Genomic DNA, 72089 nt, shown 5'->3' with positions numbered 1-72089 from the left:
AGGGGTTTTTTTTAGTAGTGATATAGGAGTTTACAAGAGTGTTTTACAAGGAAATAGCTACAGTAATCAATTAGGAAAATATCTCATAATTATACAAGGATATGTCAACTATATAAAATAAGGAAGTAAATCACTTAATTAATCAAGGAAATAAATCTCCTTGATTAATTAGGATAGCTCACGTCAACACTCCTCCTCAAGTTGGTGCATACATGTCACCAATGCTCAACTTGGTAAGTGAGTCATAAAACACTCATCCCACAAACAGATTTTGTTAAGAAATCCGCTAATTGATCTTTTGATTTTATAAAAGGTAGACAGATGATCTTGTTCTCAACTTTTTCTTTAATGAAATGTCTATCCACCTTAACATGTTTAGTTCGATCAGGTTGAATTGGATTATGAGCAATATCGATAGCTGACTTGTTATCACAATGTAACTCCATTAGCTTCTCTTGTTTAAAACCCAATTATGTCAAGAGTCCTCTAATACACAATAATTCACACAGTCCTTGAGCCATTCCTCTATACTATGCTTTTGCACTAGATCGGGAAACCACATTTTGTTCTTTACTCTGCTAAATGACAAGGTTACCTCCAACGAATGTAAAGTAACCTGATGTAGAGCGTCTATCTGTAATGGAACCAGCCCAGTCAACATGTGTATATCCAACAACTTCAAGATTTCCATTCTTGGAGAACATTAGTCCCTTTCCAGGGGTTGACTTTAAGTATCTTAATATCCGATCAACTGCATTCCTATGAGAAACATTGGGAGAATGCATAAACTGACTAACCACACTCACAACGTATGCAATATCTGGTCTTGTGTGTGCCAAATATATCAACCTTCCAATAAGGCGCTAGTATTGTTCCTTATTGGTAAGCACCTAGTCCATATCTTCACACAACTTGTGATTCATCTCAATGGGTGTGTCAGTAGGCTTATATCGAAGCATTCCTGTTTCAGTGAGTAGATCCATCACATACTTCCTTTGAGACAAATATACCAGTTTTTGACCTTGTTACTTCAATTCCGAGGAAGTATTTTAGAGCATTAAATCCTTCATCTCAAATTCCCGAGACAAATACTTTTGTAGCTTATGTTGTTCTCCTGTGTAGTTCCCAAGTATGACCATGTCATCTACATACACAATTAATGCAGTGATTTTTCCGCCCTTGCGCTTTAAGAGTAGGGTATGGCCTGAATTACTTTGAGTATATCCAAAATTCTTCATGGACTTAGTAAATCAGCCAAATCATGCCATTAAAGACTGTTTTAACCCATATAACGATTTTTTGAGCTTACAAACTTTATTTTTCTTGTCATGAGCTACATTACATCCTGGTGGTAAATCCACATAGACCTCTTCCTCCAAGTCTCCATGTAAGAAGACATTTTTGACATCGAACTGATGTAGTGGCCAATCTAGATTTGCTGCTAGAGACAGTGGGACTTTGATAATGTTGATCTTGGCTACTGGGGCAAAAGTCTCCTGGTAGTCCACCCCATATATCTATGTGTACCCCTTTGCCACCAGTCTAGCTTTGTATCTTTCAATAGATTCATTTGTTTTGAGTTTCATAGTATAGATCCACCTGCATCATACCGTCTTCTTTCCATGAGGTAAAGGTACGAGCTCCTTTGTGGCATTCTTCTATAGCGCTCGCATTTATTCGTTCATGGCTTCTTTCCATTTTGAGTCTTCTAGTGCTTCAGTCACACTATTGAGGACAAATATATCAGCAAATTGCTTCACAAAGTGTGCATGTGATTCGGACAATCTGCTTAGATGGGGTATTTCCTGTTGGCTTTAAGATCTGCTTCGTTCTGTACTCCAGGTTTACCACGGTTCTTCCTTTCTAGAAGCTGATATGTAGGCTCTGTGCCTTCTGAAATCAAATCATCATGGTATATTTCATTAGTGTTATCATATTCATGAGAAGATCATATCTAAATGACTTCCTCAGTAGGGGATTGGTGTAATACTAGAGCTGTAGGCAGGTCCGAAGTGGGCAAAATCTCATAACACAATTCAATTTCGTCCTCCTGATTTTGGCAACGTGGAGTCCACCAGTTGTTTTCCACTGGGGACCTGTCATTTTGACATAGAGTCTCAATAAGCGGTAAAGGAGGACAACGCGTCCGATCGGTGGGACAGAGCGACCGGTCATTTTGACACAGTAGCTCTGCCTGTGAAGGAAGACTAGGGGGTGACCAGTCGCTTAGAGGAGTCGATTGGTTGTTTTGAAGCAAGGCTCTACCCGTGAAGGAATAAAAGGGGGGGGGGGGGGGGGGGAACCAGTCGCTTTGAGGGGTCAACTGGTCGTTTTGAGGCAGAAACTCTTCCTACTGAAAAAATTCTAGAATCTTCAGAGGGTTTGATTCTAAATTCTCCTCATGTGCTGCTGAAAAATATATATTGTGTTCCCATAACAATACATCGATGGAGGTACTTTGAGGGTGATAACATTGGTAGCCTTTCTAATGAGGGGCATAGCCAATGAAAACATACTTTTCTTCTTGGGGATCCAATTTTCTTCATTGGTGAACATGCAAGTGTACGAATACAATACATCCGAAAATACGTGATTCAAGGTTTGCGGTGGGAGGTGTTTGGAGATGGTGGTGAAGTGTTTAAAGAGGAGTTTGAAAATTCAAGATACTTAAGGAAATCCTATTTATAAGGTCACCTGCAGAGAGGACGGCCTCGCCTTGAAAAGATCGAGGCATGTTGGCACCAAATAAGGATGCACAAACAACTTCCAATAAATGTCAATTCTTTCGCTCAGCAACCTCATTTTGTTGGGGAGTATATGGATACAAGCCTTAATGTATGATACCATGATCCTGTTAGAACGGAGGACTTGGATTCGGGCCTGAAACTGTCTTCCCATCATTTTATAGAACTATTGAAACTTTAAACTGGTTTCCCTTTTAGTTTTAAGAGGGAAACCCAAGTCATGCATGTGCAATCATCTATAAATGTGACAAACCATCGAGCTCCTGTTGGAGTGGCAATTTTAGTAGGTCCCCAAACATCAGAATGAATAAGAGAAAACAGAACCAAACTTTTATTTGAACTTAATGGGAACGGGACACGATGGCTCTTAGCCAATTCACACGTATCATACTTGAAGCTGGAAACATCAAAACGAAAAAATAATGATGGAAACAACTTCTTCAGATAACTGAACGAGGCATGCCCAAGACATTTATGCCATAACCAAACTTTGTCTCTCTCCCCATCAAAACGAGTTCCACTTCTTGTGAAAGTTTGACCAACCTTGGTCTCATTATCCGATGCCCAGTCCAAGTAGTAGAGTGTGAACTACTTAGTACCACAACCAATAGTCTTCCCCGTGAGGATGTCTTGAAAAACACAATGATTACGCCAAAATGTTACAGTACATCCCAAAGTAGTAGTAAGTTATGCAACAGACAACAAGTTGTGATTCAAGGATAAGACAATCAATACAGAATCCAGATGTATGGAGTTAGAGAGAGATATAGTGTCCTCTCCAACCACAGTGGATGGGGTACCATTAACATTAGACATCACCAACTGAGTGGATGGTTGGTGACTAATAAGTTGGCCATGATCAATTGTCATGTGGTTCGTAGCACTCGAGTCAATAATCCATGCGGGATTTGGAGAGGACATATGAAAAGCAGAACCTTTGGTGGTTGCGATAGAAGCACGAGCTCGGGTAGCCGGTTTAGCGGGATTGGCCTCATGCTTCTGTGAGTCTGCAAGGAGGGAGAGAATCGTAGGGGGTTCTGACGTCGTAGCTGAAGTAAGATTTGATATGAGCGTGTGTTTGTGGTTAAGGAGTTGATTTGAGAATTTTAGGAATTTGATTTGAGGACTTTGATGTATGAATTTGATTTGGGAATTTGATTTCAGAGGTATGTGTTTAAGGAGTTTGATAAGAGGATTTGACTTGAGAGGTGTAAGATTTGTATTTGAGGAATCTGGATTTGAGGAATTTGATTTAGGGTTTGAGTTTGAATTTGAGGAATTTGATTTAGGGTTTGTGTTTGAATTTGAGGGGCAGATTTGAGGGTTTAGAGACAACGTAGGATCAATTGCTCAGATACCATGCTAAAATATGAATATGGTTTGAATACTTTTGGTTAATTGTATTCTTCTCCATAAGGAGGTATATATAAGAGTTTACAAGAGTGCTTTACAAGGAAATAGATACAGTAATCAATTAGGAGAATATCTCCTAATTATACAAGGATATGTCAACTATATAAAATAAAGAAGTAAATCACCTAATTAATCAAGAAAATAAATCTCCTTGATTAATTAGGATAGCTCACGTCAACAAAAGTATCACTACCTAAAAGTTTGATCTAATTAACTGTTATGTTCTAGAAAAAGAAATATTTATTTCATTTACAAAATATTTATGTATTTAATTGTCACGATGTTTTTTTTTTATGAAAGAGTTATGTGAAAAGTTTGTAAAATTGGAGGGTTTATGTGAAAATACGAATAGACTTTGCCGGGATTATATGTAATTTAATCTTTGTTGTCAAGTTTTTTTATGATAATCAACAAATTTTGAAAAAAAAAGGGGGTTAACTTCAATTTGGTACCCTGCAGTTGTACCCTTAAGACATGTTAGTCCATGCATTCTCAATTTTAATAATGACGTACCTCCACTTTGAAAATGTATTGCAATGTGGCTTTGCTGTTAGCTTGGCAGTCAAAAAATTTGTTAAGTGATGAGTTGTCATATGCAGAGTCCACTTTTTTGCTTAAATGGAAATTAATGGTGAGTCTGGTGCGATTGACTTTTCAGTTTTGATTAAGTTTCTCTTCTTTTTCTTATGCTTCCTTTTTCACTCTCTCTTTCTTCTTCTCTTTATCCTTTGATTATTTCCTCTCTTTTCTATCTCTCTTCCTCACATTCACACTTGCCAATAGCACATGCACCATTACACCTGCATCATTCACCTTATGTTTTTCTTCTTCTCTTGTGTCTCGTTGTATGGTTGTCGACATATCTATTTGGGTTTGATTTTGAAGGAAACATTTTGTATCTTATGTCTTTTTCTAGGAATGAATTTAGCCATGACATATAACACATAAACATTCATAATGGCAGATTGATTATGCTTATTCTAGTTGAACTAAGTCCTTTTCATATCAACCCAAGTATCTTATGATCTAATCTCTTTGTGCACATAATAGAAAAAGAGAGAAAAGATTAAGCTTTTACTCTTGATGACTATTTCTTGGAGAAGCCAAGAATGAACACCCTTGTGAAAAGGCCTTCTCTTCTTCCTCTTTTTACAAGCTTCTCAACCCAAGACTCCAAGAGTGAAGTCCTCTATCTCACTATACCAAAAAGGACTAGAGATGAAGATAAATAAACCTGGAGAACTTAGGTGCTAGTTTTTCTCTAGGTTGGACCGATTTTTTGCTAAGAAAGATGAGAAGGAGGATGTCTCTCCTACACATCAAAAACCCAAGCTCTCTTTATGGCTGGCCTTGGGAGGGGATGGGCCTCACTTTAGGTCCTTTGATTTGTGTTGTCATACAACACTTATCCTTGGGCCCAATTGGTTTTTGGGTATTTTGCATTTTCTTTTAAATCATATTTAAAAGCCTAATCCAATTCCTTAAGTCAAAGTTAATTCCATAGGTTCCTTTTAGCAAGGTAATGGGTTGACTCAACTTCTCTGAGTTGACTTGTGTACTAAATCTCACTATTTAATTCTTCCTATTAGTGAAGGTCAATTATGATTGGACCTTTTAGGACTTCCACAAATCATGGTTTGACGCCTAGCAACATGTCATGGTTATTCAAGCTAATAGGGTATAGGGAAGAACCTATTCAAATTGGAATGACCATGCAGTTGAATCCTTATCTTATACAATACTTCTTATTCATATTATTAGATAATTGTCATGACCCGATCCGAGAATAAAGAATATTCCGAATTAGGGTGCGTGAATTGAAAGAAATAAATAAAAAAGACTGAAAAATTGGTTAAAATACATTACCATTATATTTATAATATATATATATATATATATATATATATATAATAATCTTACAAGGGTACAAGATATAATTAAAAGTTTATCACTCTAAACAAATCCAATTTCTCTGATTTCGTCTTTGTCTTGCCCACTATTTGATCTGAAAAAAAAATAAAATAGGTGAGGGATGAGCAAACCACTGCTCAGTGAGTAGATTATATAATATGTCAGTTAAGCAATATCATTTTACACACTCTAGAAAATATAATAAAAATATACACAATCCAAATCATATCACATCATTACTTCATAACATGGTTATCCTTCCAAAATTGTACCCAGCACGTGACCCCTATTGGCCTCATTGCCCTATGTCCTCATCTGGTACATTTATCTTTCAGATACCCAGTCACTGAAGTTCTCATGTTCCATGAATAATACATACTTCACAAAAAATCCAAATAATATATATATTGTGTGAAATATTGCACAAATTAGACATGCTTGACTTGAAAATAGAGAGAGATTTGTAAATAGATTAAATCCATGGTAATCCATGATTTTCACATTTATCACAAAATAAGAACTTTTAGAACACATTACATAACCCACTCACCATAATAAGTATGAAATATTGCAAGACAAACAGACACACTCTTCATCTTCTCTCTCTCTCTCTCTCTCTCTCTCTCTCTCTCTCTCTCTCTAACACTACTTCATGGTAGAAATCTATCTTAAAGGATTGGAATGAATGATTGAGGTAAGGAAGCATGATACTTATAGGAGAGGATGTGCATGCACCCAAATAATATTTATATATACAATATTTTAAACCACCGAAAAGATAAGATAGAAATGTAAGGGAATAATGTGGCTCATCCCCCATTGGCCAATGATATCACAACACCACCACTAAAAGATAAGATAGAAAGATGAGGGAATAATGTGAGTCATCCACCTTTGCCCAATGATATCACAACACCACTTGTTACTAGCATGCAAGGTGGCATGGAAATGATGATTTGATTAAAACCAATTCTAAGTCTCTACACATGGATAACAAGAATGGTGTCATCTTTCAACTAAAGGGATAATCTCATACTAGGCTTAAGATTTAATAACAAATAAATCTTCACAAAAAATATTTAAATAAGAAAAATTCATATTAATAAATAATATATATATATATATATATATATATTTACAGGTTCTCATAATAATGGAATCTAACGTGAATTAGTCTTTTATATGATTATCCTGGTAAGATTTGAAAACCTCTTTTTTCAAATCTTATCCACTACTCTGCACATAGATTTGATCAATCATATTCTTGGAGTATCCTCTCTCCTTACTGAGAGTAGAGATCCTTTGTTGTACATTCATTTACCTTCATAAATTTATTGAGAGTCATGATAAAACACCTTTAGGTCATGTCTTCTACAACACAACTGTATAGTGCTGTTTGTACCATATCTGATCCTCCACTCATCCATTAACATGTGGATCATAGAAACTCCCCAAGTGCCCAAGGCTCCGAACAATCAGCATTGGCTACCGATGATATTGTCTCAAAGCAGCAAAAGATCGCTACAGGCCCAACACAGCCTACAATCGGTATCCCTTATCGATTCTGCATAATCAACCTCCAAGCACCCGCCCGACATATCTAAGGACTCGTGTCGACCTCAGAAGGCCCTCCCACGAGTCCCACATCGAAAATGAGTACTAAGAGCATACAAAATGCCCTCTATAAATAGGCCCCTTCACTACAATACAGGGGTAAGACTTTTCAGCTTGACTTTTATACTTTTATATGGTCAACAGCAAGAGCTCTTAGAAACAAACTTACTTTGGCATCGGAGGGTCTTAGGCTGGTTCCACACCGGTTCCATAGACCTCACGAGTCTCAACTCTCTTCTATTCAGGATCTGCATCCAAGGACAAGAAGAATCTGTATCTATCATTCAATCGATCTGCTAGATCGTCCTCACCACTTGTAAGTTGCACTCATCTCTATCTGTTCAGTTTTAGTGCCAACAGATTGGCGCCGTCTGTGGGAAGCGATACAAAATACTATGTCGTTCTCCTTCACGAGTGCTCTCGGGACCCTTTTGAGCCATGCCCTCGGCACCTCCTACAATCAGCCTTGCTTCATTCGGCGCGTGCGGTGTCTTCACATCCCCCCGATGATTTGGCATCTGCCTTCGGCCTTCGGCACCCCTGCATCATTCGGCGCGTGCGATGTCTTCACATCCCTCCAATGATTAGGCATCTGCCTTCGGCCATCGGCTATCTGCCTTCGGCCACCAGCCTTCGGCCTTTTCTCAAAGCCATGCCGAACGGCACCTTCGAGGAGACACTTCTCCCTTATGGCGCCATCATCCTTCGGCCTTCGGCTATCGGCATCGGCCATCAGCCTTCGGCCATCGGAATTGGCCATCGGCATCAGCCATCAGCCTTCGGCCGCTAGCCTTCGGCCGCTAGCCTTCGGCCTTCGGCTATCAGCCTTCGGCCACTCCACACCTCTCGGACCATTCTGTACATCATACCGCCTCCTTTCCAAGCTCACTCGCTCGGGCACTTGGGGGACTACATGCCACCATCGGCAACAATGAGCCCATCGAGTCCGGATCAGAATGCCGAAGATAGATTCAAGTCCCCAACCGAGAAGTCGCTTCTCAATCGGTAACTTGGGGGACTACTGTTTGTACCATATCTGATCCTCCACTCATCCATTAACATGTGGATCATAGAAACTCCCCAAGTGCCCAAGGCTCCGAACAATCAACATCGGCTACCGATGATATTGTCTCAAAGCAGCAAAAGATCGCTACAGGCCCAACACAGCCTACAATTGGTATCCCTTACCGATTCTGCATAATCAACCTCGAAGCACCCGCCCGACATATCTAAGGACTCGTGTCGACCTCAGAAGGCCCTCCCACGAGTCCCACATCGAAAATGAGTACTAAGAGCATACAAAATGCCCTCTATAAATAGGCCCCTCCACTACAATACAGGGGTAAGACTTTTCAGCTTGACTTTTATACTTTTATATGGTCAACAGCAAGAGCTCTTAGAAACAAACTTACTTTGGCATCGGAGGGTCTTAGGCTGGTTCCACACCGGTTCCATAGACCTCACGAGTCTCGACTCTCTTCTATTCAGGATCTGCATCCAAGGACAAGAAGAATTTGTATCTATCATTCAATCGATCTGCTAGATCGTCCTCACCACTTGTAAGTTGCACTCATCTCTATCTATTCAGTTTTAGTGCCAACAAGTGCCCTCAAAGACAAACAATATAGCCATAGGACATCTATGATGTCTCACGTTTATGGATTAGTTTGCACCATTGCAATCTATGAGTTCTAGTTTGACATGTGAGTAAAGACTTCCAGTCTAGAACTCATGTATTTGATCGCTTTCAGTGTACTTGTTCCCTGCAAATACCTATATACATAGCTTGGTGTTGTCACACTCAATGACTTGAGACCTCTTCATTCTCTACATATAGAGAAGATACTGTGTGTACTGGTCTTAGCGGAATATCAATACCCAATTGATATTCCTATGACCGGGAACATATTTAGGATTAGGGATCATGATAAGTCTCGATGTATGTAATCTCATTACATAGTTCTCATGTCCACTTATATATTTATAGGACTATAGTAGTTTTACTGTTATGATAATAGACCAATTATCATGGTTGAAAACAATTGATCTTGCTCATGAATAACTTAATAACTTATTACAAAAAATGTCCTTAACATTAAGTATCACATAATTAGTTGGCTTTAAAGACATACTACTAACATATTTTAGGTTTGGATTTCTTTTTGGTTGTTGGGAAAATAGTAAGGAGGAGGAGGAGGAGGCATTAGTTGGTGGTGGTCGTGGTGGGTGAGGTGGCTAGAGATGATGGCGGGGGAAGGGGGCTATGGAGAGAGAGAGCAAAGAAGGGTTTTAATTTTTTTAAGGGTTAATTACAATTTAGTCCTTGAACTCTCACCCTTAAGGCATTTTTGTCCATGCACTCTCAATTTTAACAATCATGTACCATAATCTTTTTAATTTTTTGCAATATGGTTTCGGCCGTCAAAATTTTTGTTAATTGTCTATGTGGTAGGCTTGGGTCCCACCAATTTTCTTTTTTCGATGTCAGTTGAAGGGTATTTTTCAGCAATTGGTGTCTTCACCAAGTAATTTTGTTAAAAAACTATGACACATTTTTTGCAAGTTTGGGCAGGAATGCACCAATTGTCCAAAAATACCCTTCAATTGACATCAAAAGAAGCGAATAGGTGGGATCTAGGCCAGCTACATAGGCAATTAACGGAAATTTTGACGGCTAAAACTAGATTGTAAAAAATTAAAAAGATTAGGGTACATGGCTGTTAAAATTGAGTGTGCATGGACAAACATGCCTTAAGGGTGAGAGTTTAGGGTACTAAAGTGAAATTAATCCTTTTTTTTAATTTTTAATATTTATTACTAATTTATTCATTTATGTATTTAAAAAATAGGGCCCATTTATGCCACATCAGCATTTAACATATTTTCTAACAGTTAAGTTAACGTTTGAACCACATTGCAACAAATTTTAAATGTTAAGGTACCTCATTGTTAAAATTGAAAACGCAAGGACAAACATGTCTTAAGAGTACAACTGCAAGGTACCAAACTGAAATTAACCAAAAAAAAAACATTTCAGATTTCATGAAAATATGAAATGCTTCTCAATATAAATAAATGGCTTTTTAAATTTATATATATATATAGATGAAAAAGATGTGTGGTGATGGTATAGAATAGAAATGCTACTAATATATCTGTTTTGAACTTATTGCTAAATGTCAACATCTTAATGTCAACAAACATTATTAATTTGGAGCTTTATTCATTAACTTATTACAGCTTGAAAGCCTTACTTCATAAATTCTTAATCCAATCTTTATGGGATAATTTGGTTGAATCTTACAGAATCTGTCAGGCCACAGGCCAGAGACCGGCAATCTCATCTAAATGAAGTTAGTTGCCAAATGCCTCAAGACAAAATCTAGCTAGGAAAGTTTTAAAATTTTTTTTTATATAATAATATATATATATATATATATATATATATATATATATATATATTTATTATTAAGAAAACTTCGATCCTAGTCAATGGTAAATTCATTCAAATGAATGGAGTTGGCAAAGGCGTCCTGGTTTGTTAAAAGACAAAATGTGTAAAACAAATCAAGAGATTTGATGATGCACCATGGAAAGTTGATTTTATCATGATCTAGTGTATTGATGCCAAAAATTGGATCCAACAATCAGAGAGTCCAAATAGATTGAATTCATGGATATTTTCCTACTTGGACCGATGGGTTTCAGCGTTATGATCAAGTGTGTATCTTTGGCGGAAAGACTAGAATGAGGAGGTTGAGCTCTTTTATTTTGCCTTTATATATATGGTGTGAGATTCTCTTTCCAAAGCACGTATAAGATGGCCTCAAAGCATGCTTTTTCATAAGATGATAACTTCTTATTATTGACTGTAATGAAGAAATAAGAAAGGTCTTAACTTACACAATAAAGGACTCAGGTTCAAACTCCATGACATATTGGTTGTATATGTGAGGGAAAAACCCCTACAGTGATCTTAGGTTCGAATCCTCATGACACCTTGGTTTGTCAGTGTGTGTGTGAGAACATCCGCCCCCTCGGCAATGCCAACCAAATGTTCATGGCCTGTTTGGGATTGTTTTTGGACTGACTAAAAGTGGTTTTTGACAACCAAAAATACTTTAATTCCTTATGAAAATTTTAACGTTTTTAAAACAGAATTGCTTTTGCTAGAAGCAATTATGAACATAAGTGCTTTTTAGAGAAATACTCCCAAACGAACTCAGTTTGAGGGGAATTAGTTTTATGCTTTTTGTATTATCCCGCTAAATAGCTAGTTAAGCCCAAGGTCAAGTTCAAGAGAAGGGTCAAATGGCCCATGGCCCAATAGTGTTTGGTAATTTCCTTTTCGATTTCTGTCCATCCAAAGCTAAAGAAGACCCAGGATGTATGTTTCCAAGGTCTAGACCAGATCCACACTTACAAGTCCAAGTTGACGCCAATAGCTACTACTTGTCATTTCAATTTTGGCAATCTTGGCCCTGTTGTTTAGTTAGGTGTGCAATCACAAATTAACATATATGAAATTTGATGTGGTAATATTCAAAAACTACATATGAGTGCATTTTTATCTCTTAAAACATGTGAAATAAACTCGAACGGTAATTATTGTATATTTTCATAACAATTTTTTACCTGTAGGACTTTTAAAAAAAAAAAAAAAATAGACGAAAGGATCTATCATTAGAAATCATCATAAAAAACGTTACAAAGGAACCTGCATGTAGGAACGCAGCCTCATTAAAACCGATATGACTTAATCTATATATATAAAGCAAAAGGAAAAGAATGGTAAAACTGAAATGATATATATGAATCAAATAAGTGGAAAACAAGTCATACTACAAACACTAAAAATGTCATTTGGCCCAACGTATACGTAAGGTATTGTGTAAATATTCATCTATCTCTCAGATTTGATTCAAACACCCCATGAAAGAAAATCAATGAAAAGGAGAGAGAACAGATTCAATTCCTTGTCATCCATCTAACTGCCACTGAGAATATTATTGTTCGCATGGATTCTATGAAAATGCATGTATCATAAATAATGACGGTGCATTATTGTTCTCACTTGATGATCAGTGAGAATATTGTTGATCTGATTGAACATCCAATGGTCAGTATTTTAATGTATTGGCGAATTTGTGTAACATTAATAATGCATGGCATCAAAAACTACAACCTCCCAATTTGAGCTATTTTTTATTTTTTATTTTTAAAATCACCCAATTTGAGCTAGTTGAGCAACCATATATAGGAATTCAGTACTTTGAGAAGATATTTATTCCTGAATAATACTTCTGAAGTGGGGTAAGTTGAAGAATTAAATGAACTGTTTCAAAATCATACAATATTTGTAATAACAAGTTCAAAATCATATGTATTAATTAGATGTAATGAGAGTGACGTCCCATGTCGAATGATGGAAGTCTAGCTCAATAGGTGGAACATATCGTACGTAAACTTCTCAACTCATTACCAATTGATTTTGGAATGAATATCACATTCTAATAGAAATAATATGTTTTCACGATAATTTATGATCTAGTACATTTCACCCCAAATTTTAGTATGAGTTGTCGATATTTTGTAGTTTCGGACCCTTTTTATTCCCACTTCTATGTACAAAATTTGGCATATTTCCGTGTAAAATACGTATCTACATACATGCATTTCTGCACAAATGATTCTCAAAAGGAATCAACTATTAATAAAATATTTCAATATGGATTCCCTTCCTGATAAAAGCAAAGACATGCATAAAAGGATGAATTTAATAAATTTGTGGAGAATATATGACGCTTGATGCATCCAAATAATGGATGCTTTCTGGCCTTATAACTGTGTGCATGCTCTGGCTTTTCCCCAATACAACAACATACTAAAAGATAGCAAGTACTTTTGCATAGATATTGAAGAGAAGGGAGAGGCATGTCAAGGTCATCAAGTCTCATCACTTTGCAGAGCTCAGAAGCAGCGCCACCACGTCTTGTTCGTGTGGAGCGCAGGCCAAGCTTTGGAAAAAGATTGGAAACCATCGAGGAAGAGGGCGATCAGGGAAGTCACGGTCGCAATTGCAGCGAGAAACAACCGGCATTTGGATCAGGAAGTAAGGCTGAATTTCCAAAACAAAGTCCGGCTTTGGTGGCTCGCTGAACAAGTAATAATACTGTGCAAATAATGCATCAGAAGTATTAAAGTAGTTCAACGTGTATGAATACGAAAAATGCTAATGTCAAAGCTAAAATTGTTGCCTTTAGAGAGTTACATGCTTACGAGAGGTGATTGTATATTGCTCTAGAAGCAATAGTTTAGCTCTGGAAATAATATGCCAAATTTTATTAAAGTCCTACATTGATTGCATACAAGGGCGGAGCCGGAAATTTTTTCACATGATCAGGCTATAATTTTTTTCTTCTGTCTAAAAGCCGTTGTTAGAAGGAGGCCATGGTGTTTTTGTTGACCTACTGCTTAAGCCAACTGACTTGGATCATCCTCTTACATCCTAATCTAACGAAAACTTCACATGTGCCAGCTTTTAAACCAATTAAAATATAAGTGTTACCTTCTCTTTCTTATTCAATTTCTGACCACAAAAATATAGCTTTGATGAATTTTGGGTATGTACATCCACGTACTTAATAGATTAGTTTCCAACCTCTCTTTCTCTCATTGTCAGAGAAAAAAGGAACATCAAATCGATTAGGAAGCTTCTGAACAAAAATCCAAGTTCAAGGTGTTGATGATGTTGGATATTTTCAGTATAGTTTATGGTTACGATATATAAGATGAAAGTTTGCTTCAAGGCACGTACACAGATAAGTGATACAATAAAATGTATGTGTTTCTCAATGTTTTTCTTAGGTAAACACACTAAGAAATACCAAAAGACACAAACCAAAGATTCAATTTACAAAAAAACACGCTTCCCCTGTGCTCTGCCTCTCTCCCAGTTTTGAGAGTCGGTGGCAATTTCCCACCCATAATGGGTGTTTCTCTGAGATCTATCTCAGTAGTCCAAGGCTTTATGCCCTTTCTTTTATGTTGTTTTCGTTTTCTCCTTCCTCTCCAACCCTGTTTAGCCCTGAATTTCACAAAAATCTCCAACCTTTATATTGGTTTTTCATCCTCTTTCATCCCCATGGCCCTCATCCCCCAGATCCCCACTGCTCTCGCCCATATCACTTGCTCTACTCCTCCCCTTCCTCACTCGTTCCAACCTTAATTCAAGCCTGCAGCTATTCATCCTCAACACGCATGTTCGCGTCTTAATTGGAAGATTGGTAGAGTTTGAACTCGGGTGCTCGCACCACCACCTTCCACGAATTGGTTCTTGTTGGTTCTGCTAGCTATGGGCTGTCTTCGGCCTTCGGTTTTGTCTGATGTGTAGCTGTTGTTCCCTTGGATGCGAGTTTGGGTTCGATGGGTGTGAAGTGCATCGTAGTGGAGTTTGTTATTGGGGATTTCCTGGTTTTATGTTTTTCCAATTTTAAGGCTTTGTTCCAGTGGGTTTGGGGTTCTTGTTTGTTGTGTTGGTTTGGAAGTTTGTTGTTTTGTTTTGGCCCTAGTTTGTAGTTGTCTTCTTGATGCTTCTCTTGTTGCAGGGATGATCATGGCGGTAGCATTTTCTTGTTTTGTTTTAGTTGCCAGGGTTTCGTTTGTTTTGGGCCTTTTGGATCTTTGCTACGTTAGGCTTTATTTGTAACCCTTTCTTATGAATGAAAGTAAAAAAAAAAAAAAAAAAGGATTCAATTACAAATATAATTTGTAATTATTTCAAAAGTCTTTCGAGATCCTCTAAAATTCTAATTGACTACACCAGCTTAGAAGCACGTCAAAGACGTTGTCCTAAAGCCTTTGTAGCCTCCCTAGGTGCAAGCACTGGCGGTCTACAAGACAACAAGATACGACCCCTAATACACAAGCTCAAGATCTATTATGAGCACGTTCATAGACGGATATAGGTCTCCAAGTCACAGAACCGTTGCCCAAAAATAATAATATAAGTAGAGAAAATATAAATAGTAGAAGAGGAGAAAATCAAATTTTGGTGGTGATTCTGGTATGTGATATTCTAATGGTTTATGAAATGTGAAGGAGGAGTGGCCTTTTATAGGCATCCAAGAACATGTAACGTTCACCACATTAAACCAGAAAATTATGGCATTCAATATAGAAATAATACCTAAAAATTAAATATGTATAACACCCACAATAAATAAAATAAAACAACCAAAATAATTAAATAAATCAAAACGGTTAAATTTTTAATACCTTTTTAAAATTCCAACAAGTTCGGTTGCTTGAGGGGTTTCGTCGTTCGGTCTCTTGTTTTGTTTGTCATTTTGTTTCTCCTTTTGTTATGTTGACCATTTACAAATTTTCTCATCTCTGGGCTGTCCGAAGAACTATGATTGGCTATAGGAGGTTTTCTTTGTCAGGCTCTGAGTTGAGTTGGTGTGCTTTTTTGGGGTTCTTCTCTGCTGTCGTCTCCGTGCTCTTCCTTTGTGTACTCTCTTGTGTCTTTGACCCTTGGTGTGCTATGAAGTTCTTGTGCTATTCAAAGGACTATGAGTTCTCATAGAAGGTTTCTTTTGACAGTTGGAATGCATTGCAATTCTCTCCTATAGGTCTACTGTTTTAGTGTTTTAGTAGGTTTTTTCTTTTTTCTGGTTTTTGTTGTGGTCCTATGGGACCTGGGTCGGACTCTCCTGTTAGTTAATGGCATGTGTGGTACTCTTTCCTATCATAGGGTTTGTCCCATGTGATTTTCCTAAGATGGTTTTAATGAGGCCCCTATAATTGTGCCGGTCTTTGTATGCCTTTTATGGTTTCTGAATGAAATCTTCTTCTCAAAAAGTATAGTTTGTGGAAATGTCCCACATTACTTATGTTGTACATAAAAATCTCACCTTTGATTGCTTCTTTTTTCTTTTTAAAGTTTCTTGAATAAGTTGCTCCACTGAGCCCTTGGTACTTGTTTGACGACATATCCATCAATATGTTAGGTTTTAGGTTTCATGAGGTGCATTAATGTGTTAGGTTCCTGCCCCAAATCGATCTCCCAGGTTCTTTTCCTCTCTCAGCTCAATCATTTTTCTCTTTGTCGTCACTCTGCTGCTATATACTGCCGTTTCAGGTAATGTAGGATTTTGAATTTTTTTTTAAAAATTTGTTTAATTTAGATTTTAACTGAACCCTCAATGGGATTTAAGTGTTATATTCTGGGATTAGTTATTAGTTGGTTATATAATATGAAATAATTTGGACATTTGTCCTTTAGGTTGCGTTTGGATGTGGGAAATAAACTTGGGATTTTGACAAAACTCAGAATTTCTAAATTGACATGAACCAATTCCAGTGTTTGGATAAAAAAAACCTAGAAATTTAGAAATTCGGCGTGGGAAAAAACATGGAATTTGGAGATCATAAATCCCAACTTTAAATTCTATCTAAAAGTCATCATTTCTAAAATCCCAAGAGAGATTGAGTTTTTAAAAAGATAACTTTACAAATAAAGGTTAAATTCCGTGTTTTAAATCCGTCACCCAAACAAAAAACTTTACAAATTCTAGAACATTAATTTCCGTCATTTATGAAATTCTTTGTACTTTTAAATTTACTCATCCAAACGCACTGTTAAATTGTGAATCCCAATAATTGTTTAGTTGTCTATATAAAGCTCAGGTCATACTTTTTTGCATTCAGCTTTGACCGTGATTGGAAGTAGATTGAAGCATTCATTGGGTGAAAGACCGTCATGCAGGTTAGCTTTCAAAGGACAGTCTAGCTACTATCTGCAACAAAGAGAAAGAAATGCTTTAGTGACTATCACCAACTTATGCGATTGTTTTTATCTTTTATCTGCAAGTTCATATATCAGACAACAATGAATACCATTATCCATAACAGAGATTGTTTTTGCAGGTACGTAGTCATGCACAGAAGTATTTTCTGAAGGTTCAAAAGAACAGGACATGCGAACATTTACATATATATAGTCATGATAATAAGGTTCCTCTCATTGTTTCACTTTTGTCTCACTAAGTACCATACATATTTTTGGCCGACAAAACCAATTGACTTGTGTGATCAAAAGAGCTCTGTATGTGTAGATGTAGTCCGTCTCGTATCCGATCTATATTTATAAATACATAAATAATAAAATAATTGTTTCAAGATTGTGGCATTGAAATAAGGTGTTCTAATCACGTCTAGTTTGTTAGAGTTAGATTGGGTTAGCTAAGTTTGTTAAGCTTGTTAAGTAACATGGCTTAAGATAGTTTGTGATTGAGATGGAATTTCAAGTGTTAATTAGTTTCCTTTTAGTTTTGTGATTATTGATTTAATATCCTTTCTCTCTTGATTATTGATTTATTAGATTGATAAGTTGAAGAAGAAGCTTAGGCATGAAGAGAATGTGCAGATATGCTTAGTTTTACTAGACCCTTGGGAGCTCTACCTCGTCTACCTCTTTATACGCCTCCTTATGTTAGTACTTCAATATTAATTCTTTTAAATCTCCCGTTGTTTTGGTTTTGCCTAAACTCTCTTTGGTTTTTCATACAATATAGAAATTCATGGAAATTATGAACATGTGCTGCACTTTAGGAAACCATGTGAGTTGGTTCAAGTTCGTTCCCTTTTGGGACAACTTTGCATTTAGTTTCAGGAAGTGTAATGTTGTCACATCCCGGGATCGGCTCCGCCGTAGCACGATATTGTCCGCTTTGGGCCCCCCTCTTTGCCCTCACAGTTTTGTTTCTGGGAGCTCACGAGCAACTTCCCAGTGGGTCACCCATCCTGAGATTGCTCTGGCCCAAACTCGTTTAACTTCGGAGTTCCCATGACTTCGAAACCAGTGAGCTCCCAAAAGGCCTCATGCTAGATGAAGGCGGGCATGTACATATAAGGCCTCGTGCTAGACTCCTTCCGACGTCACTTTGGTGGTTTGATTATGATCAGGATCCAAAGATCTCACTGGTAAAATTTCATTTTCATTTTAATTTTCATGTGACGACGGTTTTCTATATAAACCGTCGTGATTTTTCTTGGAAGCAATAAAAATAAGAGATAAGTGGTAGTGTTCTCAGTCTTGTATGTTTTGACAAGACCCGCCCCGAATTTCTTGGAACTCGAGACAAATCCTGTGAAAATTCCGACATCACACCGATGACGGGCCCACTTACTAAAAATTTAGCCTCTTCTCCAAATTAAGGGAAAAGAGCACGAGACTTCCTACCGAAATTTCGGCAGTCTCCCTTGTAAATTGGACTTTCCCCAAAATTTCCAACCTGCATAAAACACATTTAAAACACCAACTGGCAGCATGCACAAGTTAACAACATGCAATCACATAATAGGCCTCCGGCCTTCTAATGGTTCGAAACAAAACCAACAAAGTTCTTAAGTCGGATACTTCATAAACAATACAATTAAAGATCTCAAACAACTTTACGAATACCACTGAAATCATTAAACCAGATTCAAATCCAATAACCACAACGAAATCAAATCACAAACTCAGAATCGCTCAAACCCTTTTAAACATAATATAATTCGCGGCTGCACCTAGATGAGACCCCAGGCTGCCTACGTACCCTTGGACAAGGGATCAAGCCACACGTAGTTCTCGTCTCAATGGCCCCAACTCCGATAATATACCATTATTTAAAGCAGAACCAACTATACATTTCAGATCTATCACAAATTCCAAATCCGGCAAAAACACAATGAACACATTCTCAAACTCTCCCTTTATATCAGTTCAATCCCGCAACCATACCCTATCCAAGGCGTATGTACGTTAAACACATCATCAATTTCTTCCCTTTATATCAATTCAATTTCTTCCCAAGGCATCGTATTAAGAAGACATCCGAAGGGCCTGGACAAACTCCGACGGGCTTGGGCAAAATAAATAATCCGAAGGGCTTGGACAAACTCCGACGGGCCTGGGCAAAATAAATCAATCTCCAAGGGGCCTGGGCAAACTCCGATGGGCCTGAGCAAAATAAATCGATCTCCGAGGGGCCTGGACAAACTCCGACGAGCCTGGGCAAAATAAATCAATCTCCGAGGGGCCTGGGCAAACTCCGAGGGGCCTGGGCAAAATAAATCCTCAAACCTAAAACCCATAACCGGGGAGGTACCGAAAGTAGTACTAATAGAACTCAACTAACATTCCAAGTACCCCACACAAAATCAACAAAGATAGTATTTCCTCAAATATTATATATATGACTCAAGAAACTCGAAATATTAACAATAATATGATTACTCACAAAATAACAATCTACTTATAACTATAAATATAAATCTCACGGCAAACCATTAAAACAATATGCATAAACTTTCCATCACAAAACCATAAAAATAATTTCATAGACCCACAAACTCAACATCAAACAAATGATGGTCAAGACCCGTCCAAAAAGGGTCATCCTAGTATTTTTCGAATAGTAAACTACTTCGGAAGACTTACGGTCAACCGAGGGTCAAACCTTCCAAATTTGGTCAACCGGGCCCGCAGGCCTCACAACTTCCGTTTTATGATCCAAAAGTTCCTATGGGTTCCACCAGGTCTAGGAAATGCGTCCTACAAGTCTGGTTTAGATCGGACGGTCGGATCACTCGCGATCAGACGGTTATCACAAAACACAAACTTTAACTTATTAAATCGGAACATCCGGGGCTCCGATTCACGTTCCGTGAAATCCTACACGATGCTAGGAATACCTAGATCAACGTATATTAAATATGAAACGATCCAACGGTTCTAACATATCGAACCCGAAAATCACACAATATGTCAAATCCGTTCGGGGTTCAAACGTTATCCGAATTGGAATCCGAAAGTACCCACGCGCTCGTGAGAGCCAGGAGATCATTTTAGGACACAAAGACAGGCCAACACGTGGCTCACGCGCCACCCCACGTGCCGGCAGCGCGTGGTTGTCCAAAGAAATTTCCGGCGATTGGAAAAACTCCAAGTCGCCGGCCAAGCTTCCTACCCTAGGTAAAACACCTAATTTGGAGCCACTTTTGTTCTTGGACATACCCCAAAAAGTGGCCGGAAGGGCCCGGATCGAAGGCTGAAAACTGGCAGATTTTATATCGCTTATTTAACTATCACAACGCAGAAATTGCTCAATTCCTATCCAACCATCAGCTAGAGCATGAAAAATAGGTGGAAAAGCATACCTTAATCGACCGGTTTGGTGGCCGGAGGAGGGAGAAATCGCCGGCGAAAACTCTGTCAAAAACTAGGTCGAAACCGATCGGATTTTTTTGTATTTTCCGGCCATCTCCGGTTATTTCAGCGGCAGAGATTAGTCGGGATAGGAAGAGGGAAGTGAGCTTGACGTTTTGGTACTAATATCATGCGATTTGGTGGTCGGTGGAGGTGGTGGCGAAGAAAAAACCGATCGGATGAACAGTAACAGGGGAGGGGGGCTGTTTCAGCGCAGGGAGACAGAGGGAGAAATGGGTTTTTCTGATTTTTATTTAAAATCCCATTTTGAAATAGTTACGATTATGCCCCTGAAGGTAATTTGATCATAACTTTCTCGTTACAACTCCGATTCAAGCCCACTACGTGTCTACGGACTCATCTCGGTACGATCTACGTAAAAATACAACCTGCTGCCCCCAATTCCTTCAGGAAATAAAATGACCAAATTACCCATACTCCGAGGCAAAATTGTATATTCATAAATCTTGAAATTAATTAATTCACTATCCCTTTAATTTGGGTCGGGATGTTACAGTTTGATGATTTTCCTTTTGCAAAACCAAGCCCATGTTAGAAATGCATGACTACATGTTTGATGAATTTCCTTTAATCTCATTTTCCTTTATTTCCTTATTTAGTTGTTTAATTTTGATCTAATTGATTTTTCTTCTCTTTACTTCAAAAGATATTAAGAAAGATATTAGCAAAGTGTTGGAGCGTAGGCTACGAAAATAAAAAAAAGTTAATCTTAAAAAGCAATAAAAATTAAAACAGCGGTTTACAGAGAAGACAGACGTATAAATCGAATAAATACGACGGTAATTTGAACTTCAGGACGTGGTAAATAAATATTATATGTCACTAATTGAACAAACCGACGTGGGTATGACTAAATATTATACGTCGTATAAGAAATAGACGTCGGCAAATTACAACGTGGGAATCTTATTTTAACGTCCCTATAACTGAAAAACCGACGTGGTTATTGAATAAATAACCGCCGTGGTTTTTTACAATTAGACGGCGGTATTTATATAAGGACCGCCGTGGTTTTTGAAGATTTATTGTATAAATTTGACGCTTTCTTTCAGTTTCAGTTTTCATTTAGGGTTCCAACTTCTTCTGGAGGCTCGTCGTTCTCTCTCACAAACACACATATATCATCGCTCTCTCTCTCCTCTCTAGGGGCAATAATTTGGATGTTAACGATGTATGTGTTTTGGTGTATCTCAAAGACACCAAAACGCACACATCGTTAACTTTCAAAACATTGTCTTTCTTAAAGTTTGCCGTCATCAGTTCAGTTCTGGTTTCATTTTGGATTTTGTGTATTTAAAATATTGTCTTTCTCACTTTGGTGGTTCGATTATGATCAGGATCCAAAGATCTCAATGGTAAGATTTCATACCTATTGGGATCTCATTTTAATTTTCATGTGACGACGGGTTTCTATATAAACCGTCGTAATTTTTCTCAGTCTTGTCATTTTGTTGATCTACCATCGTAGGCTACCAAAATAAATTTAAAAAAATATTAAAAAGCAATAAAAATTAAGACGGTGGTTTACAGAGATGGCAGACGTATTAATTGAATAAATACGACGGTAATTTTAACGTCAGGACATGGTAAATAAATATTATACGTCGCTAATTGAACAAACTGACGTGGTTATTACATCTTGATATATAATAAATATGACGTGGATATTCTAATTTGGACGTCGTTATCTACTCTTCTGCTGTCGTGGTTCTCTACTACTCTATACGACAGTAGTGTTGTAGGTACCGTCGTAGTACACTCCCAAATAATAAGTCGATAAATTTATCTTTCGCGTCATGGTACATTGATTTAACACGGCGTTGTTTTGTAATATACCGACGTGGATTCCATAATATTATACGATGCAGACTAACAACAGTTGGTCGTGTTTATGTAGGAGTTAACACAATGGCTTTTTTGTTGAACCGTCGTCTTTACTTTCAACGTCGGTGGCTTCATACCTACTGTCGTTGTTTTTCGGTCTGAATTTAACTTTGAAGAAAACCTTTTTAATAAGACGACACTTTTTTATTTGGGTGCGTCGTTTAAAAAAAATATTCAAGCGGACCTCCATTTTTTAGGTGTTTAAGTTATTTATCCACGACGGTTTTCTGTTATCGTCGTCTTTCTAAACACAACAACGGTTTCTACCATTGTTTTTTTCTGGTCGTCTTTTTCACTTTTTGTAGTAGTGAATAACCGATGCTAAATACCTTATATACAAGTAAATATATCAGCAGTGAAGTAATTCTCCTCACACAAATATGAAGAAAACAATGCTCATAATAGGCAGGCATTACAATGTGTGAAAATAACCGATGCTAAATACCTTAAAGGCATCGAGAAATATATTTGAAGTGAAGTGGTTCTCCATAAAGGGCATCGAAACTATAAATAAAGCAATGCTTATGATGAAAATACTCTACAATGTTTAAGAAAAACTTATGCGAAAATTGTTATAGACAGCGAAAAATGAAATGTAAGTGAAGTGGTTATTATTAAAATGCATAAGTGGTACACGAAGAGTCGTTGCTGTTATCCTCAAAGACATTGGAAGTCAACGTAATTTTGAAGAAAGTCAACAACTGATGGTCATTAAGGCATCTGGTTGAAGTAATTGCTGTTGTTTATAGTAAAAGGCATCGGTTTTCTCCGATGCCTTTTATACCCCCTTTAGCATCACCTTACAATACATCGGTTTTTGACTGTAAAATGCATGGGTATTTCCTTGATGCCTATTAACATTTTTTTGGTGGGTTATTTACTCAAATGGTCCTTAAACTTATACTCGAGTTGTATTTTGGTCTCTCAACTAAATTGTTCGTTCAAATAGTCCACCAACTCTATATTAATAGGTGAATTGGTCCTACTGTTACATTTTCAATGAATTTTAGTCAAGTCAACGCTACATGTGGTATATAGGATGGGTATATGTGTCTTTTTCATACCTCAAAAGGCTTTAACAAGGTTGTTATATTTTTCATACCTCAAGAGGGTGCTAGATGTGGACATGCTGGCCTGAACGGCATCCCAAACCATTGCACTAGACCAGCCATGGAATCAAGAGACAAAGCCTCACCTGCATGATCGTAGCCCTCCAAGTTCTCACTATACCAGAACCCATCCTTTTTCGTTGTCCTCACCGCCAATAGCATTTGGCCTTAGAAGCATCTACTCCTCTGCATCTTCTTTCTCTCATTCACCTTCACCATCACCCTCATTGCCATGTTCTCTAGGTACCCAATTGTTCACAAGGGTGTTGGTGTTTAAAGGGTTTCAACGAATATTTTAATTTTTGGTTTTTTTTGTTTGTTTAATTTGGGAATTTAGCTCTGCTTGATTGTTGAAAAAAGGAAGGAAGAAAGATTGGGGGAGGGTTATGGTGGGTTTATTTTTTTCAATTTTTTTTTACTATTGGGCATTTTATTTTTATTTTTAGTTTTATGATTTTAATAGTATTTTATATAGATTTTAATTAATTAATTAATATTTTAGTATAAATTGACGATTTTAACTCTAAAATTAAGGGCAATATTGAAGGAGTGTAACGATATGACCAATTTGTCGATTAATATAGAGTTGGTGGACCATTTGAACAAATAATTTAATTGAGAGACCAAAATACAAATCTGATATAAGTTTGAGGATCATTTGAGTAAATAACCCTAGTTTTGTAATATAGAGAAGTTAACCACAACCGAACACAAAACATAAACTACTTGAATTATGATGTAACTATCTCAATAAAGTAGAGCAAACAGAAATACTTTGCATGCAGATTTCTAGTTTGCCAACAAGTTATGTAAAGAAAAGCATACCAATAAAAACATTCCTAAATTGCAACTAGTCAATAAGGGCCCGTTCGGTAACTTTTTTGGAGAATGTTTTCTTAAAATATTTTCAAATAATGAAAACAAGAAAACAAATTTGCATTTTCAGGAATTGAAAATGTGTCTAGTAGATTAATTAGAAAGCATCTTCAGAAAATAAAAACAATGAAAACGTGTCTTTCATTTTCTGGTTAGTACAATTTGAAAATAATAATATGTGAGTTATTTTTCAAGTGTATTTTGGCTAATTTATGTTCTAAAAAGATATTTTAACAAATAAAAAATTATATTATTTTTTAAAAATTAAAACTATATTTATTTCTTTTATTTCTTTTATTTTTTTCCTTTTCTTTTTTCTCCTCCTCCTATCTCTCTTCCTCTCCTCTCTCTCTCTCTCTCTCTCTCTCTCTCTCTCTCTCTCTCGTGCTGTCTCACTTTCAAACTGGCGATTTGTCATTGTCCAGTCGCTATGACTGGCGCCATCACCCCCAAACTCCTCCTCTCTTCCTCCTCTATCTAACCCACCCATCGATCAAGATTCGAGATCATGCCGGATTTTGATTGAAAAACTGCCCAGCCACTATCACCATCGTCGTGCCGATTTCGGTCACCTCAAGCCTGGAAAAGGTAGCCCTCTCCTCCCTGCATCTTCCCTCTATCTTAATTGACACAGTTGACGCCCACAGCCGTAGGCCTGAGCTCCGGAAGCTCCGGCCAAAACCCTCTCCCTCTCTCTCTCACTCTATCCCCTCTGTTTTGAGCGTTTCCCGTGAAAATGAAAACATTTTTTTTATGTTTTCTACAAGTACACGTGACTTTATTAATTCTGTTTGAAATTTGTTTATGTTTAAATACCTAGCATATGTGACTTTATTAATTCTGTTTGTAATTTGTTTATCATTCAATTTAGGCAGTATCAATATATATATATATATATATATATATAATGGAGGTAGAAGAAATTGAGGAGGATGAAGAAACTTATGAAACAATTTGGAATTTATTAATGGCGATTCAAGCAATAGCTCATGCTTTGAATGAGCTTATGATGCTTAGTGAAAATATTGAACGTCCATTAACCCCGCGACCAATTACTATGAAAGGATATAATTATATACATCATGTATTGAATGACGATCCAGAGCATTTTCGAGAAAGGTATAGAATGTATCCTGATGTGTTTCGAAAGTTATGCAGTATTATTAGAGAAAAAACATTCTTACAAGATACAAGATTCATTTGTGTAGAAGAAATGGTTGCGACCTTTTTGCTTATTGTGGTCAAAATAATAGATATTTTCTAGTACGTGATACATTTGGCCCATCGCACTTCACTGCTAGTAAAAATTTTAACAAAGTTTTAAAGGCCTTGAACACAATAGCACCAGAGATGCTAGCCAAACCTAGATCCGCGGTACCAGCTAAAATAAGGGAAAGCACAAGGTTTTACCCGTACTTTAGGTAAATGTGTTGTTTGCTAAAATATGAATATGGGTTTTCAATATGTTCAGATGATTTATTCTTCTCCATAAGGAGGTATATATAGAGTTTACAAGAGTGCTATACAAGGAATTAGATACAGGAAAGAATTAGGAAAGTATCTCCTAATTATACAAAGATTTATCAATTATATAAAATAGGAAAGTAAATCCCTTAATTAATCAAGGAAATAAATCTCCTTGATTAATTAGGAGACTCACGTCAACACTCCTCCTCAAGTTGGTGCATATACGTCACCAATGCCCAACTTGGTAAGTGAGTCATGAAATACTCTTCCACAAACAGCTTTGGTTAAGATATCTGCCAATTGATCTTCTGATTTTACGAATGGTAGGCGAATGATCTTCTTCTCAATTTTTTCCTTGATAAAATGTCTATCCACCTCAACATGTTTAGTTCGATCATGTTGAACTGGATTATGGGCAATATCGATGGCTGACTTGTTATCACAATGTAACTCCATTGGTTTTTCTAGCTTGAAACCCAATTCTGTCAACAATCTTCTGATCCATAGTAATTCACAAACTCCGTGAGCCATTCCTCGATACTCTGCTTCAGCACTAGACCGAGAAACCACATTTTGTTTCTTACTCCGCCAAGTGACTAGGTTACCTCCCACAAACGTGAAGTAACCTGAAGTAGAGCGTCTATCAGTAATAGAGCCAGCCCAATCAGCATCTGTATATCCCACAACTTCGAGATCTCTATTTTTTGAGAACATTAATCCTTTCCCAAGTGCTGACTTTAAGTATCTTAAGATCCGATCAACTGCATTCCTATGTGACACACTGGGTGAATGCATAAACTGACTAACCACACTCACAGCATATGCAATATCTGGTCTTGTGTGGGCTAAATATATCAACCTTCCAACAAGGCGTTGGTACTGTTCCTTATTGGTTGGTTCTTGATCCATGTCTTCACATAACTTGTGATTCATCTCGATGGGTGTATCAGCAGGTTTGCATCCAAGCATTCCTGTTTCAGTGAGTAGATCTAATACATACTTCCTTTGAGACAGACGTATACCAGTTGTGGATCTGGCTACTTCAATTCCTAGAAAATACTTCAGATCACCTAAATCCTTCATCTCAAATTCCTGAGACAAATACTTCTGCAGTTTTATTTGCTCTCCTGCGTCGTTTCCAGTTACGACTATATCATCCACATACACAATTAATGTAGTAAGGTTTCTTCCATCACGCTTCAAGAATAAGGTGTGATCTGCATTACTCTGTATATATCCAAAATTCTTCATGGATTTAGTGAATTTGCCAAACCATGCTCTGGGGGATTGCTTCAATCCATACAATGACTTTTTGAGCTTGCAAACTTGATTCTCCTTGGAATGAGTGAAGTTACATCCTGGTGGTAAGTCCATATATACTTCTTCTTCCAGGTCTCCATGTAAGAATGCATTCTTTACATCAAACTGATGTAATGGCCAATTGAGATTTGCTGCTAGAGACAGGAGGACTCTGATAGTTTTGATCTTGGCTACTGGGGCAAAGGTTTCTTGGTAGTCTATCCCATATCTCTGTGTGTATCCCTTTTCCACCAATCTAGCTTTATATCTTTCAATAGATCCATCTGCCTTGAGTTTCACAGTATAGATCCACCTGCATCCCACTGTCTTCTTTCCATGAGGTAATGGCACGAGTTCCCATGTGCCATTCTTCTGGAGAGCTCGCATTTCTTCATTTATGGCTTCTTTCCATTTTGGGTCTTCTAGTGCTTCGGTTACACTGTTGGGAACAGGTATGTCGGCTAACTGCTTCACAAAGTGTACCCGTGACTCAGATAATCTGGTGAGGGATACATAATTGTTGATGGGATATTTCCCCTTTGCATTAAGATCTGCTTCGTAGTGAACTGGGGGTTTACCACGATTCTTCCTTTTTGGAATCTGATATGTAGGCTCTGCGCCTTCTGAAATGCAATAAGTTATTTCATTAATGTTATCAGTTTCAGGTAGAGAAGTTACCTGAATGACGTCCTCAGCAGGTGATTGGTGTGGTACTGGAGCTGAAGCTCCGGAGCAGGCACAAACTCTTCAATTCTCTCCTCCTTAGTGTGATGGCTGGGATCGGACTGAAGTGGAACAATTTCAGAAAAAACTGGGGGGAGCGACCGGTCGTTCGGGTCAGGCGACCGGTCGCTTTCAGGCAGAGTCGTGGACGTGCGTGGCGACCGATCGTGAGAGGCATGCGACCGGTCGCTTTCAGGCAGGGTCGTTGATGTGCGTGGCGACCGGTCGTTAGAGACATGCGACCGGTCGCGTTCAGGCAGAGTTGTTTGCGACCGGTCGTTTTCATCTGGCGACCAGTCGTTTTCGTTGGGCGACCGGTCGCTAGAGGTCTGCGACCGGTCGTTCTGAGTCTGGAACGAATCTGGAAAAACGGCTGAAGGGAAAAATTCTGAAATTGGAGAAGTGTCCTCCTGTGCATCTGAAAAATAGATCTCGTGTTCCCGGAACACAACATCCATCGAAGTATAAACCTTCTGACTAGGAGGATGATAACACCTGTAACCTTTCTGATGAGGTGCATAACCAATGAAAACACACTTGTCGGCGGGGGGATCCAATTTGCTGCGTTGGTGATCATGTATGTGGACAAACACCACACAACCAAAAATGCGGGGTTCCAGGTTTTGGGTTGGAGGTATTTGGGTATGGTGGTGGAGTGTTTGAAGGGGGGTTTTGAACTGGAGGATACTGGAGGGAATTTGATTTATAAGGTATGCTGCAGAGAGGACGGCCTCTCCCCAAAAGGACCGAGGCATATTTGCACCAAAGAGTGAGGCACGAACTACTTCCAATAAGTGTCTATTCTTTCGTTCTGCCACACCATTCTGTTGTGGAGTGTAAGGACATGAGCGTTGATGTATGATGCCATTATCTTGAAAGAACTGATTCAGATCATGGTTGAGAAATTCTCCGCCATTATCGGAACGAAGAATCTGAATTCGAGTATGAAATTGAGTCTCTACCATGTGATAGAACTGTTGAAATTTGGAACTGACTTCCCCTTTGGTTTGGAGAAGGGAAACCCAGGTCATACGTGTGCAATCATCGATAAACGTGACAAACCATCGAGCGCCCCCTGGAGTGGGAATTCTAGCCAGGCCCCAAACATCAGAATGAACAAGAGAAAAGGGAACCAGACTTTTAGCTGAGCGTAAGGGAAAAGGAACACGATGGCTCTTGGCCAGTTCACAGATGTCACACTGAAAACTGGAAATATCTAACTTTGAAAATAAGGAAGGAAATAGCTTCTGTAAGTATCCAAACGAAGCATGTCCAAGACGGCGATGCCATAACCATACTTTGGAAGTGTGCTTCTCAACACTTGCACCCCCAATTTTGTAAGCTTGACTGAGGCTGACTTCACTGTCAGAAGCCAAGTCCAGATAGTAGAGTTTGCCCCTCCTAGTACCACAACCAATCGTCCTGCTGCTGAGAATGTCCTGAAAAACACAATGAGTAGGCCAAAAAGTTACAGTACAATTCAAAGCCGTAGTAATTTGGGCAACAGACAAGAGATTATGATGTAAGGATGGAACAATCAACACAGAATCCAAAGTGAGGGAGTCAGAGAGAGAGAGGGAACCCTCCCCAATTACTGGGGAGGGGGTACCATTGGCATTAGACACCACCGATTGAGAAGACGGTGTATGAGAGTAAATTTGTCCCGGATCAAAGGTCATGTGATCAGTGGCTCCGGTGTCAATGACCCATGTGTGTTTCTTTGAAGAACTATGCAAAACATAACTTGGGGAACCAGTGGTGGCAATTGTGGAGGAAGAGACGATATTCATTGCAGCGGAAGGATTTGAAGAATACGAGGGAAAAACTGTTTAGGGTTTCGGATATGTGTTTAGGGTTCGGATTCGTGTTTAGGGTTTCATATTCGTGTTTAGGGTTTCGGATTCGTGTTTAGGGTTTCGGGATTCAGGATACGAGGATACGGTTCGGGTTTCAAGGAATTCGATACGAGGGATTCGGGTTTCAAGAAATTCGATACGAGGATTTAGAGACAACCTAGGATCGATTGCTCTGATACCATGCTAAAATATGAATATGGGTTTTCAATATGTTCAGATGATTTATTCTTCTCCATAAGGAGGTATATATAAAGAGTTTACAAGAGTGCTATACAAGGAATTAGATACAGGAAAGAATTAGGAAAGTATCTCCTAATTACACAAAGATTTATCAATTATATAAAATAGGAAAGTAAATCCCTTAATTAATCAAGGAAATAAATCTCCTTGATTAATTAGGAGACTCACGTCAACATTGTTTGGTGCAAATTGTTTTATTCAATTTGTTTATGTTTAATAATATCTTTTAAACTTTTGGGTTTATTTCAGGATTGTATCGGAGCTATTGATAGCACTCATATTCCAGCAATGGTAACGGGACGCGACGTAAGCAACTATCGTAATCGTCACGGTACAATATCACAAAATGTATTAGCAGCTTGTAACTTTGATTTGGAATTCATATATGTACCCTCAGTGGGTGGGAGGGCTCAACTCACGATTCAAGAGTACTACAAGATGCTTTAACAAGGAGGAATGGACTTAAAATGCCGCAAGGTATTTTTAAATTTTCAATTTTTTCTTATAGTTTACATTAGGTCATACATTGGATACTAACATATGTGTAATCTATTATCAGGTAAATTTTTCTTAGTGGATTGTGGATTTCCAAATCAATGCCAATTTTTGGCTCCATTTCAAGGTGTTCGATATCATCTCCAAGAGTTTGGTGGTCAAGGTCGTGCACCTGCAAATGAAGTTGAGTTGTTCAATCTTCGTCATTCGTCCTTGAGGAATGTCATTGAGAGGATATTTGGTATATTTAAGTCACGATTTACAATTTTCAAGTCTGCACCTCCATTCCCATATATGACACAAACATAGATAGTGCTTGTGTAGGACTACACAATTTTCTTCGAAAAGAGTGTAGATCTGACGAATTTCCTGTCGAATTGGAGAACAAATCTTCTTCATCTTTATCGTTACCGGTTAATGAAGGGGATCATGAACTAGTTTTCCAAACACAAGAACAACAACGACAGAATGCTAATGAATGGAGAGTTGGTATAGCTTTGGATATGTGGAGAGATGCTGGGCACAATGACAACAATGAGAATGAAGGATAACTTGAATACATAATTTTATTTCATATTGTTGAAGGAAAAGATGTTATGAATTTGGTTTTTTATTTCATCTTTTTTATTTCATGTTGTTTAAATTTGGAGACAGCAATGTTATACATTGACAGCATTGATAGGGAGGAGTTTAATAAAGTCATGGCTTTGATGAGATCTCAAAGCAAACAAAATAAGGATGGCCACGGGCTCAAAGTTTCTGTGTGGAGAAGATGGAGGCCTACTTGAGCACGTCTTTGGTTTTTGTTTTTCAGGGGCTTGTCATTTTATCAGCTAAAGAAATTATAAAAGTCTGGAATAAAAGCCATACAAATCTTAAGAAAGTTTATTAAAAAATTATACAGAGGTCTTCTGAAAGTCTATCAAGTTCTATATGAATTCTAAAGTTCATCAAGTTCTATCAAGTTCTATATGAATTCTAAAGTTCATCAAGTTCTATGAAAGCTGGAACTTAAACAAAATCTTTTTAAACGCTCTAGAATTCTAATTGAATACACCCCCCTTAGTCGTTGAAGTTTTCATGATTTGTTTCGTAATCTCAATTCCTATGGAATTTTTTCGTTTTCTCTTTTCATTTTTTTGGGTATATAAGTAATAGATGGAATATTGGTATACTGACGTGGTACTTCCAGATATATTATAAAAAAAAAAAAAGAAAAAAAAAAGAAAGAAGGAATGTAACCCCCAACACACCAATGTAAAGAATGCTTGAAAAGAAAAGGCCTGATTCTTAATACACCAATGCACTCAACCCCCAACACTACTTTAAGGTGAGATCCTTTACTCTTCTGAGTTGTAAACTTTTATCTGAGACCTAAATATAAAAACAAGAAAAATAGCAACCCGGGTCAGCTTTCAGACGCTCGTATCAGTAAGAATGGTGAAACCTGTGGTTCCTGCCGATGCAAACTCATCATCCAATCCAGGTATATTGTTAAAACACTAGTAGACATCACATATAGTTGTTAAAACAAGAAAATGTATTAATATGATTTGAAATAATTAATTATCCAAAACTTTGGGCAGGATATGACGACAGAGTGTATGACTACAATCAGTGTAAGCCGTTGTTCGATGCTGTGTGGAGTGGGGATTGGAATAAAGCAAAGGAGTTTCTTACCCTACATCCCAATGCAATAAGAGCAAGACTTCCATCTACAAACAAGATAGCTCTTCACATGGCAACAGACCTAGAGCACGAGCATATTGTGGAAGAGTTGGTGCAGTTGATGTCAGAGGAAGACTTGGAAATAACAGATATATGGGGTTGGACAGCTCTAGCTTTTGCTGCAAATAGAGGAAATCTCAAAATGGTTGAATGCATGGTTAGAAAGAGCAAGAAAATACTTAGTATTCCCACTGGGACCAGCAATATGACTCCAATTATCTTGGCTTCTTTGAATGAACAATGGGATATCGTTGATTATCTTTACTCCGTCACTCCCCTCCAAGATCTAATGCCAGAGAAAGGACCATACGGCGCTGGACTTCTTCGCAACTTTATTTGTCTCATGAAATTTGGTAAGAGTTTTAATCTTTTAACAATGAAATTGATTACTCCCTTTTTTCCTTAATTATAAAACTTGTTTTTCTCTACTTCCATTAGGTAATGCTCTGAAATTAATTCAGCGTTGCCCACAATTGGTCTTTACCTTGGGCTATGATGGGGCATTCCCGATGCAAGGATTTATGCCTTCTGCATTCCCGAGTGGAACACGCCTCAAATTTTGGCAACGATGGATCTATAATTGTTAGTATCCACATTCTCTTTCCTCTTACAATTACAATTATATATTTTCAATGTTACATTGACCGTAATGAACCTAAGACTTCAAAATTGACTGCGCTTTTGAATTTGAGCCTTGAAACTTCAAAATAATATAGTTATTGATCTTAATGGGTAAGAAATGACAACTTCAGTGACTTTATCGGAGGGAGGGGTTCAAAACATCTGACAAAGAACGAAATGGAACACCCAGATGAGAGATGTGGAAATGCTGATTTGGTTTTTTAAATTATTGTTTTAACTTCTCATCTCAAAGAATTGGAAGGGGTTTGAGCAGTGGGTCTGTTGGCTACGAGGTTTGGGAAGACAAAGGAAGAAGATGAAGGATCAGAACTGTTCTTTTCTTTTTAATTTTCTATTTTTAATTAAGAGTTCAAGGTATTTTCACTCTGTTATCTAAGAGGACATGTGACAGAATATTAACATAGGAACATGGGGGGACATGGAGAAAGTTGACAACACAAAACATATATATGCAAATCAATTATGACGAGATATCCATAATTGTAATAGAAATAGTAATTCGAAATATATTGATTGAGGTTAATTACTGTAATTTTTTGGAAGGTATACACATAGAGCGTGCCATCAGTGATATTCATGTGAGTGTTCAAAATGAAGGAAATGAAGAACGTAATCGAATGAAGATCACTTGGTCAGGTATGTTGCGATTATGGTTTTATCTGGTAAAATTTAAATAATTTCTTCTTATGTTATTGAACTCTTCGCACTTTGTAATACTACCGTCTGTTTGTTTTTGCGTTAAGAATACTGTAGAATACTAATGTTCATGAGCAAGTAAGAATCTGTCATTGCATAGTACTAGTTGTGAAGGCAATGGATGGAAACCAATTGGTACTAATATGTGTCTGACAATAATTATGATATTTAGGTATATGGTATCCAGCTCTCTACCAGATTTTCTTCAATGTTAGAGCAAGCTCAATGGACCCATGAACCACATTATCTTTCTTCACCAGTCTCCATCAAGTTATTGGAAGGAGATCTTGATTAACATGCTCCGTATTTTTCAACCCTAGACCACCTCTGTTCTTAGGACAAATAGTACTTGAACTGACAAGAGGCACTTTCCTTCTCCTATCAGTTGATCCCCAAATAAAGTTCTTATTCAACCTATCCAACTCCCTACAAATTGTCTTGGGCAGTTTAACCGTGTGCATAGTATATAGATCGGGATAGTAGAAGTAACAGACTGAACCAAAGCCACTCTGCCAACCATAGAAAGGGATTCAGTCTTTTATTTATGTCGCTAGTCTTCCTTCCTTGAATTAGTGGAACACCCAAGTATCTTCCCAAGTCACTGGTTAAGGGGGAACCACATAATTGAGAAATCTCCATCGCTTTAACTCTCTCAATATTAGGAGAGCAATACTCCACAAACTTCTCAAAATCCACTAACTCTGCTTGGACATCTTATAGAAATAATCAATACTACCCTTGCTCATAACCTTGGCCTGTTTTGGAGAAGCTTCTCCAAAGAGAATTACATCATCAGCAAAAATAAGTGGGAAAATGGGTCCCCTTCTTAGCTGCCAAAACTGGTTTCCTAAGTTTCATTATGACATGATGTTGAAGAATATGAGCTAACTTCTCAAGGCATAAAACAAGATGATATGGGGGCAAAGGATCCCTTTGGCGCACCACACTTTTCGGAATAAACTTCCTAGTCATCTCACCATATGCTAATGCTTAGAACTGAACAGTATTAACACAGTTTAAGATCAAATCAAGAAACTTACCACATAAACCGATTTCCTGCAGTATTGCTCATGATAAAGTCCCACTGCAACTGATCATACGCTTTGGCTAAATCTACCTTCCATGCCATAAAAGCTTTCTTACCTTTGGCTCCTCTAAATTTATGCAAAATCTCATGCGAGATAATAATATTATCCATAATTTGTCTCTCCAGGACAAAGCTCAATTAGTGAGAGACACCAACTTATTCATGAAAGGTCTTAATTTGGAAACAATAATCTTTGAGATGACTTTATAGATCATATGGCAGAGACTTATAGGCCTTAGTTGCTTCAAAGAAGTAGGCTTGTCCACTTTAGGAATATGAGAAATCAAAGTATTATTGAGTCCCTCAGGAATGTTCCCACTATTAAAGCAGTTTTGCACCAAGCACACCACATTTCTTCCATTGAATAACAATTTTCTTCATTTCCTCCTCGGAATCAATCCATTAACCAGATTATTCTCCAACCCTTCTAATTTATTTCTTCTTCTTCTAACTATTGTAGATAAGGGAAAACTTTGTTTTTTAATCACCTTCCTTTAGCCACAAATTTCTAGAATTCTGTTTGCAATAAAGTTCCTCCTGAGCCAAAATATCATTGATTCATTAGTCTTCTTTTCGGGAATCCAAAGATAAGGGCTATGCCTTCTTCACAACGCTTTGAATACCATCCAATCTAGTCAAAGCTCGTTTTTTCTTTTGGAATAATGCACCAAAAACCTCATGGGTCCAAGTTCTGAAAATAGGGGTGAAATTTTGAATTTCTTTTTTTTTTTTAATAAAACCATTTATCAGGTGACCAAGAATTCTTCAAAAAATCCAAGCCCAACCCTTCATGCATAAGCCACGTAGCTGCAAATCTGAAATAATCAACTACCGGACTTTGTTGGTGTAGGTGGCTTGATACAAGTGATGATGAGTAAGTCCCACATCGGAGAATACAACAATAATTTACAATTCAAATATAGGTGGTCAACTCCTAATTGGACCAAGGCCTTTAAAGTTAAAACCTAACACCTAGAGGTCCATTAGGCCCTTGGTCTCCCAGGTGGTTAACGGGGGTATAATAGGTTTCACTGTTGAAAAGTGCGGGTGTTGTGAATAGGCAGGTTACCAGGAGATTGTTATAGTGTATGTGGCTCGATACAAGCCGTGATGTGTAAGTCCCACATCAGAGAATATAATAATAATCTACAGTTTAAATATAGGTGGTCCACTCCTAATTTTACCGAGGATTTTAAGTTAAAAACTATACACCTAGAGGTCCAGTGGGCCTTCGTTCTTAGTGGACTCCGTACAACAATTGGTGTTGAGTTGTGTGAAAACACTCCAAGACCTTGTTGTTAAGGCCATCTCCAGTCAAAGGGCTAAATGTAGTCCAAGGCTAAAAATTTAGCCCCTCAAAATATTAATTTTTTAAAGAATAGTGTAGGACTAAATTTTTCCATCTCCAGCCATGCAGGGCCATATTTTAGGGTCCTTCATATTTTATTATTTTGAGAAAAACTATGGTACAACACTCATACTTTCCACAACTATATATTGTTTAATTTAATTAAACTACTATTTGTAGATAATATTCCATATATGACACGTATACATTGATAAGAACAAGATTTCTTATAAGATTTTGTGTCCAAGAATTTTTTATAATTTTTTTAAACAACACTTGAAAACATTTAAAAAGGTGACCACATTTAAAAAATAATAATGAAAAGAAAAGGGATGGGTTTCAATGGTCTGACCTCCAGCGGTCATGACCAATAATTTTTTCTTAAATAACATGAATTGAAAACATTAAAAAGGTAACTAAATTTTAAATTAAAAAAAAAAAAAAAAAAAAAAAAAGGATGGGTTTCAATGGTTTGACCTCCAACGGTCATGACCAATAATTTTTTATACTCTTTTCTTAAACAACACAAATTGAAACATTTAAAAAGGCTTATATATATATATCCAGTTGACGTCATCGATGACGTCAACATGCTTTAATGTTGGCTGTTGAAAAGCACATGCATCGGGCTCACTAAAAATTCGGCCTAGGCCAAAGCTGGGCTACATGTGGCCCGATTGGAGGGCTAAAGGGCCAAATGTGGCCCTCCAAATTTGGCCAAAATTTTGTTTAGCCCATGGCTAAAGATGGGTTTTGCATTATTTTAGAGCTATATTTGGGATATAGCCCATGGCTGGAGATGGCCTAATGAACTATGCAACGACACACATACAGACCCCTTTAGAAGCATACACACCACAAAGAGAGACACACAAGAACACAAAGATTTATAGGGAATCGTCCTCATGCCTGCGTCCTCTTGGTGATACACCGAAGAAATTCACTAGTATGTTAGAACAACTTTGGTTACAATCAAGAACCCCCTTATCTTTCACAAGAACCATAGCTCTCTTTTCTCTCACCCTTGCCCAAATCATTTGATGCCCTTGTAAACACCCAAGAATTCGCCCTCTTGAATTCTCTTATGTCTCTCTCAAAAATTCTTACTCTTTAATTTTCTCCTCTCTTCTCCTAATTAACCTAGCCCTAAAAGTCCTATTTATAATTCGTAGAACTTGGGCTACAAGTTAACTAGGAATAGGAAACTAACTTCCTATAAATTAGGCTAGAAAACCGTAAAATAATAGGAAACCATGTCAAAACACGCCAACAACGCCAAACCAGTGTGCAACACTGTTCACATGTCTACCAATTGCCTAGAGTAGAAATCAAGACTTGAGCTCTCATTTGCATGGCCAAAAAGACCGGTTGATTGAACACAGCTCCTCCGCCTTGCGATTTCTTCTTAGTCCTTGCTACTCATCTCATGCAGTCCCTTAATTCCCTTCTTCTCAGTCCTTGCTACTCAACTAATATGTGTCGAGACAAGAATTATGATATTTAGGTGTGTGGAAGCAAATATTTGAAGATCCTAGGTCAAATAATTAGTCATATCAATTTGGAGATTCTTGCAATAATTAGGGATTTGATTCTAATCAAATTCCTGATTGATTCAATCTCTCTAAATTAGGAAATAATAATTCCTTTCTATGTGAGGGATTATTCTTCTGCAACCCAAGCCACCAAGACTCCTATAAATATGTGGCCACGCACAAGACACGAGGTACGTCTAAAACTCTTTCCTTTAAAAATGAAGTTTTGCAATTACCTTTGCCGTTCTGACCCCACTAATTATGGGCTCTAAAACAATGCAGAAGTCAAAATGATGCAATTTCTTCAAATCGTTAATTGTACCAGAAAATTGGTCAACACAGCACCTCTCACATTCCAAATTAAAACTTGGGCAACATTAAAATTTAGGGGAAGGGGAAAAACGCCAGGGACACGCCCATCATCAATCATCCTCCATACACACTTCCTTGGCCAATATATTCAGGAAGGATAGTATCCATGTAATCTTGTCCAGCATCATTGAACTTTCCAACTCCGACATTAAGGCTTTCAGGGACACAGGAGGTCTAAGAGTCTACCACATCTATACAAAACTCTCTGCCCATTTATATCATACACTGGAATCACCCTTATTAATACGGCCCCCTCCGCCTCTTCGGTAGAGGCGTCACGTCGAGGGCATCCTCGATCTACCTCTTCCTCGTCATCTGGAGGTGGACCGTACGAACGGCCTCCACCTCCGCCGCCCTCTTCTCCCTACGGCGTTCAGCCACAGTCACCTCATCCACCAAAGTTCCTTCGACCTGACGGGGAGGCTTCATCCTCAACCTCAAGGGGTCTCCCTTTTTCTTCTGCTGAGGCGCCCGAGACTCCAGCCGCCTCCTCATCACATAAGACATGGCCCTACCTTCTGCCACTACACAAATAACAAGTAAATGAAGGAACAACATACAGAAAGAGACAATAAGTGAAACTTGAAGAACGGCATCACTTACTTTTCTCTTTCTCTCTTTTGGCATTCTCGGCCTCGGTGATCAAGCCTGCCATGAATAGGTTGCCAAAGTCTAGCAAGGTCTTGAAGTAACGCTCGTCTTCACCAATCTTTCCCCGAACCGGCTCGATCACCTCAACATCTCTCTTCGCCTCAATGGCTAACAGCTATCCACTTCCACCACTGTTTGTGCCTGATAAATCACGGCCATAAGCTGGCCGAAGGAGCCCCTTCTCTCGGCCCTGGCACTTGTTCGTAAAAACTGAAACGCAGCGTTTCGCCAGGGTACTTCGCCTTCCTAAAGACAAAAGAAGAAATGCTAAGGCATGATCATCTCGGCCTCAAGCGCAGGCCGAGGCCGAGGCCGAACAAAATCGCGGTCAAGGCAGTAAAGTCAGATCGTCACGTGATAGCAGGGACCCAGGCTTCATTTAATGAAGTAGTGCCTGTTTAATGAAGCAAACCCATTGGCCACAAAGAAGCATTTAATGCATGAGGGAAGGTGGGAAGTGACTGAAGTCAGGATTTGGTGATGAGGATCAGAGTGATTAGACGTGGACATTCTCACAAAAATTCTGACAGCCTGAGATATTGGTTCACCAGCTATCCAGGCCATAAATGCGTCTCCACGGCCAGAAGCTCAGAACCCACGATCAGGAGCGGCGGCCGAGATTCACCGGGATTTCTGGGGTCACACCACCATACTTCACGAGCCCAAATGTCGATTGGACTGCCCACTTGCTTCAATCCAGCTCCACTATGCGTAAATTCAGCCTGGATTACTCATCCAGGGACTCTTCCTATAAATACAAGACTCGAGCTACATTCAAAGGGTTCAACACCAAAAACAAAGCCTCCCACGTAGCAACTTATTTTTTCCTGTAATGCATTTTCAATATCTTTACTTGCTTTCCTAGGAGTAGTGTTAGATTGTAAGGAAAATCCATTCATCAATATATCATACGACCCTTGATTTTCAAGGCGCCGGAGCACCATCTTTGTTGTTCGTTCACTCACCCCATATATCACACGACCGTCGCTCCCTGAGCAGCGCGCCGGAGCACCGCCCAAAACCACCACCAACACCATCACTCAACGGCCTTGTGGTTCAGGCCGTGAACCTAACAGCCGAGACCAGTTCCTCTTTCGGCTACAATCGTTTGATTAGGAAGACGAGTTCAAACAGGCGCACCACTTATCCATCCAACACTCATCAACACATCGACGCACGGTAGACCATGCTAGCACGCCCGCGCACAACCGCACCGCACCCAAAAGCGGGAAACCGCGTGTTAACGCACATCCCCTCGGCCCGGAACTCCAGGCCGTGAGATTTGCCCAGCAGACAACCACTAGACTTTAAGTGCCCCCAAAATCAGTAGGCACTTATGTATCCCCTCCTATCCCAATGCTCTCAAACTCAGCACTCTCAAGCTCTACAGTGGAGCTCCCCGAAGACAATTCTCCCTCAAAAACCTTTGGGCTACCACTACATTCGGATTCGATATCTGACATCTACAAAACAAAGGAGAAAGAAAACTAAATGCCATTCCAGAATCAAACTACGATCCTAATGCTTAAAAGCTCATGCTTATCTACGTTCATACACATTCATACATGTTCATGCAACAATTGAAGACATGCCACCAATTTGATTCAATTTGAAACAAAACAAAGCAACATACCTTGTTAGTACGGTGGTTGGAAGTTGCGGGAAATTGCCGCCACCTTGAAATCTTCGCCAGAAATCGCCGCCGTCGCCATGATATGCTCGCCGAAAATCGCCTCTCTCAAACTCCGTTTTCTCTCCAAATTCAAAGTACTCCTCTTACTGTCCCTTCGTTCTATTTATAGGACGAACCTAGCATCGGGGAAACGAAATGACGCGGCCCCTCAAACCCCTCCCAACACGTGTCACCCATGCACAGGGAAGCCTAAGAGTCGAAACATCCAACCTGGAGGGACGTTTCAACTCTCAGATTTTTCGAGCACGCAACACCATCTACATACGGCAGGCGCACAAGGGGTCAAGTCCTCACTCACCTTTCGTGCCGAACGGTAGGCGCACAGGGGTCGAGTCCTTACTCACCTTTGGTGCCGAATGGGAGGCACACAGGGGTTGAGTCCTCACTCACCTTTCGTGTCGAACGGCAGGCGCACGGGGGTCGAGTCTTCACTCACCTTTCTTGTAGAACGGCAGGCGTACAACGGTTGAGTTCTCATTCACCCTTCATGCCTAACGGCAGTCACACATGGTTTGACCTCTCACTCACCCTCTCACGCGTTCGGCATCTACTGCTGTTTCTTCCACTCTCCCAAGCTCCCCCTTGCTCAGGGACTTGGAGGGACTATATGACTACCATTGGCAAGCCACGAAAAAAGGGAACAAAACCCTCGCGTCCGGGTCAGAATGCCCAAGACACATGCAAATCCCCAACGAAGAAGTCCCTTCTCAATCGAAAACTTGGGGGACTCCTGTTTGAACCATATCTGACCCTCAACTCACATCATGACACGTGGAAAGAGGACATGGCTAAGGTCAACCCTGTGGCTCACACCGGTAGATCAATTAGGTATGAATCGGCGTCCACGACCGATTTACCCTTCAAGTTCATCAATCGGCAAGCTCTCCCGAACACCCCCCTTGAACATACTATCGGTACCAGCTGCCGAACAACCCTCGAGCATGTGTTCAGCATGCCTCGCTGATCCTGCAGGACAACCTCGAACCTCCAGCAAAGACATGTCAGGACACGTGTCAACCACTAAAGACACTCCCACAAGTCCCACATCGAAACTAAGTGCCAAGTGAACACCCAATACCCTCAATAAATAAGGCCTCTGGCCCCAAACACAGGGTGTAAGATCCCACATCTACCAACGGAGAGGAGTTGATGTGCCTTATATGTACATACCCACCTCCATCTAACACGAAGCCGTTTGGGAGCTCACTGGCTTTGGATTCATGGGAACTTTGAAGTTAAGCGAGTTGGGGCTAGAGCAATCCCAGGATGGGTGACCCACTGCGAAGTTGCTCGTGAGTTCCCAGAAACAAAACCGTGAGGGCAGAGAAGGGGCCCAAAGCATACAATATCGTGCTACGGCGTAGCTGATCCCGGGATGTGATAATTTGGAATCAGAGCCACTCTGCCGTGTGATGCGAGTGTGTTGATGAGGACGTCGGGCCCCCAATGGGGGTGGATTGTAAGATCCCACATCGACCAATGGAGAGGGGTTGATGTGCCTTATATGCACATGCCCACCTCCATCTAACCCGAGGCCTTTTGGGAGCTCACTGGCTTCGGATTCATGGAAACTTCAAAGTTAAGCGAGTTGGGGCTAGAGCAATCCTAGGATGGGTGACCCACTGGGAAGTTGCTCGTGAGTTCCTAGAAACAAAACCGTGAGGACAGAAAGGGGGCCCAAAGCGAACAATATCGTGCTACGGTGGAGCCGATCCCGGGATGTGACACAGGGCAAGACTTTTTACTTGACTTATGCTCCCACATTGGCTTGCTCTTAGTAACTAACTTTGGCATCGGAGGGTCTTCGACCGGCACCACACCGGTGCTCTAGACCTCACCTGCTGTTTCTCTCCTTAGCCCAAATCCAGCATCACACCCTGAGGAAGGACGCCCCTACCGAAGACCCCTATGGTCAAACTATCCACATCACCTATAAGTTTGCCCTATTTCTATTTGTCTAGTTTTGGCGCGAACACCCTTCATTGTTAACTGCACTCCCATCATATCATACTCATTTGTATTACCATTTGATGGGACATTTGCACCAAACTCCTCATAAGCTCTTGTTAGGTTTCTAAGCTTTCTAATGTAGGAAATTTACACCTTCACATTCTCACATGCTCTGGCATGTGTGGTGAATTTTCTAGCTTAACACATGGACAACACATGTTGGGTGACGTGAAACACGTGTGATCGTTGGGCTTTACATGTGGGCAAACTCGCTTTGATACCATAAGGGAACCAATTATGTCCAAAATGCAAGACGTATCAGAAGGATTCAATTGAAAGACCTTTTCAACATCCTTCAAGCTTGGTTTGCGATTATCAAGGGTCCTGCCTGGAAATGGCATCAAGAATTTATTTGGGACATTATAAAGATTGCATGCATAATTTTCCACATCGCATGCATATCATATGGAGGACGCTTCCGTCGAGCCTGAACGAGACACTGTGAGAATGTGAAGGTGAAAATGTTAGTTAAAAAATCTTGCAAAGGCTTATAAGGTGTTGGGCTACTCCCCCCATTGCCAATTGGTTTTGGGGTGTAACCTCAACTTCCGTCAGACACACAAATCATTCATGAGTATCTAATTAGTCAAAAGGGACATGTCCATTTGCCCACATTACCGTCTGAAACGATATTATTAAACAAGTGGGCGAAATATGGAGCCGAATTGAATTTTCTATTTTTCAGAATTTAATTAACTAAATTTAAATGTCCTTGAAATTTGTGTGCATGCTCATGCTCCGAATATATAAAAGACGTGTGGATGAACAATCGTTTCGAAAAAATAACTGGAAAGTTGTGTGCGTGCTCATGCTCCGAATATCCGCGAGTAGGCGAAAAGCCGCGCATATTTTGCGAGGGAGGGAGTCCCAGAACAGCGTCATGTGGCCCTTTTGTTTTTCCGGATGCAACACCCGGTGGGATTAGGGGTTATTCAGCCCAGCCCACTATACATGTTCGCATCCATGTGTGTATCTAAATATTCCTTGCACCCATTTTATGAAACTTTTCAAGTGAGCTAATACTTCTTCCCTTCGCATCCCTGTATGTATTTAATTAACAGAGATGCGTACAGTTTTCACCATCTCATATTTAGATTTTGAATTTCCATTGCAGTGGCAGGTTTCTTGCAAGGTTTGAAATCAAATCTCCTTGAACTTTTGGGTATGCTACAATTTCTTTTCATCCTTCCTTTGTTCTCCATTAATTGTTTTAGCAATAAATTTTTTCATGAATTAGTGGTATGACATGTTTTTTTCAATGCCAACCTAGGAATCAACCGCATACGCGAAATAAAACAGGCCCACATTCAATCACTTGAACTCCTACATCACATATGTGAACTGATAAAACATTCACATAGCAATGATTATGTAGTTCCAGCAATTTTCAGAGCTATCCAGCGAGGGATGTTTGAGTTTGTTGACAGTGTATTGCAAGCAAGACCAGATCTCGCGTGGATTAATAATCAAATGCGAAGGAACCCCTTTATGCTTGCAACTGAATGTCGCCAAGAAAAAATTTATAGCCTTATTTATAGACTCGATAAAAGAAAAAGAACATTGATTGCAACTTCGGGTGATACGTCTAACAATTGCATGCTACATTTGTCCGGGATGCTATCCCCATTGGCGAAGCTCAATAATATCTCAGGTGCAGCTTTGCAAATGCAGAGAGAACTGCAATGGTTTAAGGTCAGAACATATTCTATATAATTCAGATCCTGTTTTGTTTGTAAATTGTGGGAATCGGCCTTGGGCGCACTCTATAGTAATTTTTTAATCGGAATGGTCTGCTTTCAATTACAGCTCAAAGGTCATTTTGCTACAAACTACCTAAAATAATAAATCACTAAGACATCTAACATTACATGTCATATGTATATATACTGTGAACATTTTGTTTTTATTTTCCTCACTGAATATGACTTTTCATACATATTATTTTTTTGTAAAACAAATAGACCGATACTGTGTATTTGCATTACATATTGCATCTGCAGATAGACGGATACTGTCTTAAACAAACTAAAGAAAATCGGAGTTAATTAGATGAAAATAAATTGTTTGGGCTGAAATGAGTCATTTCATGTATTGAGTGCAAGTTTTCGTTAGAGAGAGTGTAAAAAGGTGGTCAGCACAGTTGCATTTAGTAGTTTCTTCATTCCAATATTGAAAACTATAACCTTTAATAGAAACTTCAAATGCAGAATGAGAAGAAAAATTGGAATAAAGGTAGGCCCTAAGATGTCTTATTCAACTTACTTTACGGTCAGCATGCTAGTCTTCTTGTTACCTCTGCTCTCTAATGGTTTGGATTTGTATGGCTTCTCTCAAATTTTCAAAGATTTAATGGTGGATTATTGGAAAAATAGAGTAATAATCTTTTACTCGTATGAATATTTTTGTTCAACAAAAATGTAGGAGGTCGAGACTATTGTATTACCCTGGACTAAAGAAGCTACTAATCATGATGGTATGACGCCGCGTGAGCTGTTTACAAAGAGCCACAAGGAACTGGTGAAAGAGGGAGAAAGATGGATGAAAGAAACTGCAACTTCTTGTACTGTTGCAGGTGCTCTCATTATCACCATCATGTTTGCTGCAGCATTCACAGTTCCTGGTGGAAACAACAGCGAAACAGGCTTCCCAATATTCTTGCATAAAAATTTATTTATGGCTTTTATAGTTTCAGATGCAATATCGCTCTTTTCATCTACAACTTCGGTATTGATGTTTTTAGGAATCCTTACATCGCGTTATGCAGAAGATGATTTCCTCAAATCTTTACCAACAAAGATGATAATAGGCCTTTCCACCTTATTCATATCTATTGCCACCATGATGGTTGCCTTTTCTTCCGCCCTTTTCATTATGATCCATGAACAGTCGTGGATTGTTATTCCAATGATTTTCCTTGCTAGTGTTCCAGTCACCTTATTTATTTGGATGCAATTTCCTCTTCTAGTTGAGATGTACATTTCTACTTATGGACGAGGAATATTTGACAGGAAAGTGAAATCAAGGGCGTAAATTCTTCTACTTGGAAGAGGAATATTTGATAGGAGTGAAATCATGGACTTAACTTCTTGATGGTACTGTAAGTGGTAATGTATAACTTTCGTAATGTTGTAACTTCTAAGAAGCTTGTATGCATTGTCCATGCCATGTATGTGTTTGGCATCCTATAATAAAACTGAAAGTTCAATATCTATTTCATTTGTTCTTGTGAAGATATAATTGTTGGATAAGCTTTTGCTTCGCTCCCCTCACCTCCCCTCCCCATATCCCTGATAATATGTTGTGATTCTTGGTGAAGACAAGCGTGTGAGAAAAGAATTTGGGATAAAGTCTTGAAGTTGTTTGACTTTGTTTTGGGCTCTGCCCGTTACATACAAAGATCGAGCAACGAAAAGAACAAGTCAAAGGCGCCACCATGGTAAAACTTCTGTACCCTGGCAATAGTAAAAAATGCTTGACTGGATCTCAGAACTAGAAGATTATCTTAACTCAGGTACACATTTTTGTTTATTAACAGGGAAAATAACAAATCAGAATCAGCATTCACACATACACCGATCCAGTTTCTGTTTTTGTTCCTTTCCTCACCCTGGCTTGTATTAAAGAATGCTTGGAATTAAAAAATGCGGTCCTTGTTTCGCCAATACTTTAACACATTTAATATATATATATATATATATATATATATATATATATTGTAGTACAAGTGATAGTCTAAACTCACACATAAAACTAAAATGTCATGGTGATTCGAACCTGAAACCTCTAGTTTGTAAGATAAATTTGTTGTGAATTAATAACTAACTCACTGCCCTTTTAAGATCTTGTTGTTGATGGACTTTAGACAAAGAACTCAATGATGGATGAGTCTTACACACACACACAGAAATTAACCAAGCACAAATGACACAAGTGTTTATAGAGGTTCAGCAAATTGCCTACATCCTCTTTGGTGATCACCTTGAGAAATTTCACTAATGAAGATAGGTTACAACTTTGGTTTACAAAGGAAACCCCCTTAGAACACTACCCTCACAATCTGTTTCTCTCACACCCTTGCTCAACACCTTGATACACTTAGAGAACTCTCTTGCTCTCTCCTTGGCTTTTCTGAAACTCTCACAAGAAAAACTCCAACTTCTGCTCCAGCCACTTCCTCATTATCCAACTTGTTTTCTCCTCTTGTGTTATCTTACTTCACCCCATTACCTACACAAGCCAATGGACAAGAGATAGGATATCTGATTGTCCTCCACGTTCTTTCCTTTTAGTCACCACTTAGACTAAGGGTCAGATTAGGTAGGTAATACAATCCCACTCAGCCACCTCCATTAAACCAGAAAATGGAGAGGAGATTATTCAAAATAAGATAGCCAATTAGCCATGAGTGCTCTCCCAACTTATCCAGCACGTAGTCAACATTCATTTAACTCAGAAGTGACCCACTAAGCTTCTGAAATCATGTGGAAAGCGATAGCCATCGAAAACACAGTTGAAAACACGTAAGGAAACGTCACAGCACGACTGGAGCGACTGGTCGTCAGGAATGGGCGACCGGTCGCCAGAAGTTTTCCCTCCAGACTTTGAATCTGCTTCTAAGCGACCGGTCGCAAATGTCAAGCGACCGGTCGCTCATGCTCCTGCGACCGGTCGCAAAGAACTAGCGACCGGTCGCTCTTCAGTTTTGCTCCAGACTTCGAATCTGCTTCAAAACGACCGGTCGCAAATGTCTAGCGACCGGTCGCTTTTAGGCAGATTCAAAATCATCCTTTGAGCGCCAAAAACTTTGTATCCTTTTAGGTGAGCCATTTTTCCAACAATCTCCACCATGGCGAGCCTAATACTCCTTGTGGACATCATTGCCTTCCAGGACATCTGTAATGTCTTGAGAATCGCCCTGATAACTCTCAAGAACTCCACCTCAATCTTTAGCATGTAACAAGATTGAGCAAGCTCAAACAATGCTTGAACTTTGCTGCTGTGACTGGCTTTGTTAGGCAATCTGAAGCGTTCTCATTTGTATGAACCTTCATTATTGTGATGTCTCCATCATTCACCCAATCCCTAATCCGGTGGTATCTCACATCAATGTGTTTGGACCTCCCATGGAACACTTGATTCTTCACTAAGCAAATAGCACTTTGACTGTCACTTAGAATCACTGTTGTGTAGATACAGCTGCACCAAAATGGATTCAGTTGCATCCTCAACTTGTGATACTCGCAAGTGCACGAGCCGTTCGGTAGTATAGCGTATGTAAGTGCGAGGTCGATCCCACGAGGATTGGTGATTGAATGATTCAATTCATTTTCCCTACACAAAACAAAAATGAAAAAGAAAGGAAATAAATAAAACAAGGAAGAAAGAAAATAACTAACTCAAGCAGATAAGTTCCCAAGTTCAATTAGATTAACGGATTGATTCTAGCTAATGTATGATTAAGCCACGGTGTGTGGTCATAACCTTGTGTTCCTAATTCCCTAATTTGATCATTTGTTGTCTAACCTAAAATTAAGCATTAGGAACCCATTAAGCATAGAAGAACATTTTAAACAACCAAGCATGTATCTAATCCCTGTTGTCGAATGTCCATACATACTCTTCCTATTCATAGTTCAATTTGAATTAAAGCATGGTGTATACTCTTAATTCAAACCAAGATAGCTAACATGCAAGCCTAAATGGTGATCAATCATTCAAACTAGCATATTAACTTATAAGCATAATGAATAAGAAAAAAAACCATAATTGAAACTTGGAAACTAATTAAACTTGAATACTTAAGAAAGAATGTACATTACAAGAAAAATAAATTACAACTAAGAAAACATTAAAGAAAGCTAGAATTGAGAACTAGAAAGCAAAACTAAGAGAATTTGAGGGAGAGAAGGGAAGGGAGCTCTAGAGAAGTGTTTGAGAGCTCCCCCCCTTGGGGTGTGTTTACAAGCTTAGAGAACTTCCCTATTTATAGGCCTAGGGGAAGTGAAAATCTGAATTCAATATGGCTAATGCATACAACACTTGTTTTATAAAATCTGAAATGGTTGATGCACTTGTATTAGAAAATCTAAATTGGGTGATGCACTTGTATTAGAAAATCTTGAATTGGTTGATGCACTTCACCAATAGATCCCACCAGCAGCCCTAGCTCATCTTCATGTCACCATGACCAAGCTTCCAACCAGAAATGATAGCTCATACCTAGCTCACCATGACCAAGCATCCAACCAGCACAAGCTGAGGTTAGCATGACTAGCAACTTCAAGGGCTTACAACTTGGGCTTCTCTTAATCAAATTAGGACTTTAAGCACTCGAAATTGAAGTTCAAAATGTCTTCTTTCCAGCCATATGTTATTTGGGCCAATCCAAGGTCGGAGGAAGAAGTTAAGGCCGAAACACATTGCTAACTCATTTTCCGCGCTGATAAGATCCATCCTGAGCATGGTTCTGTGTTTGCTAGGTGACAGACTCCACATTTATCCAATTGGGCTGAATTTTGGATATGTTATAGTACACACCCATTGGAACAACTTTCATGAAGAATGTGGCCTCATTCGAGCTATGTAGGTTGTTGAAACAAAGCTTGCAATATGACCTACGGAACTGGACTGGCAGGGGGCTGTAGCCAAAATGAGTTTGTCTTTAAGCTCTTCATCTATTCATCCAAATTAGGCCTTAACATGCTTGAATTGCATGAATTATGCTCTCTTGCTCTATTTGCCTACAAAACACACAAAGGGAGGCAAATAACTCAGAATTATAGGAAACTAAGCAAAAGAAGTAAGTAAATTGGGCATGTATATGTATGAAATTATGAGCTTAACAATCACCACCAAGTCTTGAGCTATCCCGAATTCCTTTGCCAATCTCTTCAGCCATACCGCTTCTTTTGAAGCTTCCGTTAAAGCCATATACTCCGCTTCCGTAGTAGACAAGGCACTAACCGATTGTAACACCGCTCTCCAACTAATCGGTCCTCCACCACAAGTGAAGACATATCCTGTGGTGGATCTCCTCTTGTCTAGATCTCCAGCATAATCAGAATCTACATACCCCGACACACATGCCTTTCCTTGTTGTCTTTCAAACAATATCCCAAGCCTTTTGGTGCCCTTCAAGTACCTGAGAATCCATTTTGCTGCTGTCCAATGTTGCCTTCCAGGATTCGCCATATACCTTGACACCACACTAACGGCTTGGGCTAAGTCGGGGCGTGTGCACACCATTGCATACATGAGACACCCTACCAAGCTTGCATATGGAACTTTACTCATTTCTTCCTTCTCCACATTCGTAGAAAGGACATTCTTTTGCACTTAACTTAAAATGCTCCGCCAAAGGAGTAGACACCGGCTTGCAATCCATCATATTGAACCTTTCAAGTACCTTGGAAATGTACTTGCTTTGTGACAGCCACAACTTGCCTTCCTTTCTGTCTCTCCTTATCTCCATTCCTAGGATCTTTTGTGCAGCACCAAGATCCTTCATGTCAAACTCCCTTCCAAGCAATGTCTTCAAATTCTGGATTTTTGACATGTCCTTACATGCAATTAGCATGTCATCAACATAAAGAAGCAAAAGGATGAAGTTACCATCCTTGAATGCATGAGAGTAAACACAACAATCAGATTCACATCTTCTATACCCAATCTTCATCATGTAAGAATCGAAGCACTTGTTCCACTGCCTTGGAGATTGCTTCAGCCCATATAGAGACTTCTTCAACCTACAAACCAGATTTTCCTTCCCTGCTTCAATGAACCCTTGAGGTTGGCTCATGTAGATGTCTTCCTCCAATTCACCATGAAGGAAAGCAGTCTTCACATCCATTTGCTCCACCTCCATGTCCTCTTGTGCTACTATGGAGAGTAGTAGTCGTATAGAAGTATGTTTCACCACTGGAGAGAAGATTTCATCATAATCAACTCCCTCCTTTTGCAAGAATCCTTTTGCCACCAACCGAGCTTTAAATAAGGTGGCACCCTTCTCATGCATTTCTTCTTTCTTCCTAAACACCCATTTGCAGCCAATAACCTTGCGACCTTTGGGTTTAGGAACTAACTCCCAAACTGAGTTTTGGTGTAGAGATTCCATCTCTTGCATCATAGCTTCCATCCAACTTTCCCGTTCCTTGTTCTCAACAGCTTCTTGGAACGTGGTTGGTTCTTCTTCACTAGCATTTAGGGCATAGTGAACTGCATCCATCTCCCATCCAAACCTTTGAGGTGGTTTGATGGTTCTCTTGGGCCTGGACCGAGCTATAGATGATGGCTCCACCTGTTCTTGAGCCTCTTCTTCTTCTTGAGTGTGTTGTTGAAGCTGCCCAGCTTCTGTTGTGAATTGAGCACAAAACTCAACTCACCCTCCCCTAATGATCTTGTTGTTGATGGACTTTGTGACAAACACAATTATGGATGAATCACACACACTACACTTGAGAAACCAACCGAGCACAAAATGACACAAGAATTTATAGAGGTTCAGCAATTGCCTACATCCTCTTGGTGATCCCTTTGAGAAATTCACTAATGAAAGAATAAGTTACAACTTTGGTTTACAAAGAAACCCCCTTAGAACTCTATTCTCTCCCCAAGCTCTCTTTTCTCTCTCACCCCTTGCTCTACACTTTGATACACTAGAGAACTCTTAAGCCATGATTTGCTTCTTGCATGCTAAACCCCTTTATATAGCCAAATATGCAAGAGTGTGAATGCAACCTCACACTATTCAAATGTTGGCTACCAAACTTAACCATGGATGGCTACCAAACATTCCACCATTTTGTGCCACCAAACAAGTCACCTATTTTTGACAAAGATGGCAAGCCAATATTTACTCACATGGGCAACTCCAAAATTCATCTAGAAATGAGTCAACCATGTCATGGAATTTAGGTAGAAATCCATAGCACACAAAAGAGGACTTTGTATCCTTAGGTGAGCCAAATTTCCAACAATCTCCACCTTGGCGAACCTTAATCACCTCGTGAACCATTGTTATCCTCTAGAACCTCTTCAACCTCTTAGAAATCGTTCTAGTAATTTCCAAAAGCTCCACCATGGCAATTAACCTCTTGCCTCAATGTACCTTTGGTGGAAGGTGCTCTACCCAAGTCTAAACTTGAGTAACTTGGACCTCCTGTGCAGAAGAGAGATCCCCCATGCCAAATTCGTTGCTCCTTGCCTTCTTGGAACCTTGAATCTTGGACATGCCTTGATATGCGAACCACATACCAAACCTTTGTTCACTAAATCCCCACATAGCCAACCTTGCTCTTGGATTTAAGAACACACTTCTTTTCATCAATGCACCTCTCCAACTTTCCCGCTTCATGCTCCCTATAGCACTCTGAAACGTGGCTGGAACTTCTTGGTCCATCCATCCAAAACCTAGGGATGGTTTGATGGATTCCTTGGGCCCAGACCTTGCATTTGATGATGGCTCCACCTCAAGTAGAACCCCTTTGTGAGTTTGTTGTTGTTGCCTTCCTTCTTCAGCCCTTGTGTCAAGCTCCACCTCAAATGGAGTCCCTTCCATGACCACCTTGGCAAGAAGCTTCTCTTCAACAACATCCTCCCCATCATTCCTTGTCTTGATTTTACCTTTGTGGATATTCCTCTCCACACTTTCTGCAGCTTTGAAATCAAGCACCTTTGATGATGAACCGTTAGTCATACAACCTTGACTAACCTTCCTTGCCCAACTTCTCTTGAGCACACTTGCAGCTACATTATGTTGGACCGTCTCCTTGACATTATGACTTGTTGCTTGCTCTTCCTTGGTACAAATCTCTGCACCACCCAAGAGCTTGTATGTGTTGTTTGGTTGAATCTCCCCCCTCATAACCACAACAGAACCTTGTGTGATCATGAGCTTCCCTCCTTTGGCCTTGTAAGAGCAACCTTCTCTATCCAAAGAACCAAGAGAGACTAGATTCGTTCTTAGTGCAGGTACAAACCTTACCTCACTAAGAGTCCAAACTTCACCACCTTGCAACTTGATCTTCACAGTCCCTATGCCCAAAACTTCACATGTAGTTTTGTCTCCCAACATAATCTTGCATGCATCCTTATCCTCATACGTGTCAAACATCAACTTATTTGCACACACATGATATGAGCACCCGGAATCTAAAATCCAACTTGAAGAAGAATTCTTACACGAAGAACTTTCCATGACTTCCTCGTTACTTTCCTCCGTAACCGTCAAGAGTTCATCACATGTGTCCTTATCACACACGTGGGCTGAACTTCCAGCTTTCTTCATCTTGTTCAGCTTCTCCTTCCATACCGGACAATCTCGCCTCCAATGATCCATAGATCCACACTCGAAGCACCCTTCATTGTCCTTGGACTTAGCATTCCTCTCGTTGCTTCTCTTGCCTTCACGCTTGCTTGAACGACTCCTTGCGATCAAACCAGCATCTTGAGAGTTCTCCTCCGAACGTTGAGACATCCTGTGATGCGTCATCACATCTTGCACCACCTCCTCAAAATTCAAAGTACTCTTCCCAAACATAAGTGTCGTTCGGAAATGCTTATAAGACGGAGGCAAGGATGTTAGAAACATGAGTGCCTTATCCTCCGTATTATACAACACGTCCATTCTCTGCAAGTCAGCAACACATCTATTGAAGCTGCTCAAATGCTCCATTAGATTTCCTTCCTCCGCCATCCGAAGATTTAGGAGTTCCTCCTTGAGGAAGAGCTTGTTGGACAGCGACTTCCCTGCAAACATCTCTTCGAGCTTCTCCCATGTTTGCTTCGCTGTATCCTTCAACACGTTGATGAGCACCTCATCGGAGAGGTAGTTTTCGATGGCTCCTCTGGCTAACTCGTCAAGTACACCCCACTCATCATCTGTCATACCTGTTGGCTTCTTTTCCTTGCCCACCAACACGACATGGAGATGTTGTTGTGTAAGGGCTGACTTCATCCTCCTTTGCCAAAGCATGAAGTTCTCCTTCCCTGTGAAGGGCTTTAACTCCACCTTCATGTTGACAGATTGTGGCAGCCTCTGCAGCATAGAGCTACTTTCACCTTCAGCTTCCTTGTCACCTGCCATCTTCAACACTCTAGCAACTTGCTGCTCCAACACAGCTCTGATACCACTTGTTGTGAATTGAGCACAAAACTCAACTCACCCTCCCCTAATGATCTTGTTGTTGATGGACTTTGTGAGAAACACAATTATGGATGAATCACACACACTACACTTGAGAAACCAACCGAGCACAAAATGACACAAGAATTTATAGAGGTTCAGCAATTGCCTACATCCTCTTGGTGATCCCTTTGAGAAATTCACTAATGAAAGAATAAGTTACAACTTTGGTTTACAAAGAAACCCCCTTAGAACTCTATTCTCTCCCCAAGCTCTCTTTTCTCTCTCACCCCTTGCTCTACACTTTGATACACTAGAGAACTCTTAAGCCATGATTTGCTTCTTGCATGCTAAACCCCTTTATATAGCCAAATATGCAAGAGTGTGAATGCAACCTCACACTATTCAAATGTTGGCTACCAAACTTAACCATGGATGGCTACCAAACATTCCACCATTTTGTGCCACCAAACAAGTCACCTATTTTTGACAAAGATGGCAAGCCAATATTTACTCACATGGGCAACTCCAAAATTCATCTAGAAATGAGTCAACCATGTCATGGAATTTAGGTAGAAATCCATAGCACACAAAAGAGGACTTTGTATCCTTAGGTGAGCCAAATTTCCAACAGCTTCTTCCTCTTCAATGTCAGACTCCACCTCCTCCTGAACGTCTTCAGTTGGCTGTTTCCGTGAAGTCTTTCTTGACACCTTCTTGAGTGGAACTTCAATGGTTGTTTCTTTCTCAACAACATCCTCCTTTGCCTTTGAATTCTTGACTTTGTTCATAGGTATGGTCTTCTCATCAAACACAACATTTCTGCTGAGTATCTTCTTATGGTTCACTGGATCCCACAGCTTGTAGCCCTTCACACCACTCTCAAATCCAATGAAAATGCATTCAAGAGACTTTGGCTTCAACTTGGATCTTTCATCACTAGGAATAAGTGCATATGCACTGCACCCAAACACCTTAAGATTCGAATAATCAATTGACTTATTAGACCATACCTCCTCTGCACACTTGAACTCAAGATTTCTTGAAGGCGATCGGTTAACCAAATAGGCAGCGTGGTTAACCGTTTCTGCCCAAAAAGATTCGGGCAACCCTGCATGAATTCTCATACATCTCTCACGCTCCATGAGAGTTCGGTTCATCCTCTCCGCAGCTCCATTTTGTTGGGGTGTCTTCTTCATGGTAAAGTGTCTTTTAATGCCTTCACTTTTGCAAAACTCAAGGAACTTGCTGTCCTTATATTCACCACCATTGTCACTCTTTAGGATCTTGATCTTTCTTCCGGTTAGGTTCTCTACTTCCGCCTTCCACTCTTTGAATTTGGTGAAGACCTCAGATTTCTCCTTCATGAAGTAGACCCAAACCTTCCTGGAAAAATCATCCAAGAAAGTCACGAAATAGCGAGCTCCACCCTTCGATTTAACCGGTGATGGCCCCCATACATCCGTGTGAATATAATCTAGCACACCCGTGCTTTCTTCCTCTTTGTTTCGCTGCTTGAAAGCTATTTTTGATTGCTTTCCCATGGTACAAAATCTGCAGAACTCAAGCTTGCAACTTTGAACACCTTTCAACAATTTTCTGTTGTGTAGTTCCTGCATGCCCCTCTCACTCATATGCCCTAGCCTCAAATGCCAAAGCTGAGTTTCATCTTCCGAGTCCTTGCTTGTAGATACAGCTGCTCCACCTATGATTGTTGTACCACACAACCTATATAGACAGTTAGGTTGAATTTCTCCCTTCATAATCACAAGTGAACCTTTTAAGATTATGAGTTTCCCTCCATTTGCTTTGAATGAATAACCATTCTTATCAAGAGTTCCAAGGGAAATGAGATTCTTACGCAACTTTGGAATGTGCCTTACCATTCCAAGCGTCCTAACAGCCCCATCATGCATCTTTACCTTGATTGTACCGGTTCCTTTGACTCTACACATTGAGCCATCCCCCATCATCACTTCACTGCTATCTTCTTTCTCATACGTGTCAAACCACTCCTTGTTTGAGCACATATGATATGAGCATCCGGAATCCAAAATCCAATCGGAAGAGGAACACCTTGAAGAATTAGCCAATGCATTTGTTTTAACATTGCTATTAACACACAAAAGCTCACCATCACTTTCCGTGACATCCTCCGCTGTGTTTGCTGCATTCTTCCCTTTGTTCTTCTTCTCCTTCCATATGGGGCAATTCTTTTTCCAATGCTCCTTTGACCCACACTCGAAACAACCTTCCTTTGCCTTGGATTTGGACCTTCCTCTATTGCTTTTCTTGCCTTCACGCTTCTTTGAACGGCCTCTCTCTCCGGTCTTTGCAACTAGACCTTCGCCTTGAGAGTTTTCTCCCGAACGTTGAGTCATCCTATGGTGTGTCATGATGTCTTGCACCACAGGCTCAAAATCAAGAGTAACCTTTCCGAACATAAGAGTGGTTCGAAAGTGTTTATAGGACGAAGGTAAGGATGTCAACAACATAAGAGCCTTATCCTCCGAACTATAATTCACTTCCATTCTCTGCAAGTCAGCAACACATCTATTGAAACTACTTAGATGTTCCATTAGATTTCCTCCCTCCTCCATCTTAAGATTCAGGAGTTCTTCCTTGAGGAAGAGTTTGTTGGACAACGATTTCCCTGCAAACATCTCTTCGAGCTTCTCCCATGTTTGCTTCGCTGTATCCTTTATCATGTTGATGAGCACCTCATCGGAGAGATAGTTTTCGATAGCTCCTCTGGCTAACTCGTCAAGAACTCCCCACTCATCATCCGTCATGCTTGCTGGCTTCTTCTCCTTGCCAACCAACACAACATGGAGTTGTTGTTGTGTAAGAGCTGACTTCATCCTTCGTTGCCAAAGAGTGAAGTTCTCCTTCCCTGTGAAATGCTTTAACTCCACCTTCATGCTTGCTACTTGTGGTTGCTTCATATGCTGTGAACTGCTACCACTCTCAGCTTCCATGTCACTTGCCATCTTCAACACACTAGCACTCCAAGAGAAGAACTAGCTCCAGCTGCCAAACACAGCTCTGATACCACTTGTTGTGAATTAATAACTAACTCACTGCCCTTTTAAGATCTTGTTGTTGATGGACTTTAGACAAAGAACTCAATGATGGATGAGTCTTACACACACACACAGAAATTAACCAAGCACAAATGACACAAGTGTTTATAGAGGTTCAGCAAATTGCCTACATCCTCTTTGGTGATCACCTTGAGAAATTTCACTAATGAAGATAGGTTACAACTTTGGTTTACAAAGGAAACCCCCTTAGAACACTACCCTCACAATCTGTTTCTCTCACACCCTTGCTCAACACCTTGATACACTTAGAGAACTCTCTTGCTCTCTCCTTGGCTTTTCTGAAACTCTCACAAGAAAAACTCCAACTTCTGCTCCAGCCACTTCCTCATTATCCAACTTGTTTTCTCCTCTTGTGTTATCTTACTTCACCCCATTACCTACACAAGCCAATGGACAAGAGATAGGATATCTGATTGTCCTCCACGTTCTTTCCTTTTAGTCACCACTTAGACTAAGGGTCAGATTAGGTAGGTAATACAATCCCACTCAGCCACCTCCATTAAACCAGAAAATGGAGAGGAGATTATTCAAAATAAGATAGCCAATTAGCCATGAGTGCTCTCCCAACTTATCCAGCACGTAGTCAACATTCATTTAACTCAGACGTGACCCACTAAGCTTCTGAAATCATGTGGAAAGCGATAGCCATCGAAAACACAATTGAAAACACGTAAGGAAACGTCACAGCACGACTGGAGCGACCGGTCGTCAGGAATGGGCGACCGGTCGCCAGAAGTTTTCCCTCCAGACTTTGAATCTGCTTCTAAGCGACCGGTCGCAAATGTCAAGCGACCGGTCGCTTATGCTCCTGCGACTGGTCGCAAAGAACTAGCGACCGGTCGCTCTTCAGTTTTGCTCCAGACTTCGAATCTGCTTCAAAACAACCGGTCGCAAATGTCCAGCGACCGGTCGCTTTTAGGCAGATTCAAAATCATCCTTTGAGCACCAAAAACTTTGTATCCTTTTAGGTGAGCCATTTTTCCAACAAAATTCTCCTCGGCCATATATAAGAGCTCGTTGGGGTTGCGTGTGACCCGTCATTGAGACTCAAATTATGTGTTCCTTGCATTACTGTTCAATAAAAGCTGGATTGGATAATGACCAGTTTTTGTTTATAAACAAATTTTGTGTCCAATACGACCAATTTTACTGATGGAGAAAAGATATAGAGATGACACTACTACAAAAATCACAATAGACGACGGTAATTCACCGTCGTGTATCCGGTTTTTCAACTGTCGTGAAATCGACCGACATCTTTTGATGCATAAAACCACGATGGTAAATCCCCGTCGTCTATTATTGGTAAAGACGACGCTTTTACTCAAAACCGTCGTCTTTACATCTAATAGACGACGGTTTTTTTGAAAAAACCGTGGTTGTTTTGCTATATAGACGACGGTGTTTTTTAAACCATCGTTGTTCTACTAAAGACGACAATTTTTATGAAAAAACCGTCGTTATTGATGGGTAAAGACGACGATTTTTGTTAATTTAAACCGTTGTCATTTATGAGTAAAGACGGTATTTTGTAAAAACCGTCGTTGATTGTATATAAAGACGACGGCATTGTGTTAAAAATAGTCATTGATTATATGTACAAACGACGGTTTTTCCAATAAAACAATCGTTTTATTATCTTTACATTTGTCGTCTAATATGTTCCCAAGTTGTTACATTGTAGTTTTTTGTTTCCTATGATTCTATACAATGTTTTTAACTAGAAAACAAATTATAATGCTTTATTAACGCATACATACAATCAAAAATTATTTCTTTCATAAAATTTGAAGATTCAATAGTTATTACATAGTCAACCAATCTTTATTCTATTACATTCATACTTCCTACCTATAATTAGAAATAAAGGAGTTCACAAATTCTTCTAATTTGATATGAACTTCATCAATTTGTTCTTGGGTTGACTTAGCTCTGCCTTCTTGCACATTTTCCAAGTTGTTGTATTCCTTTCCCTTGTAACAATATCAGCAACATCAGGTCCTTCTACAAGACTTGCAAAATTAACATCAAACTCCACAAATGCAAATCTTATATAAGATTTGTAATTATAATTAGCTAATCTCACAGCTATATTGAAAACTAATACTACCACAACAAAAATTACATAGGCTCTTTCATTTACAAACAGAACATATATATTTCAAAGCCCCAAGACATCAAGAATAAGACAAAATTATTAACAAGATAATGATGAAAATGGAACTACCACTCCTTACTTGCTAATTGGAACTACCAAATATTTCCTTTAGTATTAGTTTATTTAATTTTTCAAAGCCAGAAGGTTAAACAGAGAGAACCTTTGAGAAGGGTCCTTTGATAACAAAACTGAAACTGTAAGCTCAAAAGAAGATGGCCTTTGATATATAAATTAATGAAGGCCATAGACGCAAACAGTAACCTACCTTAAAGCTTAACCATCCTTAATATTAACCAAATAATACAATCCCTCTCATATAAAAAGTATACCTATTTGGTCTTCAAAAATCGCATGTGTCATACGATTCATATGTCTTAAACAAAATACCAAAGAAACAGCATTGGAAACAATAATGCAATGCCATTTAATTCATAAGAGGAAACAAAAATGAAGCAATTATATAAGTAACTTCAAGTAAGATCAGAAAATCTTCTGAATAAGAACGCATGTCAACAGAATCGAAACTCGGACACCATCAAATGATTACCACAATACTTACCCTCTAAAATAGTTAAATCTATAACAAAAGATCTTAGTTTGCTCAAAAGGGAAACTAAAGAAAGCTCCCACTCAAAAAAGTCAAGAACCTCTGCATTCTCTATGCTGAACCTCACAATTAAGAAGCTGGTTACACTAGTTTTTTCTCTTCAGCACAACAGAAAATGAAAATCATACATTATCTCCCTTTCCTCCAAATTTTAGCAACTGGGCAACCCCCATTTTCTCCTCAATGGTACAACAAACAGAGCTTCCTATCAACTCTACCTCTTTCCCAGTCCTACACTATCACAACCCACCAATCCCAATCCTGCACCTTCCATAACCAAAATGCAAAGCCCAAATCACAGAATTAACGAAACCCACAAAACATAATTAAGCAATTAAGAACTTTCATTGAAGAAAAGTTAAAAGAAAACGAACCTCCTTATGAAATATAAGCATATGGTTTTCAGTTTGCATTACAATTTTTGTTTTAAAGTAAGAAAACCAAAATCCAAAATTGACCAAACCAGTAGCAAAATTGAGCTCCATATCCATTCCATCATCACAATTATCATAATGATAAAAATCAAGCATTACCCACCAAACAAAATCAAACCCATCAAACCAGATCAACCAAGATCACAAATGAGAAAGCACGGAAATTGAGCTCACCTGAGCAGCAGAAATTCTAAGCAAAGCTCTCCTGACTCTAGAGTCCATAGCGTCATAGATCCCCATTTGGATCCTCATCAGCTCACCCACCGTCATAACCCGCTTGGGCTTTCCGGGTCCCGACCTGGACCCACCAGAACCAAGACTCTTCTTGGAGCCCGAACCAGCGATTTGAGACCCATTGCATTCTTCATCTTGCTGGCAGCTACATAAGTGAGCGATCTCTGCAACGCCGGCGAGCCGTTGGGCGAGTTGGCGTGCTGGGTCGGTGAGTCCAAGTGAGAAGAAGCGGAAGACGACGTGAAAGCCAGGGCCTTTCCTGTGGAAGTGCAGCAGGCGGCAACAAAGATCTCGGTGGAGCAGACGATATTATCGATCAAGACCCTGCAAAGCAAAAGAAATGAATGGTAAGAGAGAGATGAATAGCATATAGAGAAACACAGATATGAAGAGAGATCTGTGACGACGAGGTTAGGTTTTCGATTCCGATGGAGGAGTCTCTCTTGGAGGGTTGGTCGAGGGCAAGAGTTGAGGGACGTAGAGAGATGAGGAAGATATGTGAGGGCGCCGCGAGAGTTCAGGGAGGGAATGTTTTCGAGCTTGGCGGAAATCTAAAAATTTTAGGTTGAGAAACTCACTTAAGGAGACTTCCGTGTTTTAAAACACGACGTTTGTAAATTTACAAACGTCGTGTTTTAAAAATCGAAACAACCAAAATCGATTTAAGTGGTGTGTAAGATGGTATACTACGACAGTTTTATAAAACCGTCGTCTTTTAAAATACAACGACGGTTTTAAACTTCTCTATCGTCTATTTGGTGTCGTGGTTTTACAATTCTGTAGTAGTGTGGGAGGGGATCCAGAGTCCCCAAACCAAATCAAAACTAAACTAATCCAATAGGTTTCAAGTGTTTTTAGCTAAATTTTAATATATAAAAAATAGAGAGCATAGTTGTAAATGTTCTTAATTCAACCGCCACCGTTTGTTTTTTTTTTTCCCGAAATCCCAACACCACCTTCAGCCTCACGATTGGCGCATTGGACTATTTCCAAAACCCAGATCCAAATGCTGGACCCTACCTAGTATCTACCATCATCGACAATGATACTTTTTGAATAATTTGAAATTTCAGTCTTTTGTTTGCTTTTTGCGTCAAGTACTCTCTGAATATTGTGTATCAATTCTGATATCCGTATGTGAACAAAGACTTAGACAAAATGCTTATTAAACAAAGACTGACAATTAACAACTTCAACTACTTTAATAATTCATTCTTTACTCCAAGTCTAATTCATTAAATTTATTAAACAAAGACTTAGACAAAATGCTTATTAATTTATATTTCCTTCACTGTTTGAAATCATTAAATTTCATGGACACTAATATTATTAGCATTTTTACAGCAACAATGACCAAATGTTATGAAGAAGGAAAATAAACTAAAAAACTCTTTTCAATAAGGAATTCGTTGGAAACGTTTTGTTGCTTTTGCCTTTGTTGCTCATACGTGACCTCAATCTATTACTTGGCGTGTTTCCAACATCAGTGGCCAATACCAACTTCGTCATCTCAAAACTATCCCCACTTAATCCTAACTAAACTGCTAACATCATCCACGAAACTACCAGTCAAATAGACTTAATAAATCCTATTTTGTTCAATTAAGTCCTAACTAATCGTACGAGAGTCGTTTACGAGTCTGTTAGATTTTAGGGCCCTGTGCAAAATGAGCAATAGGACCTCCTAAAACAATTAAGTCTGTTAGATTGTATGCACATTTTCACATATTAAAGTTCAAATACACTTTAACGAATGAATTGTGGAAAACAAGTTTTAATCTTAAAGACTAAGAAAAGAACCTTTATAAACTCCTATACAAAAAAGCCAGAGAAAGCAGCGGGAAAGAAGATAGAAGATGAAAGAAAAGGATTGCCCATTAAACAAAAAAAGGAAGAGAGGGGAGAGAGAATATAATAAAATAATTAATAGTCTTAAAAGTTGGGCTGCTAGGTTGTCCCCAATGTTTATTTTTAAATTTGAATGATGTGTGAAAGAAAAGGATTGCCCATTAAACAAATGCAATTCTAATCGTTGAAACTTACTTAATTCGATAATTTAAAGGGAGCATTTTTGCTCACCACTTTAACCATAGGTGTACCCTCACCACCATCATCAATGCTTGACACGTGTCCATAGGTGTAATCATGATTCCAAAAATACAAAGCAAAAGTTAACTATGGTTATGTCTATGGACACGTGTCAAGCATTGAGGATAGTGGTGAGGGTACACCTATGGTTAAAGTGGTGAGCAAAAATGCACCCTTTAAATGGAATGTGGTTCTACGTGTGTCTCCTAATATTTTTAAATTTGAATGATGTGTGAAATACCATTATTATCCTTGCATTATGATTTTTAGTTTTTTTGAAGACTTGTATGGCACATTTAGTCTTTTTGAATGATGTTTGCAAGAATTGAGATGGTATTCAACCAAGGGTAGATTACTATTTGGATAAGAGTGTTTTGGCTGTTCATGGAGTGTTCAAACTTGAAAAGGTATTTGTATAATTACTAATTATCATGATATGAAGGAGTTATATAAAAACCCTAAAAACCTCGAGGGTAAATTACTCTTGGTTGAATTTGTTTAATTACGTCAACGAATTGGAAATGGTAAATCACGTAATCCTCACCCTTCGGGGACCCCATTGCTTTAACAAGTGATTACTCAATTGGGTATGGTAAATAAAACAGAAATTGCAAAGCCTCTCCTGAGTAAGCCCCTGTAAATTGAATTGAATTTATAATTATAATGGTTTTGTTTACTTTGTTAATTGCAATGGATTGCGCTAGTTTAAGCAATGACATCAGCATCTCCAACCGATGTGTCAAAAGTGCCACATAAACATTTAACGACTAGAAATAACATCTCACATCACTCCAACCGATGTGTCAAAGCTGATGTGGAATGAAGGCTTGGAGGTTGAGATGTTATTTTTGACATCCCAAAAGCAAGATGTCCAATGAATATTTTATTATTTTTTCTTTTCTTTTCTTTTTAATTAAAAATAAATCAACACTAAAATGTAATAAAATAATTTGACATATCAGGTGGAGTGTAAAGTCGTGTAAGATGTCAAATTACCACATCAGCCATCAAATTTAAATTTGATGTTTTGTCAGTGTCAACTTTGATTGTAAGGGGATGTTGAGGCCCAAAAAATCAAGGGTTGGGCCCAAATAAATCCCCGGCCCAATGCGACACCTTATTAAGAAGAAACCCGATGCGGAGCATGCGAAATTCTTCATGCACGCTTGCACGAGCCACAAACACGTGCCATGCCAAATAAATATGCAATTTATCACGCTAGGAATTAAAATGAGCCTATAAAAGGCATTGGCTCTACAAGCTCATGCTAATTATTTTGTCAAGCATTATGTCTCTTTTCAAAGACGACAAAATTCAAGCACGCCAATCGACATGCCATGCCAAGCAGGAAATCATTATTTCACACATAGCCACGCTACAAGCTTAAGTGGGCCCAAGCCACGCAAATGCTCGGGGCTTGCTTGAGTGGGTTGTGGTATGGATGGTAACGAGCTTTCATGGGGCCCATTGATGAGCCAAGAAATGGAAGTTTTGGGCTGCTTGGGAGCCCCAAAACTCAAGCCTATTTCTTGAGCCCAAACACATGGGTTAGCATGAGAGAGGAGAGAATATGACCCAAAGCCTTAGGAGAACATCCCATAGGATGCTGTAGCATTTAGAAAAATCCATGATAATTAGAATGCCCAAAAACGCATAAGCCACTTCCAGCAGCTGGACAAAAGCGTGCAGGCCGCTGGAAAGGAGAGCACCAGTAACGCCAATATTATGCACAAAGCCCAGCCCAGTATTTTATAAGAAATTCAGCATCGAGCTCCACCCTTAGCAGAACCCCAAGACGGTCAAACAAGGAGCCATGGTAGGAACCAACAGAAATCCGTGAGTGAAGGACAAATACCCATCGGACAAAGAACTCCCTCCATCTCTCTTTTCCTCTGCAAGCTCCATCTTGAAAACCCACAAGGAAAGCAGGTGGCGCCTCACCCTTATGGGGGAGGTCCAGCTGCGTCAAAACCTTGGAACCACAAAGGGCTCCTTACCCATGCTCCTTGGATAGGAAAATTGCATCAAATAGGATCAAGTGGGAAGAAGCAACGAAAAAGGGAGGAGGAGGTTAGATAAAATTAGGGTTCTTTGTGGCTATAAAAGAGGGCCTTAGCTACCCAGAAAACCAACCCATTCTTCAGAGAGCAAGCTTCCTCTCTCACCTGCAAACCCAATTTCAGAGCTTGACCAAGCTTTGTCAAGCAACCTGAAATTTACTCAAGCCACCCAATCCTCTTCCTCCGTGATCTTCTTCTTTTCCTGAGATAAAAAACCTTCCTAATCTTCCTCTGCCCCAGTCTTAATTTCTGTCCTCTGTAAGAAACTCATGCTTTTCTCTCTCTCAAATTGCTAAACTTGTGAAAGCTTAGCTCCCATGCCACAAGCTCCTCATGCCAAGCCATTCCATTACTAATTTGTCACGTTTATTTGGTTCATTGGTGAAGGGAACCAATGTGTTTTCTAAGGTTGTCACTACTCCTTTCAAAACTCTCTTGGAGCCTGGTCTTTGAACTCAGAAACAGGGGCAACCTCCTTCGCTCATCCTTTACAGCAGCCCAAGCCCATTCGTCTAGCTGCTGGAACAAAAAGACCCCAACAGGGGATTATTGAAGCTAGAGTTGAAAAAGCCCACAAAGACTTGACTCATAAAGGAAAATAAAAACTAAAAAAAAAAAAAATCTGTTGAGAAAAATAAAAGTGGGAAAAAAAATACTTTTGAGAGATTACAATAGTTGCCAGCATAATAAAAGTGAAAAACAAAACTGACAATTAAAAGAAAAAGGACACATATCAAAGAGACGGAAACAAGAGGGAGGAGAAAAGATAAAGAAAAGAAGAGAGAGGAAAAGTTTCATAAGTGGAGTTAGCTTCAGAGGGTCTAAGTGAAATTCTCCGTTTCTATTATCTTCAATGATATCACCGGAGTTCATCAAACTTTATTGGTCAATTCACAATGTGATCGGACAAAAGCAAGTGTGAATGAGTTGAAAAAAGACCCTGCCAGTATCAAACACAGACAGAAACGAACCAGCAGTAACTGGTCCATTTGACGCGTTTTTGGGTCTACCATCAGTGCTGGTGGCAGTAGCCAGTGAAAGCTTTCCTCTAGGACTCCATTAAAGAGCTCAATCAAGCTTGGAAATCACAGAAGGTAGAAGAGAGTTCGAGAGAGATATTTGATATTGAAGGAATGGGTTTCATTATTTTCCAAAGTAACAGTATCAGCTTATATATACACTCAGCTTATATATACATGTAGATCAGTTCAGCTTTAATTAACACTAACCAGCTGATTAACTTAACAAACTGCTAACTAACTAGTAATCGTAACTAACATGCTAGCTCACAGCTCACAATATACAACTAACAGCACATGGGCATAAGAGCTTTAATCAGGTGGTCTGAGGTGTAGGCTAACATCCCCCCGCAAGCCAATGCTAGGAGAACTCAGCATTAGGTTGTCACGAAGATAAGAGAATTGAGAAGTGTGTAAGCCCTTAGTAAAGATATTCACAAGTTGATTGCTGCTTGGAATATGAGATACCACCATATCACCATGAGTGACACGTTCACGAATAAAGTGAAAGTCAATTTCAATATGCTTCGTGCGTGCATGAAAGACAAGGTTACTAGCAAGAGCAAGAGCTGAAATGTTATCACACCAAAGAATAGGGGGTCGATCAAGAAACAAGTAAAGATCACAGAGAAGTTGTCAAAGCCAGGACATCTCAGCCGCAGTAATCCCAAGAGCCCGATATTCTGCTTCTGTAGAAGAACGAGACACGGTGCTTTGTTTCTTAGCACACCAAGAGATGAGATTATTGCCCAGAAAAATAACATAACCAGTCGTGGAACGCCGATCATTCACATCATCGGCCCAGTCAGCGTTAATTAGAATAAGCCTGAAGATGAACATCACCAGAAGTGAAATGAATCCCACACTACTACAAAAAATGAAATAGACGACGGGGATCCACCGTCGTTGTAATGCTTTGAAAACCGTCATTAAATCGACCGCCATCTTTTTGGGTGTCAAACTACGACGGCTTTTCACCGTCGTTGTTTATCTGTAAAGACGACAGTTTTTAAAGAAAATCGTCGTTGTTTAGAGGTAAAGATCGTTAATTTTAGGAAGAAAGAAGATGGTTTGGATTGTAAGTTAAGATGACGGTTTTTTATGAAAACCGTCGTGGATTGTAGGTTAAGACAACAGTTGTTTTATAAAAACCATCGTTAATTATCTATAAAGCCAACGGTTGGTTTATAAAAACCGTCTTTAATTATCTGTAAAGACCATGATTTATTATGAAAACCGTCGTCTAATAAGTTCCCAAACTACTACATTTTAGTTCTTTTTGATTTCATATGATTCTATGCAACGATTTTAACTGGAAAACCAACCATAATGCTTTATTAATGAATATATACACTCAAAAATAGTTTCTTTCATAAAATTTGAAGATTCAATAGTTATTACATAGTTAACCAATCTTTATTCTACAACAAACATAATTCCTACCAATTAAGTAGTACAATCTTTTCCTAACAAGACCTACGTACTCCAAACATACAAATGATGCACAACTGAAGTCTCCTCCATCATCCCTGTAAATAAATCAAAATGACAGAGAGAGAAAAAAAGCTAAGATTATAAACATATAAAATTAGGTGGAAGAGTGTTTGCGATACCTCCCTGTGAGGCATGCCCTAGATGTTATGCACATTGAGAAGAATGTTTGCGATAGTATCATTGGTACATTGCTAGAGATCCCTGGAAAAAATAAAGATGGGATTGCTGCTCGGTTAGACTTATTGAACATGAGGGTCAAAACTGATTTGCAACCCGAGTGTGGAGAAAGACGTACTTGCTTGCCTTGTATCTTTAAAAGATTCAAGACTTCTTGGCCTTAAATCTCATGATTGTCATACCTTGATGCAACAATTGCTCCCTGTGGCAATACGTTCTGTTTTGGAGAAGCCTGCAAGGTATGTAATAACTCGATTGTGCTTCTTCTTCAATGCTATATGTGCAAAGACGGTAGATGTTTCCAAGCTAGATAAGTTGGAAGAAGATGTAGTAGTTACTTTGTGTTTGCTTGAGAAGTACTTTCCCCCTTCATTCTTTGAAATCATGGTTCATCTAGTAGTACATCTTGTCAGAGAAGTTCGTCTATGTGGGCCAGTATATTTTAGATGGATGTATCCGTTTGAAAGATATATGAAAGTGCTAAAGGGGTATGTTCAAAATCGTACTCGTCCCGAAGGTTGCATTGCTGAGCGGTATATAGCTGAAGAAGCTGTAGAGTTTTGTACCGAGAATTTATCTGATGTTACTACAGTTGGAGTGCCTTCAAGCCAGAAGATGGGAGTTTCAAAGCCATTATCAGGTTGCACAGTGAGCTTAGTTGATCTGGACTTGTTGAACTAGGCACATCTATATGTCTTGAAGAATAAGGAGGAAGTCCTACCTTATATCAAGTACGTATGAGTTTAATTTTTCATATGTAGCCATTTTAAATATTATTACTCCTTATGTTTATCTTATATATAAGGGACCGTAATGCGTGATTTTTTCGTGTCAATTTTAGGGAACATATGATCCACATCAAGACCACTTATCCAAAATTTAGAAAGAGAACAAAGAGTTCAACTATTAAATATAAAAAGCATTTAAATAATCCATTAAATTCAAAAGCATAAGATTTCCATCACAAACCATAGAAATAACCTCATACACCCACATAATCAACATAAATCAAATGACGGTCAAGACTCGTCCAAAAGGGTCGTTCTAGTACTCCTCGAAGAGTGAAACTACCTCGAAAGACTCACGGTCAACCAAGGGTCAAACTGCCCAAACTTAGTCAATCGGGCCCGCGGGGCTCACGACCTCCATTTTACGATCCGAAAGTTCCTTTGGGTTCCACAAGGTCTAGGATACACGTCCTGTAAGTTTGGTCCAGATTGGACGGTCAGATCGCTCGCGATCGCACGATCGGACGGTTATCATAAAACACAAACTTTAACTTATTGAATTGGAGCATCCGAGGCTTCGATTCACGATCCTAGGAAAGTCTAGATCAACATATAATAAATTGGAAACGATCCAACGGTTCAAACATATCGAACTCGGAAATCGCACAATAGGCAAAATCCTTTCGGGGGTTCAAACGTTATCCAAATTGAAATCCGAAAGTACCTACGTGCTCGTGAGAACCAGGAGATCATTTTGGGACATAATGACAGGCCAACATGTGGCCCACGAACCGGCAGCGCGTGGGTGTCCAAAGAAATTTTCGACGATCGAAAAGACTCTAAACCGCCGGCCAAGCTTCCTACCCTAAATAAAACACCTAATTTGGAACCACTTTTGTTCTTGGACCTACCCTAAAAAGTGGCCGGAAGTGGCCGGAATCGAAAGCTGAAACCGGCAGATTTTCTATCGCTTATTTAATTACCAAAACAAAGAAATTTCTCAATTCCTACCCAACCATCAGCTAGAGCATGAAAAATAGGTGGAAAAGCATACCTTAATCGATCGGTTTGGTGGCAGGAGGATGGAGAAACCGCCGGTGAAAAATCTGTTAAAAATGGGTCAAAACCGATCAGATTTTTGGGTTTTCCGGCCATCTCCGGTGGTTCCAGCGGCTGAGGTTGGTCTGGATGGGAAGAGGACGACTAGGCGGTCATTTTGGTACCAATGTCGTCACTTGGGTTGGCCGAAGGAGAAGATGGCGGCCCAAAAACTATTCGGATGAACAGTAACAGGGAGAGGGGGTCGCGCACAGAGGGAGGAACAGGGGTGAGAGAGAGAGAGAGAGAGAAATGAGGGGTTTTCTGTTTTTTATTTAAAATCAAACTTCAACTTATTTACGATTATGCCACTGGTGATGTTTTGCCTGTAACTTTCTCATTACCACTCCAATTCAAGCCTGTCGCATGTCTACAGACTCGTCTCAGTACGAACTATGTAAAGGTACCAGCCACTGCCCTGAAATCCTCCCGGATTAAAAATAACCAAATTACCCCTACTCTGAGAGCAAAATTGTAAATTCAAAATTCTTGAAATTAATTAATTCACTATTCCTTTTATTTTGGGTCAGGATGTTACATAAATAGGCATGAAGCTTATTAATGTAATCAATTAAGAAGTCAAGAAGTTGAGTGACAGTAAGCTTTAGAGTTAAGAAGTTCTTGTGAGGAGTGTGAGTAGGGACGGACTCAGGATTTTAAAATGGGATGGGCTGAATTTAGGTACTAAGTAGATAGTAGAGCCGGTCTGAGGTTTTCTAAGGCCCTGGGCAAATTTTGAAAGTGTGCCCCTTGAAAGATCTGATAAATAAAAAAAACCTTGAAAGAAAGTCACTGGTCTGGTAAAGTTGATACATATAGCTATCCCCATCATTTGTTTAGATTTTGAATTTCCATTGCAGTGCTAGGTTTCTTGCAAGGGCTGAACACAAATCTCCTTGAAATTTTGGATATGCTACATTGTTTCCATATTTCCTTTGTTCTACATTATTATTTTGAAAGTTTTTTTTTCTGGAATTAGTCGTATAACATGTTTTTCCAATGCCAACTTAGGAATCAAACGCCTACGAGAAATGAAATTGGCCCATATTCAAGCCCTTGAACTCCTAGATAACATGTGTGAAGTGATAAAACATGAAGATGTCAATGAGCTTCTAACTGCAGCAGTCTTCCGAGCTACGAAGCTAGGAATGTTTGAGTTTATTGACCGTGTATTGCAAGCAAAACCAAATCTCGTGTGGACGTGTAATCCAATGAGAAGGAACCTCTTTCAGTTTGCCATTGAATGTCGTCAAGAAAATGTTTTACAGCCTTATTTATTATAAACTCGATAAAAAAACAAAGAACTGTGATTGGAAGTCTTGCAGATTCGGATAACAATTGCGCGCTACATGTGGCAGGGGTGCTTTCACCATTAGCAAGGCTCGATGATATCTCAGGTGCAGCTTTGAAAATGCAGAGAGAACTACAATGGTTCAAGGTCAGAACATATAATTCAGTGTTAGTTTTTTTTCCCCTCCCTCTTATCAATTAGTATAATTCTAAAGACCATTTTTTGTTTGGAAATTGTGGGAATTGGTCGTGGGCGCACTCTGCATAGTTATTTATTAATGGGAATCGGTCATTCTGGTACAAACTAGCTAAAATCAGAAATCAATAAGACATCTTAGAAGATATACATTTCTCATATGTATAGACTGTGAACATTCTGTTTTTCTTTTCCTCACTGAATATGACTTTCTATACTTTATTTTTTCTGTAAAAAAAAAATAGTACCTCAAATAGATGGATACTGTTTTAAACAAACATGAACAAAATTTGGATTAATTTATACTTTTTCAACTTATACAAATTGTTGTGGCTAAAATGAGTCATTTCCTGTATCGTGGGAGAAAAACGACTTTAGCAGATTAAATTTAGTAGTTTATTCATTCCAATATTGAAAACTCATGTTTGAATTTATGTAATTTAAACATTAGTTTTCAATATCGAACGCATTTTCTAGTCGAAAACCAATGCAGCATAGAAGGAGTTAAACTAGCCTTCTATAGAAACCAAAAATGTAGAATGACAAGAAAAATAGAAATAAAGGTAGTACTAAGAATGCATATTTAGTTACTTTACGGTCAACATTGTCTTCTCTGTTCTCTAATGGTTTAGGTTTATATGGCCTCTCAAATTTAAAAAAATTCAAGGGTTGATTAGAAAATTAGAATAATAACCTCTTATACTCATATGAATCTTTTGTTGAACAAAATGTAGGAGGTCGAGAATATTGTAAGACCCCTGCTTAAAGAATCTTTAAATAAGGAGTATAAGAAGTCAAATAATATGGGTAGAATATTTTCAGATATATTTCATTCTCCGAAAGGAGGTATTTATAATACAGGTTACAAACCCTAGTAGGGTTTAATTAGGAAATAAGTGGAATCCTAATTACATAATATCTACACAAAAGGAAAAATAAATAAAACCCAAATATAATAGGATATGCTCTACTCGCTAACACTCCCCCTCAAGTTGGAGCAAAGACGTCACGCATGCCCAACTTGTCAAGCGAGTTGAGAAAGATACTTGTAGAAACAGCTTTCGTAAGAACATCAGCTAACTGATACTCTGAACGGATGAAGGGGAAGGACACAATCTCCGCATCCAACTTTTCCTTAATGAAATTTCGATCAACCTCCACATGCTTTGTACGGTCATGTTGTACAGGATTATGAGCAATTGCAATCGCAGCCGTATTGTCACAATATAACTCCATGGGTTTATTAGGCCCAAAACCAAGGTCTTTCAACAATCTTCTCAACCATAGTAACTCAGATACACCATGGGCCATTCCCCGATACTCGGCCTCAGCACTAGATCTAGACACCACCTTTTGTTTCTTGCTCCTCCACGTAACAAGATTGCCACCCACAAACATAAAATACCCAGATGTCGAACGCCTATCTGTGGCTGAACCTGCCCAATCAACATCTGTATACCCTTCTACATTTGTATGGCCATACTTGGAGAGAATTAACCCCTTGTCAGGAGTTACTTTCAGATACCTTAAAATACGAGTCACAGCCCCCATATGATCTACACTAGGAGAGTGCATAAACTGACTCACTATATTTACAGCATACGCAATATCTGG

At 39.2% G+C, this 72089-nt stretch overlaps 2 protein-coding genes, 1 long non-coding RNA gene and 1 pseudogene across 3 annotated transcripts in view; 3 read left to right on the top strand and 1 right to left on the bottom strand.

Moving 5' to 3' along the window:
* Nucleotides 1–19138: 19138 nt before the first annotated feature.
* LOC148296690 (uncharacterized) lies at nt 19139–21141 on the bottom strand. The gene is made up of 2 exons (XR_015833373.1): nt 20889–21141; nt 19139–19789 (listed from the first exon to the last, which is right to left on the bottom strand). It is a non-coding gene; the product is annotated as an uncharacterized LOC148296690 (long non-coding RNA).
* Nucleotides 21142–26040: 4899 nt separating this feature from the next.
* On the top strand, nt 26041–31458 carry LOC110764984 (uncharacterized; annotated as a pseudogene).
* Nucleotides 31459–32280: 822 nt separating this feature from the next.
* Nucleotides 32281–45887, top strand: LOC110764991 (uncharacterized). The gene is made up of 7 exons (XM_021968052.2): nt 32281–32393; nt 32494–32988; nt 33074–33217; nt 33821–33913; nt 43781–43828; nt 43937–44358; nt 45088–45887. Exons 1-7 carry the CDS (start codon nt 32345–32347, stop codon nt 45694–45696), a joined length of 1860 nt encoding a protein of 619 aa, XP_021823744.2. The 5' UTR covers nt 32281–32344; the 3' UTR covers nt 45697–45887.
* Nucleotides 45888–70020: 24133 nt separating this feature from the next.
* LOC148296689 (uncharacterized) overlaps nt 70021–72089 on the top strand; it is a 7191-nt gene continuing 5122 nt past the window's right edge. The window contains exons 1-3 of the mRNA XM_088248604.1: nt 70021–70192; nt 70315–70427; nt 71210–71261. Coding sequence (XP_088104730.1) covers nt 70021–70192; nt 70315–70427; nt 71210–71261 — 337 coding nt within the window. The remainder of the gene's footprint in view (nt 70193–70314; nt 70428–71209; nt 71262–72089) is intronic.

The sequence above is a fragment of the Prunus avium genome, chromosome 2, assembly GCF_965620075.1.
Source record: "Prunus avium chromosome 2, drPruAviu1.hap1.1, whole genome shotgun sequence".
NCBI lineage: Eukaryota > Viridiplantae > Streptophyta > Magnoliopsida > Rosales > Rosaceae > Prunus > Prunus avium.
The sequence above is the reverse complement of the archived record's forward strand: the minus strand, read 5'-3'. Positions and strand labels throughout refer to the sequence as shown.

Bases quoted from the DNA above. Each gene is read 5' to 3' on its own strand.
- LOC110764991 (XM_021968052.2), top strand. From the start codon at position 32,345: ATGGTGAAACCTGTGGTTCCTGCCGATGCAAACTCATCATCCAATCCA. The intron at 33,914-43,780 runs GTATGTTGCGAT...TTTCCATTGCAG, and splicing joins AATGAAGATCACTTGGTCAG to TGGCAGGTTTCTTGCAAGGT. The intron at 43,829-43,936 runs GTATGCTACAAT...ATGCCAACCTAG, and splicing joins AAATCTCCTTGAACTTTTGG to GAATCAACCGCATACGCGAA.